General features: G+C 55.8%; 1 protein-coding gene and 1 long non-coding RNA gene across 5 annotated transcripts in view; one reads left to right on the forward strand and one right to left on the reverse strand.

Annotated features, from left to right (window-relative positions):
- Positions 1-8310: 8310 nt before the first annotated feature.
- MAEA (macrophage erythroblast attacher, E3 ubiquitin ligase) lies at positions 8311-46499 on the reverse strand. Of its 3 annotated transcripts, XM_023253355.2 has the most exons (10): positions 46348-46499; positions 24345-24527; positions 22227-22430; positions 17871-17993; positions 17121-17234; positions 14444-14520; positions 13439-13547; positions 10574-10707; positions 9707-9902; positions 8311-9109 (listed from the first exon to the last, which is right to left on the reverse strand). In XM_023253355.2, the coding sequence occupies exons 1-10, from the start codon at positions 46414-46416 to the stop codon at positions 9014-9016; spliced, it is 1305 nt and encodes a 434-aa protein (XP_023109123.1). In that variant the 5' UTR covers positions 46417-46499; the 3' UTR covers positions 8311-9013. The 3 variants fall into 3 exon arrangements, with proteins under 3 accessions (XP_023109123.1, XP_023109124.1, XP_023109125.1); XM_023253356.2 differs by lacking the exon at positions 17121-17234; XM_023253357.2 differs by lacking the exons at positions 14444-14520; positions 17121-17234; positions 17871-17993 and having other exon boundaries at positions 9707-9898.
- A 5777-nt stretch (positions 46500-52276) lies between these two features.
- Positions 52277-69921, forward strand: part of LOC109499320 — an 18842-nt gene continuing 1197 nt past the window's right edge. Inside the window, exons 1-4 of one of the 2 annotated variants that reach the window (XR_006597284.1) lie at positions 52277-53642; positions 53760-53845; positions 61377-66884; positions 67217-68379. This is a non-coding gene — a long non-coding RNA (uncharacterized LOC109499320). The other variant, XR_006597283.1, reaches the window with a different exon arrangement.

Consider the following 69921-nt stretch of genomic DNA (forward strand, 5'->3'; position numbering starts at 1 on the left):
TGCGAGCTCGGTCTCCATGCCGCGGTAGCCTAGGGGTTTGCGATCCCCAGTCCTTGCCATCGCGACGGGATGGCCCGGGTGGGAGCCGGTGCAAGTTTCTACTGGGGGCGCCGGAGACTACCCTCCCCCCGCCCCCGCTTCCCACGTGCTACCCAGAGGGGTCGAGGGGCGGGGGGTCCCCCGGGGCCGGGGTCCGGCCGGGGCTTTTCCTGGTGCTGAGGTGGGGGGTCGGCGGCGAGGAAAGGGGCGGTCACCGGAGGAGCGTGTGCAGCCGCGGGAGGGGCGGCACGACCCGGCCCCGGGAACCTGCCGGCGCGCCGGGCCCTGGTCCCCCGCCCTGTGGTCGGACGCCGAGCAGGTGCCCGCACCCCTAGTGGAGGCGCTGGCCTGGGCCCCTGCCGGGCTCCGTCCTTCCCCAGGACACCCCTCGCCCCTGTCCCTGAGCAGTGCAGGCTGCGGCTGGCCTCGCCGGGGCCCCTCACTCAGTCTGGGGACACCTTGGGTTTGCGACTCGCTCCTCGTGCGGCCCGAGCCCGGAGCCGCCGGGCCTGTGCGCATCTGGGGTTCCGCGGGCTCCGCGGCTGTGGGCTCGGGAGCCAGCGGGCCGACCAGGGCCCTGGGGGTCTGCTCCTGACACGTTCCCGGCGCTGGTGAGCTGCTTCCTCCTCACCTGTGCGGCCTGCTGCACCCCAGGGTCCTCTAGGGGCCAGGCTGGTGGCCTCACTCGCCCCTGCTTAGAGCCTGCGCGCTGTGTGTCCCCCACCCCAGGGCTGAGGGACCACCACCCCTTTTGGCTCCTGTCTCGCCCTTTCTTCAGGAAGGCCTGCCTCACCCCAGGTACTGGGCCCCCACCCCCGTGCTTTGGGCTCTTTGAGGGGGTCTCCACCGGTGCACAGCGAGCTGGTTGGATGTTTCTAGGCTGTCCGGTGGTTGCAGAACGGGAGGAAAGCACCAAAGACAGGGCCCACTGGAACAGGACCATCTGGACCTGAAGGCCCACAGCAGTGGGGCTCTCAGTGGCAAAGGTGGAACGGCTCAGATGTCCGTCAGTAGACGGTAGGGTCTGTCCTTCACACCACAACGTGGATGAACCTTAAAAGCAGGGCGCTGAAAGAAGCCAGACAAAAGGGCCAAATATTGTGATGCCACCTACGTAAAACGTCCAGAAAGGGCAGATGCGTGGAGACGGGGGCGCGTGACCGTTACAAAACACTGAGTTGTATGTTTTCAAAGGGTGGCATTTATGGCACATGAATTCTCTCTCAAAAAAGCGGCTGTCGGAAGAGAAAAGGAAAGCAGAAAGCACGCAGGCCCTCCCGGGGCGCCTGACCCCGGCCCGCGGTCCACTCCGAGCAAGCCTCCCTCCGTCTCTGCTGTGGTTTGGTGTTCCTGCACCACTAGACTGTTCTCAGCGGCAGGAGAGCAGTTTCTCCTGTCCTAACCAAAGACTTGTGTGCATGCCACCCCTCCCCCAGCCGTGCCGGCTTTGGTGCTCTCTTGCAGCAGGACCCCTGGAGACAGCTATCTGTGCTTTGCCCTGCGCCCCATCCTCTTCCTGCGACACCCGCGTCCACCACAGTGCCCTGTGATGTTTGCACGGCCCGGTCCCGTCTCCTGCCCACCGCCCTCGTCTTAGCCGATAGGATGTCAGTCCTTCTGCTTCCGCGGCCCGGCAGCCGCCTCCTGTCCCCCCACTTCTGTCCTCACACCCCTCGAGCCACTCACCTCGCCCAGCCAGGGTGGAACTCAGTGCTGCCCCCAGCTGGCTGCTTTGCTCCAGGGGGCCGGCTTCTGGGGGGCCAGCCCCTCTGCCTGGAAGGCCGCTCCCAGCCGGGCAGGGCCCTCGCTGGCTGTGTAACAAGCCTCCTCCTGCCATCTCCTCAGGCAACTCTGCTTTAGCGGCACTCAAAGCACTGAGACTTCCTGTCACACGAGGTTTGTAATCTTAGCACCTTCTTTTCTCTGCTCTGAAAACATGCTCCACGAGAACAGGCATCTTTGTTTTGTTTCACGATATCGGGCACACAACAGGCGCCAGTATTGAATGCCGAATACATAGAATTAGCTCAGGTGAATATGTTGAGGCCTGGAAGATATGGTAGAACCAACTGGGACTTTCAGAGATGAACCCCAGTGGAAGGAACACGAGCCCATCCAAGGCCGTCCCGATCAAAGTGTGGGAAGGCAGTGACGAACAGGAGTGGAAGAGGAGGGGCCTCATACGAAGTTACAAAGAGCAAGCAGCAGAGTTCTTGGCCAGGACACCGCAGGCATGAAGAGAATGGCATGAAACCTAGAGTTAAAAGGAAAACTGTCGATCCAGAATCGTGTATGCCACGAAATACCCCTCCAAACTTGAACTAAGCTGAAATAGAGCACTTTCAGGCAAAGAAAGGCTGAGTGAATTCCTCGTCCGCAGGTCGACTGAGGGAGCGTCGGTACAGTAAGCCCTTCAGATGAAAGGCAAATGCAGATGCCAACCTACATGTACAAAAGCTGGGGGGAGCACTGGGATCGGCAAATATGGGTAAATAGAAGATCTGTCTTGTTCTAAATTTCTTTTCTAAATCATTGGCTGCTCATTGAAAGCGTAACAGTGTATCACAGGGTGCAGAAGGTCCGTAGAGGGAAAATATGCCATAGTTGGGGCAAAGGACAGAGGAGGGAGAAAGGCAGTCAGTTTCTCAGATCCTTGTGTTTACATGAAGTTATACAGTATTTGAAGGCCCTTGTGGGAAGTTCAAGATGTACACTGAACTACAGAGGTGTAGCTAAAAAGTCAAAGATTAAAAGGAACAATGTGGGGGCACCTGGGTGGCTGAGTCAGTGGAGCATCCGACTTCGGCTCAAGCCGTGATCTTGTGGTCCGTGAGTTCGAGCCCCGCGTCGGGCTCTGTGCCGACAGCTCGGAGCCTGGAGCCTGCTTTGGATTCTGTGTCTCCCTCTGTCTCTGCCCCTCCCCCACTCAAGCTCTGTCTTACTCTCTCAAAAATAAACATTAAAACAATATTTTTTTTAAAAAAAAGGAATAATGTTTAAATAGTCTAGAGGTGTCAAGTAAAGACAAAAAAGGGAACAGAAAACAGACTGGACAAATAGAAAGGGCACAGATTTAAATCCAGCAATAATAATAATTACATTAAACGTCAACGGTCTAGACACCTCAATTGAAAGGCAGTGGTTGTCCAACTGAATTAAAAAGACTCGAGTGTATAATGTCTACAAGAAACTCACTTCAAATTTGACTTGGATTGGAAGCAAAAGAATCGAGAAAGATGTAACATACTAACACTAAGATGAGGGCCAGACTGGCTGGACCCTCATCAGACAAAGTGGACTTTATAAGAGATTTTGGCAGCTAGGGTGCTTGCTCCTAATAACAAATTACAAATAAATGAAGCAAAGGCTTGCAGACGTAAAGGGGACATAGACAAATTCATCTGTAAGCTTTAAGAACCAGCAGGGAGGAGATCAGGAAGGGTAGGAGAGACTAACCGCCCAACGTGGACTTGACCTGGTTTGCACTTGGCAGGACGCTCCACCCGATGGCAGACGATATTGTTTAGAAGTGCACACAGAACACTTATGCAGGACGCTCCACCCGATGGCAGACGATATTGTTTAGAAGTGCACACAGAACACTTATCAGGGCAGACATAAAACAAATCGCTACAAATTTAAGAGGGTCGGAACCAGACACAGTAGATTTTCTAACAGAATTACATTAGAACTTAATAACAAAAAGATTTGGAAAGTCTCCAAGTATTTGAAAATTAGCTAACAGACTTGTGTAATCCATGGGTCAAAGGAAAAAAAAAATCACAATGAAATTATAAAATATTTTGAAATGCATGAAAATAAAAACAACATAAGAATGTACGGGAGGTTTATAGTAGAAATGAAAGGCCCAAAGCAGTTATCTAATCTTCCCCTTAAGCCAGAAAAAGAGGGGCACCTGGGTGGCTCAGTTGGTTGAGCAGCTGGGTTTGGCTCAGGTCATGATCTCACAGTTCATGAGTTCGAGCCCCACATTGGGTTCTGTGCTGACAGCTGGAGCCTGCTTCAGATTCTGTGTCTCCCTCTCTCTCTGTCTCTCCCCCACTCACACTCTGTCTCTGTCACTCAAAAACAAATCAATGTTAAAAAAAAATTTAAAAGAAGCCATTAAACCCAAAATAAGCAGGAAGAAGAAAACAGTAAAGAAATCAATTAAATGGAAAACAGGGAAACAATAGGGGGGAAAAAATCAAACAGGTGTTTCTTTGAAATGACCTGCAAAATTGATAAGCCTCTGGGTAGACATCAAGAAAAAAGAAGAAACAAATGACCAGTATCGGGAATGAGAGGAAGCATCACTACATATCTTACAGACCTTGAAAGAATAATAGAGTGCACGTCATGGACACTTTGTTCAGCAAAGTACCAGCAAGTCAGATCCAGCAATATATGAAACCTACACCATGACCCAGTGATGCTTGTCTCAGGAAGGGGAGGCTTGGTCCACCACTCAAGGTCCATCGTGTAGTCCTCCCTGTCTCCTTCATTATCAAAGCAAAGGAGAAGAATCCTGTAGTAATTTCATTAGACGAAGAGAATAACATTTGATAGAATGCAAAATGCCCTCATGATGATAACTCAGGGAACAAGGAGTGAACTTCCTTAACCTGATAATTGCACCCATGAAAACGTACAGCAGACATCGTCTTTCGCGTCCTTCCTGGCAGGAGACCACACCTCCCCCTGAGATCTGAAACAAGTCCAGGACTTCCTTCTTCCCTTCCTGGTTCACACTGTGCTGGAGGCTTTACCCACACAGGAAGGGGAGAAATAGATATAAAAACCATAGAGATGAGAAAGGAAAAGGCAAAATGGCCTCTATTTGCCCGTGATACAATCACGCACATAGAAAATGCTTTATAACCTACCAAAGAGCGCCTAGAACAAATGAGCTTAGAAAGGTCACAGGATACGAGATCAATAAACAAAATCAGTGCTCCATATATGTTAACCACACTGGAACACATGGGAAGTTAAATCTAAAGATGACAGTGACAACAGCAGTAAAGTCATGAAACACTTAGGATAAGCAAGAGAACTGAGAACTGTAACGTGGTGAGGTCTGGACACAGACACCCCGTGTTCACAGGCTGGTGGCCTCAGTATTGTCGAGATTAAGTCTCCATTGTGGACTGAACTGTCCCCCTCACCCAAACTCGTGTTGAAGCCCTGACTGCCCCCCCCCCCAATGGTGACTGTACTTGGAGGTGACTAAGGTCACGTGACATCACAAGCCGGACCCTGGTCCGGCAGGATTGGTGTCCCCCTAGTAGGCAGGGGTCTCTGTCCATGTACACGCAGAGGGAAGGCCACGGAGCCCACGAGAGGTGGCTTCTTGCCGTCCACAAGCCAGGAAGAGGCTGGCAACCAGATCTGACTTCTGGCTTCTGGAACTGTGAGGAAATGATTTTCTGTTGTTGAAGCACCGTCTGTGGTAGTGTTGTGGCAGCTTGAAAATCCCCAGGTTGATCAATAGATTCAATGCAATTCTAGTTAAAATCTCAGCAGACTTTTTTGGGGGTAGACTTTTACAAGCTGACTCTAAAACTAAAGCGAACAGTCAAAAACAATTTTATTTTGAAAAAGTAGAAAGTATGGAGAACAAAAGGGACTTGTTTGTACTGTACTTTGAGCCACAGTGAAATGACAGGATGCTGGGGTGATAGATTGAGGGCCACCCCAAGAAACAGACCCAGAGAGACACAGCCAGGGGATTTATCATCTGATGGACAGAAAAGAGCCTTCAACAAATGATGTCTGAATAACAGGATGGACACATGGGGGGGGATGGCCGTCAGCCTCTTCCTCACACCACAGACAGAAGCTCATTGTGACGGGTTACAGAGCCAAACAAAAGGTAAAACTGAATCTTCCAGAAGACAGAAGAGAAGATCATTGGGACCTTGGGGTGGGCAAATGTTTCAAAGAACACAAAAAGTCACAAACCATAAAAGAAAAAATTAATTGAATGTTACCTGCTGGTCAGGGGCGCCTGGGTGGCTCAGTCGGTTGAGTGTCCGACTTCACGATCTCACAGTTTGTGAGTTCAAGCCCTGCGTCAGGCTCTGTGCTGACAGCTCTGAGCCTGGAGCCTGCCTCAGATTCTGTGTCTCCGTTTCTCTCTCTGCCCCTTCCCTGCTCATGCTCTCTCTCTCTCAAGAATAAACATTAAAAAAAAAAAAAAAAAAAAACCAACCCTGCTCATCAGATGACAGGCAACCAAGTGCACTCAGGTGTGTCAGAGGGTCTGTGTCACAATATGTACTGCATTCCTGCAAATCAAGAGAGGCCACCCAATACAAAATGGGGAGAAGACTTGAACAGGCACGTGACCGACCACTCGGCACCTGAGAAGGGGCTCAGCATCCTTAGGCATCAGGGAAATGCAAATGAAACCCAGAGGGAGGTGCGAGCACACACCCATCCGAGCGGCTCACGGGAAGAATGACCCCAGCAGATGCCAGCAAAGATGTGGACAAACTGGAACCCTCACGCACTGCCAACGGGCATGAACGCTGTTATCACCACTTTGGGAAAAATCTTGGCAGTTGTCAAGTTAAGTATACAACACCATGGCGCAGGTACCGTACGTCCAGATGTTTACCCACGAGAAATGAAAATAATGTCCACCAAGAATTGTCCAGCAATGTTCATAGCAGCTTTATTCAGAGTAAGAATGATGCAAACGCAAAGGTCTATCAAGAGAATGGACAGCCTATGGGGTCTGTGGACTGGTTAACTCCTCAGCGATGCTCAGAGGACCGCCAACGCCCGGGAGGAGCACCAATGTGGGAGCACTACGGACACCGAGAGGACTGCCGACACCGGAGGACTATGGATGCCCAGGAGCACTGCCGACGCCGGGAGGAGTGCAGATGCCCGGGAGGAACACCAATGCTGGAGCACCACCGACACCGGGAGGAGCACCAATGCTAGAGGACTGCCAATGCGGGGAGGACCACGGATGCCTGGAGCACTGCCGACGGCCGGAGGAGCACCGACGCCAGGAGGAGCTCAGATGCCCAGGAACATCGCTGACGCCGGGAGCACCGCGGACACCAGGAGGGGCGCCGACGCCAGGATGACTGCAGATGCCCGGGAGCAACCCCACCGCCCGGGAGGAGCGCCGATACACGCAGGCACGTGGACGCACCTCGGGCACCTGCTGAAACGCGCACGGCACAAAGGAGCACATCGTCTGTCTCCACGTAACCCGAAGGCGAAACTAATCCTTGGTGGTCAAAGCCCAAGTGCTCGTTGCACGCAGACAGGCGGTGTGGACAGCCTGGAAGAAGGCGGAGGCGCGGCTTCCTGGGGTCTGGGGGTGAATGTTGGCCGCCTGGGCCCGGGGGTTACAGCTGCACACACGGTTATCAAACCTGCTCACACCGCTTCCTGAAGATCGCCGTGTTTCAACGGATGCGATTCGTACCTCAGTTAAAACTCCCGTGAGCACGAGGCCGCAAGCCTAGGACTCCAGGGAGGACGCGGAGCAGGTGGGGCGGCCTCGAGGTGGGTGGGTGCGGGCTGGCACCGGCGCCTCCTGCGTTAACGAGCAGGCCGGCACCTCCACGGAGCACCTGAGCGCGTTTGTGCGGCGTCACCCGTCACAGCCTGTACGTCCCAGCATAGCGGGAACCAGCCAGCCTGCTCCACCCACCCTGTGGCTGCCCCACGGCTGTGCTCTGGCCGTGGATGCGGTCGCTGGAGTGGACCGGAAGGGGCTCCCGGGGTGCGTGGCCACACGCGTGCGTGCACACGCCTTTGGGAAGAAGGAAAAGGGGAGGTGGCACAGGTGGTGGTCAGAGTGCGGCCGGAGGACTGGAGGGCGCGGCAGGGAGGAGCCTCCACCCCACTACTTCGACCCTGAGCTCCAAGCAGGGGCTCTGGAAGAGGCCGCCCACGGCCACATGTGTGTGCCTGGCGCTCACTGGCAGCATGCCGCCAACGTGTGCCGGCGACTCAGGAGACCCCATTCGGATGGCCCTGCCACCCTTGCCTCCCCGAGCAGAGCAGGCCGACCACCTGCGTGCTGGAGCGGGACTCTGGGATGTGGGCACAAGCGGGCCAGAGCTGCGGGGGCTGCTCCCGGGACCCCGGCCCCACCGGCGGTGCGGCCGCAGACTGGGGGGCTGGGGGGGGGGGCCTGGGGTGAGCAGAAACGAGCAAACGTCCTGGACTGGGGGCGGCCCGGGGTGAGCAGACGGGAGTGAGGGTACCGGGGTGCACAGCGGCTTCCACCTCACACAGACGTAAGAAATAGAAAACCCTTTTATTAACATGTTGTACATTTACAGTTTATTAGCTAATCAACATCAACATGCAAAAATAAGCGCTAAGTACAAACCTCTACGGTATGGTTTCATGTAAACTACAATGGTTCGTTGGATTTGGAAAGTCACCGGTGGTTACTTCAACTGAACTACTAGCTTCTGTAACGAACAGCGTTACGTCTACAGTTACGGAGCCATCGGCAAGGCCTCTGCAGAACTCGGTCCAGTGGATCTCCACGTGAATACATTCTCAAGCAGGAAATAAGGCGGCACGAATGACGTGACATTGAACCTAGCACACCCTAACCCCGCCCCGGCGCGCGGTCCTGGGGCCGCAGTGCGGTCCTGGTGCCTCCGGGCACCTCTCCGGGCCCAGGCTCAGGCCCCGGGGCTCGGCGGGCGGAGACAGGGTCCGGGGCGCGGAAAAACAACCGACTCCTGTTTCCGAAGAGGCCGAGAAGGTCTCTCTCTTTGTAAGGGGAAGGCGGCCAGGAGCTCGCGCGCGCTCCGGAGTCCTACCAGCGGAGAGGCTGTCCCCAAGCACACGCGTGCTGATCCGACTCCTCTCCTCTTAGGGGGCCCATCGTCGCTCACTGATCTTTGGTCGCAAGAAACAGAAACGCAGGCGGGCAGGGGCGCAGGGGCGCGGGGGCCCAGGGGCCCGGGGCGCGGGGCGGCCCGGCCTACATGATGTACACTTTCTCGGCTTGTGAGAAGTGGAACACTTCTTTGGTCCTCGGGCACACGACTTTGTCATCTTGACGGATAGACAGCAGAGACTGAAAGACAAGGGGCCGCACGCCAGCATGTAGACGGGCGCGCCCACCACCGCCGGCTGCGGGAGAGCTCCGCTCCCCTTGAGCCCTGCCCGCGAACCCCTGACCCTGCAGCGTTCTCCGGGGGCAGCGCGGGGCCGAGACGTCCGCACCTGGCGCAGAGCACCTGGCGCAGAGCACCTGGCGCAGAGCACCTGGCGCAGAGCACCTGGTGCAGAGCACCTGGCGCAGAGCAGGCGGAAGGCCAGGCGCGCCGCCGCCCCTAGCCCCTCCCAGGCCCCATGCCTCCCACTTCCAGCGCCACCTCGACCCTCCCGCAGCCCCTCCAGGCCCCGCTCCTCCACTTCCCGAGCCCCCTTCCAGGGCCCTCCCCCCTTCCCGCCCCCACCCCCGCCCTGCCCCTTACCCACTCCCCTTCCTAGGCTCCCCCTCCTCCAGGGCCCTTCCCTTCCCACCCCCTCTCAGGCCCTCCCCTGGACCTCCTGCCTCCCCAGCTTCCAGGGCCCTCCCCACCCCCTCCCCGGACCCGCCGCTCCCCACTCCTCTCCGGCCCTCCCCTCCACGCCCCCCCCAGCACCGCCCCTCGGCCCCGCCCCTCACGTTGTAGCCGTAGACGTAGCCGTTGGGCAGCATCATGGGCGGGTTGTTCTCGTTCATCACGTCGCCGGAGATCTTGCAGACCAGGCGGGAGTTGGCGCAGTGCGCCATGGGCAGCGGCTGCGCCAGCTTGTTCAGGGAGCGGCTGCACACGGGGCAGTCGGGGCTCTTGGAGCTGCCGTCCTCCTTGTAGCACTGTCTGTGCTCAGGTTAAGGAAGGGGCGCGGGGCAGGAAACAAGCCCAGAGCTCTCTTTCACGGCAGAGGAAACACTGCATCTGGCGGGGAAATGGCCCCACCGAGGAGGCCAGAGCACGTCCCGGCCACCCCAGCACGTTCCCACTCACGGCCCTCAGGGCAGGTCCCCTCACACGCAAAAGCAAACGGCCCGGGGTCCCAGGAGGCCCACGTGCTGCACTCGAGAGGGGCCCTCCGGCCTTGGGGTGGGAACCGTGTGAAGAAAGACGAAGCGCCTGGCCGCAGCCTGGGCTCAGACCCGCAGAAGTTGGGAGGGGATGCTCAGGAATCACACCGGGCAACAGTTCCGCATGGTGAGGGTCCCAGCCGCCAGAAGGCTGCGCACACTGGCGGCCATCCGGTCGGCGTGCAGCGTGCCAGGCCGCGTTTGGGGGCGAGAGAACACAAAGTGTGGCTCCGTGACCGGGTTCCCACAGACCAAGCGGGGCCCCGGGCACGCCCGCACCACCACCCGACTACCTAAGCGGGGCCCCCACAACACAAGCCAAGAGCACGGGTCTCGGGTTGGGAGGGCCACAGCCCCCGGCTTTTCCCGGGGGGGAGGCAAGGGCACGGAACCCCAGGCTCGGAAGGGCGGAGCTGGCGCGGGGCCCCTTGCCTGCCAGAAGGATACGGTGTCTTTATCGCCGAGAGGCCAGCCTGCAGCGTCAGGGTGAACACAGAGTTGTTCCCCAGCTGGTGCAGCCGGTAGTTGTCGTACCGGAACTGCTGGATCAGCATTCGCCACCGGGCAGGGTCCAGCAGGTCCTGGAAGAGACAGGGCAGAGCAGTGCTGGGGGCACCCCGGGGCCCACTGCCGTCCCGGGCAACAGAAGGTGGGCCCCCACGAGCCCACAGCCGCCAGCCGGAGAGCGGCACAGCGCGCCCGAAGCCCGGACCCCACGTCTGCCCACAGTGTGTTCTGTGCGGACAGATGATAGAGGGTGCGGGTCCTGTGTCCTCGCGGCAAGAAGGGGACTCAGTGGGTCTAAAGACAGCTCGACACGGATAAAGGCACTGAGGTTCCAGAGGAAAAGTCTCGCTCCAGAAAGGGACTTGCTGGCATGGGACCCAGCAGCCCAGCTCAGGGTGGAGAACCGCAGAACAGAACACGGGGCCTGATGAGCCCGTCTCCAGAGCTTTCCAAGTTCAGAGCCTATAAGAGCAGGGAGGGGAGGGCACACACCAACAGGAGGGAAACCCTGGACGTCAAGCACAAGGGTCAGGGGTCCCGCGTCAAGGCAGAGGCACAGGCAACTGCTGGGTGGGAGCCCCACGGGGAGCCCTAGTCCGGGGCAAATAGCACACTTCACTCCAATGTTAAAAACACGTGTCTTTAATGTTATTTTTACCACAGCAAAGCCCACAGAGGACCAAGCCCACAGTCCAGAGGCTCTGCAAACCCCTCTCTCAACAGACCCTTGGCCTCGGGCCACTGGTGTGGCCACCTCTCCGAGACCAGAGCACTTCATCCTGCCTCTCATGTGACCCACTTAGACCTGTGACTTCCTGCCACAAGGGGTCAGGGATGTGCCCCCTCGACACGGCCCCCAGGGCATGCCACCGCCTCAGCACTTCCCTTGACGGCCCGTGCCCCTCCGCTGAGACTGTGCGCGTCCCGGCCTTCCTCTCTTGTGCCGCCCAGCCTCCCTGACCCCCAGCCGGCCTTGGCTGTGCACTGGCTGCCGTGGTTTCTCTTCCACGCCGCCAGGATGTCTCCCAGACGGTCAGCCCTCTGGTCCTCAGGCTGCGATGGCAGCACCGGCCCTGCTCCTTCCTGCCACCGTGAGGCCTCTCCAGGGAGGAGAGTGGGCACGGGCCCCACGGATGCCATCCCGAGCAGGCCTTCTCACGCACTAAGGGCAGGCCCCTTCTGCACTCCTCGCAAACCTTCTCCAGAGCAGGGAAGAGACATGTGATCACGCCCAAGATCTCTGTGAACAGAGGCTGTATCACAGGACATGCCTGACACCTGAGGACTGTGTGCATCCAGTCGGGACAAAGAAGCAGCGTCCAGCAGCCCGGAGAAGGCCTGCGGCCAAGCACTTCAGTAAGTGGGGGCGAGGTCTGCTCTGCTGTGCCCGGGACAGGAGCTGGTGGCCCACAAAACCGCATGGGGCATGTGGGACCTCAGAGCCCAACGTCCAGGCTCAGAGAACAAGGCGGGTTCAGCCCACGGGGAAGGCAGTTCACTTCCCTCCCTCCTGGGGACAGGCTGACAACAGCGAGAGGGAACACCAGGGTCGAGTGCCGTGTCCCTCGCCGTGACAGTGTCGGCAGGTGGACCTCCAGGAGCCACAGGCTCAGGAAGGGGGTGGAGGCAGGGAGCCTCACCGGACCCTGCTGGTGCCACGATCCAGGGCTCCCAGGCGCGAGACTGTGAGGACTAAGCCGCCAAGCTTGTGGGATTGTCCCAGAGCCCAGGCGGACGACGACGGAAAACCGAGGGAGGAGCCGTGCAACGAACACCCAGAACTGGGGCCACAGCTGGGACAGTGTGGATGCGTGACCACACAGAGTCCATGCTGCGGCGATGGGACTGGTCCCACGCGGAGAGCCCCAGTCTTCACGGAGGGCGAGCGGCTAGGGGGTCAGGAGCGGGACGGCGGCAGGGAGGCCGAGGAAAGGCCAGCCCTGTCAGAGGCGGCAGAGAGTGCGGCGGCTTTGTGCTGCTGTCCCGGAGACCCCGGCGGACGGAGATGTGCGAGGACACTGAGAGTCCGACCGAGGTGGTCTCTAAGCAGAGTCCCATTTACAGTAACACACATGAAGACAAAAATGACTTCAGGGCGGAACTGCCCACCAAAGAAAGCAGAACTTTACGATCTGGAAACTTCTGTCCATGCTGCGAAACATGAGAAGGCTGCTCAGAAAGAGCATTAAGGGTCCAGCCAAGCGGCCTTTATAAGGACGCTCGTGTGGGCGTGACCAGACTGATGGCCAAGGGACCCCGACGGGCAGCAGCCACGGGAACGGGGGAAAGTTGCTGGAATTCCCAGACTTTCCAAGACGGGACCGTGAGCGACTCAGCTGTGAACACGCTGACGTTTTTCGAGACAAGAGAAGGAGGAACCCAAAGGCGGATCAAAGATCACCAGGGCTGCTCCTAGGCTTTGGGGGGTGGGGGGGCACTGCCTGATTTCGAGAGGCCAGACACCCTGCCCCAGCACCCAGCAAAGCCAAGGGGACTGGTTAGCGATGCTGCATGACCACGCCCCGCCCGGACCCCACGTGGACCCACAGAGACCCCGAAGAGAGGACGGAGGTCAGGAAGGACACTGGCAGTGAGGGAGAAAGGTGAGGGGAGCAGGTGTCACGCTCAGAGCCGAAGGGCCTTCTAGGCTGAGACCCCCGTGCGTCGTTCCGATCCAAACTTCTCCCCGGCCAAACAGGAACAAGATGGGAAAGGGCCTGTTTGGGGTGCTGGCCACACTCTGAACGTGGAAGTGACCACAGACGAAGTCCTCCCAAGCCCTGAGGGCCCACGGGCACGGGTTACCTTGTAGGGCGAGATGTGCGTGTCTGGTGGGAAGGCCAGCATGCCCATGACCTGGCGGACCTCGTCCAGCTGGCTCCCCTCGGCCTGACTGAAATGCTTTCTCGCGTGTCTGGAAAACAACATTTGGGGCCGTCTAAGTTTGCAGCTTTACCTTTAAGAGTCTGCGCTCACAGCGTATGCCGGAGCCTCAGTGCCGAAGAAGCCCCCTCCTCGTGTGCCCTGGGCCAGGGTCTGCCGGGAGCTCAGCTCAGCAGGGGCCCCTCCTCACGGACACAGGGTCGGAGGTGAGGTTCGAGGCACCGAGCATAGAATCCCACTCAGGGAACAGCCAGAGGCAGCGACCCAGCTGAAAAGGGCACCTGCCCAAGCTCTTCCAAGTGACCCCGGCCTACACGAACCCAAAGCCCAGCGACACTAATTGCGCCAGAACGCCCACCGGCCCCCCCCCCCCCCCCGCCCCCGGCACAGCCCTGGGAGGCCCCGGAGACAGTCCGTCCCCCCGGGTTCTGACTCTCAGGAGACACAGAGCCCACAGGTCGGGCCCCAGGGCTGTGCCTTCCCGCACAGGCCGCACCTGGGGACCCCACGTCCCCGTGCCTGCGTGCCAGCCTCCTTCCCAGAGGCCCCCCCCTCTGCCCTCACGCACGCCCTCGGTCCACCCCCTAAATGGCACGTCGCCGCGCCTGAGTGTCCTCCAGCCCGGGGCCGGCACCGTCCCAGGACAGGTGGACACAGCAGAACCCGCGGCCCTGTGCCCACACGGTAAGTCGGCTTCGTGCCGTCAGAACGGTCGTGTGCACCAGACAGGAGGAGCCTGGGTGCCCGGCTCCAGCGTCCTGCTTGGGGACGGGGAGAGAGGCCTCGAGTCACAGGCAGGGCCCAGCCAGTCAGGGCAGGCCTGCTGGACACTCCACGCTTCACCCCCCGGAGCCCAGAAGGCCTGCCCCGTGAAGTCAGGGAGGGAGTCTGCCCCCTGCAGAGAACCGGGAGACCACCTCCACGTACCTCACGGCGTCCAGTCTCTTGTTCTGCCGGATGAGTTCGATGAACTCCTGAATCCTGAGGCTGAATTCCAGGCAGCTCTGGGGGCAAAGACGAGACAAGGCCTGGGTAGCGTCCCCACACAGCTACGCCCACGGGCCGGCCCCGCCACACGGGCCGCACACCGCACTCCCTGCTGAGGGAGCTTCGAGCCAGCAGGGAGGTGGGACGGACGCCAAAGCTGTACTTTCAGCTGCAGCCCATGCCTCCCCAGCACGGCGGGAGCAGCGCCGCACCCAGGGGGCCGGGGCCTTGCGTGTGCACCCGTGGGCCAGGCTCGGGGATGGCGGGACAGGCACCCCCTGAGGGCGAGGATGCTGGAGGCTGAGGGTTCGGAGGGCCCGTGGCACCACTTCCCGTGTGTGTGAAGTGACCCCATGAAGACAAGTTTCCAGCCCCTTCACAATCCCGGCTGCTTCATCCGCACAAAGGCGTCAGCGGGTGGGCACGCTGTCACAGCCTTCTCCTAGCCCAGCTGCATTTCCCAGCTTCGGCCCCGGGGACCTGGCCTCAGGATCCCGTGTGGCACTGTCCACCTCAACCTGCTCCCCACGTGAGGCCCCAACACCCGGTTGGGAGAGGCTGGGAGGTGGTGTCTCGCAGGGGAGCAGAAGCAGGAGCGCCAAGCGGGGAGCAGGGGAGAGAACCTAGGTCCCCGAGCAGGGACACGGGTGAGGACCCTTGGGGTGGGGTGGGGTGGGGGTGGGGACAGTGCACAGGGACGCCGGGGACACATGTTCCAGGCAGAGAAAGAGCCAGTTCAAAGGCCCTGGGGAGGGCGGGGGTGCCGGGATTTGCAGAGGGCACAGGGGGCGCGAGGTCTGGGGCAGCAGTGGCCGGTGGGCCTCGTGGGGCAGTGAGGGGCAGCTGACAGGGTGCAGCACCAGCACGGTCATTTGTGTGGAAGCCCAAACGCTAACTCTGAAATCTCAACAATGCCGGTCCAATTTGGGTTCAAACTCTGACTGAGGATGGGTGAAGGCAGGCAAAATTAACTTCTGTGACCTAAGATGAAAAGCTGGATTATTCTACAAAAGTAGTAATTTAAACTATAGGATCTTTGTGGTTTCAGAAAACGCTCAGTATTTCCAACCAGAAACAGAATAAGCGGAGTTAACGGAATAGGAAAATCTCTGGGGTTTCCACGATTTGCCACTCCGTCTTCTGTCGCACCTGGATCGCAGGGTGGTGCAGACAGAGTTCTACGTGGTGAGCCAGTCAGCCAGCCCCAAGCGTCTCAACTGTAACTCGAGTCTACCAGTCACGTGGACTTTTCCCACCCGGGAACGTGCCTCCGAACGTGCACACGGACATTCTGACGAAGGGTCTCAGCCGGACCCCTGCGAGGGCGCCTCCAGGGACACGAGGGCAGAGCACCGGCTGACGGGACCTACCTTGGGGCCCGCCAGGCCGTCGGAGGCAAAGGTGCCGAGAACCACCTACCTGGTGCCCAACACGTCCACAACACAGGTGCTCGGGGCAAGCGGTTTCCCCGCCCTCACCCCACCTCCCCTGCCCTCTGCACCAAGGTAGCGGTCCGTCCTGGCCCCCAAATGGATGGAGCAGATGCCACGTGCTGAGTGGCGGGCCCGGCACCAACTGTAAACAGAAAGGAGGTCCCACCCGCAATGACGTGCTCCCTTCCGAGTTCAGACCAGCAGAAGCCAAGGGGGGGGAGCCCGGGGAGGGGAGATGCCCTGCCTGCCTCCCCAGGGCGGCCGACGATCGCCGCTCTGGGCTCAGGGGAGGCCAGGAGCTCTAACAACAGGGGGGAGCCACCAGGCGGATGTCCCAGGTGAGAGCGCCACGGTGCGTTCCACGACAGCTCCTACGACTGCACGTGCAGACGCGTTCGAGGATTTATAACGGCTCTGCTCTCGCAGCTCACCTTCCGGTCTCACCGGCAAATACAAACGAACTGGAAGTCGGGTGCCCAGACTCCAGCACGAGACAGCACAATTCTAGGGGATCGTGCCAAGCACCCACGGCTGAATAGCGTCCCTCGGGTGCTACCTGGGGGGGGGGGCCTGGCGCCTTCACGGTTGTGACCCCACCGGCTTTCCGGACACGCAGCCTGTGTGCTGCCGCTCCAATTGCCCTGAAGCGTCTGGACCCCAGAGTCAACAGACGCGCACTCGGCACACCCATCGGGAAACTCGGGTCTCAAATCTGTTTTCTGGCAGAGGGCCTCTGACTGCTCCGAGGGGTTTGCTGTGGTCCAGCACGGCCCCTCCCCGGCCTGCGCGCGTGAGCGCACGCATGTACCCACACACACGTGCGCTGCGGGTACTTCGCTGCTCTACCCTGTTCGGCCGCACTTCGTAACAAGCCTATCTTCACGCCCAACGCACTTCGGGGTGGCTGTCCACGTGCTTTCCAGCGCACGGGCCGGTGACAAGAAGCTGCCAGCCGCGGACTCGGCCGCCTGCCCACCCGCCCTCCCCCACCGTGGCTGTGAGGCCCCGCCTGAGACCCGGCCCAGGGGGACGTGCCCTGGCCAAGCAGCAGTGTTGTCTGGAGGCATCGGGGCTTGCAGAAACTGGCTGTCAGGACGGGAAGCCTACGTTCCTTCTGGCCTGGTTCCCACCGTGTGGCACAGCTGTGGGGGCTGGAGCAGGAGCGCAGGGTAAGTGTTACATACCAATTCTGGCTTTCCTTTTATGGTTTCCATACCAAGATCCTCACTCTCTTTAGGGGAGCCACTGGCCACTCTACTTTTCCGTCCCGTCTTCGCGTCGTGCTCGCTTTGGCGGCCCTGAGTGGCAGAGAGCGTCACCCTTGGCTGGTGACTATATGCACACGACAAGCTCAACCGGGGAGAGGTTAAAGGCGCTCGGTTTAGAAAACAGAAAACAAACAGTTTTTCTAACGGAGGCAGGGGAAGGTTAATAGAAGTTAAACATTTCTGCAAGCCCCATGGTGACAACACCTTTCAGTAAGCACGTTTAAATTCTGCAATTTAAGTGTCCATTTTTTAAGCTGCTTGTATTGTAGCTCTCAAGAAAACCTAGCACTTAGCACCTTGGCAGGTGGACAACGCTTCCCGGCGGGGCTCTCCTGTACCGGTGACTGAGGGGCTGGGCGAGCCGGAGGGACCCGGCACACGCAGGCAGTCGGCACCTCGCCCCTTCAGAACCTCATGCTCAGGCCATTTGTCAAACCGTAATGCAGAGGGGGTGCACTTTTCAGGGATTTTACCCAAAACCCAAACACCGTGACCAAAACCGAAACCCCACACCCCACCCCACCAACCGGAAGCACAGAACTCTGAACCAACAGGTGAAGAAGCCTCGGTTCCCGCCGGGGCTCGCCCGCCAGCCCCGCCCCGCCCCCGCCCCCGCCAGCCCCGCCCCGCCCCCGCCCCCGCCAGCCCCGCCCCGCGCCCGCACACCTTCATCTTGCGCAGCCGGGACTTGTTGTCGTGGCACCAGGCCAGGCAGGTGGCGGTCTCGCGCCTCTCCAGGGACTCCTCCACTTCTTTGGCAGTCAGGAACATCTCGATGTTCACTAAGTCCTTAGGGGAGGGTAGCGACGTGAGCTCCGTGCACTGGGCTCTGGGACCCCCGCACCCAGGCCCCATGTGCTCTGCGCTCCCTCCGGTTCGGCGGGGCCCAGCCTGGCAGAAGGGCTCGGCCCGAGGCTCTTGTGGGCCGTCTGAGCCCCGCGGCCCCAGCACAGCGGGCCGGGCACACCAGCCCCAGCACCGGCTGAGCTCAGCGGCCCCAGCACGCCAACCCCAGCACCAGGCCGAGCACAGCGGCCCGAACACCCTGCCCAAGGCCCGTTCTGCGCCCACATACGGTCTCCCAAGAGCAGCTGTGGGCCCCAAACCAAAGCCCCGGTTTAGAACCTTCCCCCTCCCGGCGGGAACGTACGCCTGACCCCATTTCACCCCTTCACAATTAGATCCGGGAATCCATACCCTCATTTTCTGGGCTTTTTTTTTCCTCTGAGATTTTAGAGAAGGGGCAGTGAGGGTGGATGAGCAGGGCGGTCTCTGTGTCACGTTTGCTCTTTCCCCTTCTCTGGTGCCTGTGCAATTGGGGAAGCAGCCTACACAGCCGCATCTGCTGCGCTCTGGCGGATCTAGGCAGGCCCAGGGACTCGGGGTAAGGACAGCCACTAGCCCCGTCACATGTCTGCGAGAGTGAAGGAGCCCACGGGGTGCCCGGGGCCTGCACGTCCCCAGCAAGGGGCTGGAGCACCGCCAACAACAAGGATGTGGCCATGCAGGCTGGGAAGAGACAGTGGATGCTTGCACATCACCAAAGGGACAAGCCGTGAGGAAAACGAATGTCAAGCGGGAAGTTTCTCCCCCTTCTGGAATGACCGGAGCAAACACCGTTACTGAAGATCAGTGTCTCGCTAAGCGGAGGGGAAGCGTCCAGCACGAACCCTCGGGGGAGGGTTGAACCACTTGAACTCTCGGGGGAACCGTGCTGCTCTGCATGCCAGTGTCCTGTGGCCAGCAGGCGAGCGTTGGCTGCACACACATCCCGGTGTCCTCAGGCAGGCCTCACACGGAGCCACTTGGCACGGCAAAGTGTGGGACGAGTCCGCTCTCTTGCCATGCTGTCTCCACGTAAGGTCTGCCCTGGGGCCAACCAAGTCAGGAGCTCACCACCGAGCTTCCCAGCCTCGGCAGCCAGGGCCGCGGCCTGCTTCTCGCACAAGCGGTGTCTGGAGAACGGAGGACTGTGGCAGAAGACGGGAACTTTCAAGTAAAAGTGACCAAAGCGAAAGCCAGAAACTTTCCTTTCTTTCTGCACGTTAAGAAGTACATCCTGGACAGGGGCCCGGGTGGCTCAGTCGGTGGTTAAGCGTCCGACTCGGTTTTGGCTCGGGTCATGATCTCACAGTGTGTGAATTTGAGCCCCGCCTTGGGATTTTTTCTGACAGTGCAGAGCCTGCTTGGGATTCTCCTGTTCCTCCTCTCTGCTCCTCCCCTGCTCATGCGTGGGCACTCTCTCTCAAAAATAGATAAACTTCAAAAAAAAAAAAAACAGTACGTTACAGCTAACGATGCTGCAGTATCATTAACACCGGATGTTTATCGCAAAAGTAACCAGAAAACATACTAATCAGAGTGCCACCACACGGCGACCCTTGGGCTCAGCCACACCAGGGCCGAGGCCAGCACAGGGACTGCTGGGGCGTGTCGCCGTAGAAGGCAATAGCCAGGCTCCGGCAGAAGAGTAGCTGACCTAAGGACGGGGGTTGTGCCACTGTCAGGGTCGGCGCCCTGGACACGGCCCGTGAGCTCTGCGGGTTTCTGAACGGAGGAGCTTAACGGAGGGCAGTCTGGGGTGGGTCACCCCAGGGCCGCTTCACCCAAGTCGTCAGGAGCCACCGGACGGATCCCCAAGCTCATACGGCCGGAGACCCAACCGTGGCTCCCCTGCCCCACGTCCTGACTGCCAAGTTTGGGGTGAGGGCAGGAGCAAGCAGCAGGACAGCAAGCTCGGAGGGGGGCCGGCCCAGTGAGAGAGGGCTCCGTCCTCACGCAGGGGCGGTGGGGGGCAGCTAAGACTCCCGCAGTGCTCCCCGGTTCCCACCCCGCCCCCACCTCGCCCTCCCGACGCGAGCTGACGGGTAAGCGCCGCGCGCACACACACGCCTCGCACGCCGGTGTTCCTACTTCTTAAGCGGGGCGAGGGCCAGCACGGCGTCTCAGAGGTTGGCTGTCTTCTTGAGCCACTCCTTCCGCCGTTTCTCTGGCATTTTCTTCTCTTTTCTAGAACCTCCCTAACGGGCAAATGCTGGGTCTCCTACACTAGGATCGTCTTTGTCTACTTCCGTCTCTGGTTGCGAGTTTCGCCCTGAATTTAGAGGCGGTCTCCCCTGCTCGCGTGTCAGGGTCCACCTGTGTGTTTGACCGGTGCAGCCTCTGAGTCTGGATCCTTCGCATCTTTCTCCTTCCTGCCCACGGGGTCTCCGAGGTCCACGCGTGGCCCCTGGGTTGGGGGACTCACACCAGAGGCGCCACGCTGGACGGTGGAGGTGGGCCAGCATGCGCAACACGCGTGGAAGCTGGAAACCGTCCCAGACGATCAGGTGCTGGCCCCGCGTGAGAAGCCAGACGGCGCACGAAGACACCCCTGGGGCTGTGCCTCTCCTCCAACACCGAGGCTCCGTGTGGGGCACGCGGCCCCATCCGGGCGGCCCCGGAGCTCTCTCTCCACGGCGTCTTGGGATGGACGGAAGTTAAACGTTAAGGAACCTTGATACACCAGCGTCTTCGCCGGTGACGGCACCCCACTCTGCTGGGAGCCCTCCCCCCACCCAAGGGCATGAGGGTCCTCCTACACTTCCTGCTGCAAACAGCTGCGGTCCTGGGTTCCACCTGGAAATGCTGCAGGGCCCCCTTCGTAGGATGCCCACGGTCTGACCACTGCCATCACCGTGAATCACAGTACGGTCCCCCTCTGCCGCCCACAGTCTGTTCTCACAGAGCAACCAGGGTGAGCCTATTAAAGCAATGCCTCCAGGGGCGCCTGGGGGGCTCAGTCGGTTGAGCGTCCGGCTTCGGCTCAGGTCATGATCTCACGGCCTGTGAGTTCAAGCCCTGTATCGGGCTCTGTGCTGACAGCTCGGAGCCTGGAGCCTGCTTCGCATTCTGTGTCTCCCTCGCTCTCTGCCCCTCCCCCACTCACGCTCTGTCTCTGTCTCAAAAATAAGCAAACATTAAAAAAAAAGCAATGCGTCCAACTCAACCCCCACCCCCCCACCATGCACACATTTCAGTTGAGGGGAAACCCCAATCGATGAGTTCCACATACGCTCAGACACCCGCCCCAAATATATGGCAGCTCCCGGGCCTGGGACCCTCCCCTCATCTCTGCAAGCCCACCCCAACCAACTTTTTTTTTTTTTTTTACTTAATGTTTACTTATTTTGAAGGGGAGCAGGGGAGGAGCAGAGAGAACACCAAGCAGGCTCCACCCTGTCAGCACAGAACCCCACACAAGGCTCAAACCCACCAACGTGAGACCCTGACCCGGGCAGAAATCAGGAGTTGGACTGAGCCACTCAGGTGCCCCCCGAAACCAACCTTCTGAAAAATCCCCAGTCCTCCTGCCCCTGTGCCCTGTACACATCCTGTTTGACTCACGCCTCTCTCCCCATCAAAGCACACGTTCGGGGCCAGGAGCATTCGGCCACTCCCTCAGGGGGCAGGAAGACGGAGGGCGGGGCGTCTGTGAGAAGCCCAACGACCACCGCGGATGCACAGGCCGTGCCAGGCAAACAGGAGGACAGGACGCCCCGACAGTCAGGCACGAGCTGGCTGCACTGGGCAGGGAAGGTCAGGGAAAGAAAAGCGTGGGAGGAACAGGCTCGAGGCACCACTGGGTGCCGCGCAGAGACTGGTGGGTGGGGAGGCGGGTGTGCTATGGACCCCCCGCCACGGTAGACGCCGCCCTCGGGAGACCAGAGGGACCGCTGCCCAACGGCAGAGGGGCAGCCCCCAGCTGAACCGGCCCGGAGGCCAGAGAAAGGTGCACACGGCTCCGTGAGGCCCCCGGAAAGGGAGCGAGGGCCCCGCGTGCCAACCTAGATGGCTGCAGACACATCCCGGTGTCCTCGGGCAGGCCTCCCCCGGAGCCGCTCGTCACTTCGGAAGCCGGCCCGCGCGGCTCCCGAGCCACCGAAAGGGGAGCGCGTGTGCGTGCGGGTGTCGGCCTCTCTACCCGGAGGGACCTGCCCCGGGGAGCTGGCCCCCGCGGCCCCGCCCCGCGCCCAGGCCCACCTCGATGCCGCTCTGGCGGGCCAGCTTCACGGCCGTGTTGTAGTAGCCGCAGCGCAGCAGGTGCTCCACCATCATGCGGTCCATGCGCTTCCTCTTCCACATGCTGGCCGCCGCGGGCTGGTCGCTGCTGTGCTCCTTGAGGTGCTCGATCCTGCGCTTGCACAGCTTGGCGCTCTCGTCCTCCGCCTGGATGGACTCCACCGCCTGCGACACGACACGCAACGGAGAGGCGCTCGGGGCGGGGCGGCGGCCAGCCTGCCCCACCCCCAACACCCGCAAACGGGAGGCAAGAACAAATCCGAGGACGACGGCAGGGGACGGCCGGGCCGGGTGACGGGCGGCCAAAGGGAGGGTCCCACACACGCCCCGGAGGCAGGTGCGGCTGCATCCTGTCATTCCCGAGAAGGCAAGTCAACACCCACGGCTCTGTGGCCCCCACCCGCTCTTCCGCGACTGCCCAACGTGCTCTGCTGCTGTGCTGCCAGACGCGTAGTTTTGAACTCGCTTCCCGGTTAAGTAAACCACCTGTTATGTCACGACTACCTCTCGTGACACTTTGTGCGGCTCCCCAGAAGTGTTACGTGCCGGCGCCGTCCGCGACGGCAGCCGACTCTCGAGCACCACCAACCGTGGCGCCGGTGTCACAGCCGGCTGGCGCTCGTCGGGCACGGTCCGCTCCTCTGCGGCTTCCGCCTGCTGCCAGGGTAGCTGCTAACCCTTTGGAAGTGGTTTTCTTCCTCCTGCCGCTTTTCAGATTTTTCTCTCTTTTCAGTTTCACAATGTGAAATCCTAGGTAGGTCTATTTTTATTTGTCCCATTTAGGACTCTGACCTGGCGACTCCCACAGTTCTGAAAATCTCAGCCATTCCCCCTGCACCGTCCCTTGGCTTTGGTCAAAGTCTTTGCTCTATTCTCCCAGGCCTCCTACCCTCTTATGCATTTTCGCGTTCTCCTGCTCTCTGTGTTGCATTCTAGATAATTTCTTCACACCTACCTTCCAGTTCACAAATTCTCTCTTTACCTTGGTCTGACTGTTAAATGTTGAAAAGTCTGTTACGAGCAAACACTTGCGTCTTTCGTCTCAGTTATTATACTTTTAATCTCTCGAAGTTCTGTTTGGTTCGCTTTAAACCCACTCACACTGTACACTTCCCGTCCCCTGTGTCCCCCGCAGATGGTCTCAGCTGTCTGTTCTTCAGACGTGGCGGAGTCGGGCGGGGCCCGACAGCCTCCACGCCGTACCCCCCGAAGACCGCGAGGCGTCCACCGTTTCTGCCGTGCCTCGGCCACACGTCCCGTGTGTCCGGTCATCTTACTCGACAGATGCGACGCCCTGACGGAAGCTGTCCCCCGCCCGAGAAGCGCTGCGGTCCGCCTGGCGCCTGGAGGTACCACCGGTGGGGACCGCTGGCACCAAGTCGAAGAGGAGGGGTCGTGGCTCACCTGGCTGTCCCGAAACCGGCCGCGATGTCTGCCCCTGGGGCACCCTCACCTGACAAGCAGGGCTAGCGGGCCCCGGCCAGCAAGGCCCTCAGAGGGCTCACCTGTGTGATGCAGTCCCCAGGGCGGCAGGGGGTCCCGCCCTTCTCTCCTCTTGTCCCCTGCCCTCCGATTCTGGCGATAAACTTTGTCTCGTGAGCCCTTTGACATGTTCAGCGAGATGTTTTACAATAGCTTCTGGTATTTTCCAGGTTGTTCTCGCTGGGCGTAGTGTACACCCTTCCTAGCTCTCCCGGCTTCGTGAGAAACCCGACACAAAGTTCTGAGGTGAGATTCTGGAAGTAAGAAGTCATCTGTCTCCCCATCTGCCCCTGGGACACTCTGGTGCCAGGACGACCCGGCCTCACAGGAAGGGGAGCGTGGAACTGGAAGCCGGCCTGCCATTCCCACGGAGGGCGCAGGGCACACACGGCGTGGAGTGGCTCGCCCCTCCCGCACTCTGGCCCTGAAAGCCCACCTCCCCACCCCAGGGCTGCCTGGCCTCTGCCGTGGCCCCGATCCCACAGAAGACGGCCCCTTTTTGGGACAGCCCGGGCACACGGTGAGGCCGGGGCCACGGACCCACGCCGCAGCCCGAGCACCGGGGGGCAGACAGGACGGTCCGGAAGCCACACTCACCTTCCTCTTGAGGACGCTGAGCTTCTCCACCACGCCATCCAGAAGGCTGACCACAGAGTCCACGGCGGGGCAGCCGCTCAACGTCTTCTCCAGCTCAGCCACCACCATGGTGACGTGGCTCGTCTCTCGGTCAATGTTTTTCTGAGCAGCCCGGAAGCGTTTATTCAGTGTTTCATAGGGCACCTAGGGAAGAGAGGCAGCTGGCGTGTGAGCACCGCCGTCCTACGTGCGGGACCCCAGACCTCCTTCCTGGTACTTCGTCAGGCAGAAGTCCTAGGCTTCCAGGGGTCTAAACACACGTCTACTACCCACAAAGGGCCTGTGTGAACCGAGGACCATTCGTGTTCCTGGACGAGGACGCTAATGTGAGGATGTGTCCTGTCCCCAAATCCACAGAGGTAGTGCAGCTGCACTCTTTCTGGAGAACGTTTACGGGTACATTGTGACGAAGTAATCCCCACGTTCATCCAGAATGGCAAACAGTTAAGGAAACGACTGAAAACGCGTAGTGCTGGGGGCTGCAGAGGGCCCATGATGGGCCCGGTGGGGGCAGCGGGGACGTAACAGCGGGGGGTCACGCAGGACGAGGGGGAGGGCGCGCCAGCACCTACGGGAAATCGTGAGCGCGCGTTTAACTACTACGTGAACCGCCTTCCCCTAATACCCACCAAGGATGGCGTGTCCTTCCAGAGAGAACACCCCTCCCAGCCCTCCTCCCGGCTGCGGGCCCAGCACCTCCCACCCACCGAGGGCCAGCAGTCACTGCAGAAATCTGTGACAAGCCGCGCCAAGCGCACACCTTCCCTACAGTGGTGCCGACCACGGGGAAGGATCCGCTCCCAAGGGGCACCGCGCTCGGTGGGGAGGAGCCGGGATTCCCAGGGGCGGAGACGCCAAGGTGACAGCATAAACCAGAAGGGCCGGACCCGGCCAAGGAGGGCCACGGCAACAGGACTCTTCCCCGGGACCCGGCGAGGCCACCGCCGTCCTGTCCCGGCTGCCACTCCCACCTCGCCTCTGTTGGGCACACAGTGGCAGTGGGCAAACACTCCTGTCCACACCTTGGGTCTTATCGGCCCAAGAGGCACAACACCACTGGACAAGCCACGGGCGCCACACGGGGAGGTCTCGTCCCCTGCAGCCTCCACGCTGGGTCCGGCACGAGCAAGACACGAGAGTCTCTGAGAGGAAACAGAGCAGGGCCATCCCCAACGTGGGGTGACACACGACCACCCACGGCACCTGCGCCTCTTCAGCTGCGTGAGGTCGACGGCCAACCAGGTCTGTCCTGATCTCACAGTCCCTGACGGGCGTGGACGAGGGGGAAGCTGCAGGCAGACGGCCGGCCGCAGACACGCACCTGTCCCCGCACCCAGGGGAAGAGACACCCCGCGCCGAGCCTCAGTTCTGTCACGCGTACCTCGCAAGAGAGTAACAGAGCGCAGCACAGAGACCTGGGTGCTCGCGCTCGCTCGACTCCGGTCAACCTCAGAGGAGGCGCCGAAGCCGGGTGCTGGTGGGATGCTGCCACGAGCAGACTCCCTTTCAGAATCCCGGGCTGTTCTCAGAGCCTCCACCCACCCCAGCGGCCCCGCAAACCGACCGTGTGAGGACAGGTGTGTGTCTAACCTGACCCGGCCGGCACTTTCGTAAGACACAATAAACAGGATTACTGCAAAACGTACTGAGACAAATCCCGTGACGCACAGTAACAAAAGCTTCAAAGTTTTACTCTCCGATTCAGACGTTAAAACTACACTTCAATAAACGCGGTCAAAAGGAAAAGAGAAAAAGTCACACGTCCGCACCCACAGTCAGTCCGAGCACGCGCCAGGCGACGGTAGCGTCCCCGCTCCACGCGGCTGTAAGGCAGGTGAGCACCACTGTGCTCTGTCACCCACGCTGGACACGGTCGTGCTCCTAAGTGCCAGCAAGACTCTGCGTGGTCGACATACCCGCGCTCGGCGGGTGACAGCACGGGACTCACAGGAGTGACGTGTCTCAGCATCCCGCCTTCCACTCGGGACACCCGGCCCGAGGCTCGTCCCACGGGGCCAAAGGGGACACAAGAGGAGGGTCCCAAGCAGGTGCCACAGGCTTGAGCCCTCCACTTGTAACCTGTATCCAAAAAGGAAGCCGGCAGCGCCCTGACATTCACCTTCAGTGCGTCATCAACATCCAGGCCCGACAACGCATGTTGTGAGGTTACGAAGTGAATTACTCTCTCTCTCTCTCTCTCTCTCTTTTCTCTCTCTCTCTCTCTCTCTCTCTCTCTCTCTCTCTCTCTCTCTCTCTCTCTCGACGACCTGATGCGCTTCTGGGTGCGGCTAACAAAACCACGTGACAGCACTGCTGGTGGCGCCGAGCCCGGCCGTGCTCCTCTCCTGCCCGCCGTGTGACCCGACCCGAGCCCGCCCCTCAGCCGCCGCTCCTGGCTCGGACCTCCGGATGGCCCTGCCGCGTGCCTCCTGCGCCGCTCTTCCCACCCGAGGACTGGCCTCCTGCCCTCTGGGCTCCGGCCCCTGTGAGGGCCTCACCTTCTGCTGCCCACACCCCCATCTGCCCAAGCCCCCCACCAGCCTGGGCCGCACCCGGAGGTCGGCGTGGGACCAAGGCCAGGGATGTGAGCGCCCGCCACCGCCCCTCCGCAAACACGCAGCAGGAGCTCCCAGAGCACGGAGCCGCCTCCTGGGCCAACTTCCGGCCCGAGGACACAGGGCAGCTGACCCCGGAAGGCTCCTCAGCCTCTGCCCGCAGGGCCCGCAGCCTGGGGTCCCTGCCTTTCCCCAGCTGCCCCCTGCCGCTCCATCACCAACGGCTCCTTCACAGGCTCCTTCCAAAAGGCCTTTTGCCAAATGAAGGAATGGAATTTCAGAAATGCTGAAGATTCTGAACCAAGCAACCATCATTCAAGAAGGAGGGCAAAATTAAGACACTTCCAAACACGGAGACACTGCCAAGTTGAGCACCCACAGCCTTTTCTGGGAGGAAAATGACTCAGAGAGTCCTCCACGAAGCAAGAATAACCACATGAATGAGAAGAAACAACAAGATACAAGAAAGAGCTGAGAGGAAAGAAACGAGTAAAAAATACAATCAAACCAAGAGGGGAAAAAAACAGGCAGTTAGTTTAAAAGGAAAAAGAAAATCCATGGCCTAAGTAACGTGGATATGGGGACGATAAGTTTCAGAGATTTTGAAAGAATCCCAAAATAAGAGGCAGACACTAAAAACATACTCTTAAATGTATAGGCAACAAAACAGAAGTAGACAAATGGGGACACCAGGCTGAAAGCACCCAAGGAAAAGGGCTGGAGCAGACATTTCTCCAAAGAAGACGCCGTGGCCGACCCGCGAACGGAAAGGTGCTCGGCGTCACCGAGCCTCAGGGAAATGCAGAGCGGAACCAGGAGACCCCACGTCACACCCCGGGGGAAGACGGCCCTCAGAAAAGCGGGTCCACGGGCCTCGGGAGGGTGTGGGGAAACTGGGAGCCCGCGCTGTCGGTGGGGATGTAAACTGGTGCAGCCACCATGGAAAACAATGTGGCAGGTCCCCCCAAAATCACACGGGGAGCCCCTGTGATCCGGTAAGCCCACACCCGCCTCCCCCTGTGACCCAGCAAGCCCACGCCCGCCTCCCCCCGTGACCCAGTAAGCCCACACCTGCCGCCCCCTGCAACCCAGCAAGCCCACGCCTGCCTCCCCCTGCCATCCAGTAAGCCCACGCCTGCCTCCCCCTGCGACCCAGTAAGCCCACGCCCGCCTCCCCCTGTCATCCAGTAAGCCCACGCCTGCCTCCCCCCGCGACCCAGTAAGCCCACGCCTGCCTCCCCCTGCGATCCAGCAAGCCCACGCCCGCCTCCCCCTGCCATCCAGTAAGCCCACGCCTGCCTCCCCTGCCATCCAGTAAGCCCACACCTGCCGCCCCCTGTGACCCAGCAAGCCCACGCCCGCCTCCCCCTGCCATCCAGCAAGCCCACGCCTGCCTCCCCCTGCCATCCAGTAAGCCCACGCCCGCCTCCCCGAGACCCAGCAAGCCCACGCCTGCCTCCCCTTGCCATCCAGTAAGCCCACGCCCGCCTCCCCGAGACCCAGTAAGCCCACGCCCGCCTCCCCCTGCCATCCAGCAAGCCCACGCCCGCCTCCCCCTGCCATCCAGCAAGCCCACCCCTGCCTCCCCCTGCCATCCGGCAAACCCACGCCTGCCTCCCCCTGCCATCCAATAAGCCCACACCTGCCTTCCCCTGCCATCCAGTAAGCCCACACCCTCCTCCCCCTGCCATCCAGTAAGCCCACGTCTGGCCCAGGTGTGAGCCCAGAAGAACTGAGAGCAGGGTCTCCAAGAGGTGTGTGCACCCCACGTTCACAGCAGAAGCGTTCACATCAGCTAAAATGAACAAGAACCCAGAGTCCGTTGACAGACGCGCGGGTAAGAAAACGTGGTCCACCCGACGAGAGGAAGTCCTGACAACTGGTGTGACACGGGTGACCTTGCAGGACACTGTGCCAAGTGGCATAGCCAGGCACAGAAAGACTAAGCCGTGTGATTCTTCCTACTTGAGACAGAGGAGCCGTGTGATCAGAAGCACAACACAGAAGAGCGGCTGCCAGGGGCTGGGGGGCAGGGGGAGCTGTTTAATGTGCAACCGGGACTGAATGTGTCCCCCATAGTTTGTGCATTGAAATACCACCCCCACTGGGATGGCGTATGGAGACGGGAGCTCTGGGAGGTGACTGGGTTACCCGGGTGGGGTCCTGAAGACTGGAATCAGCGTCCTTACAACAGGGACCATTCACTCTTCACCACACGCAATGCAGACGGACGGTGGCCATCGGCAACCCGGAGGAGGCCCTCACCAGAACCACACCGGCCCAACGCCCTAGCCTCCAGAGCTTGGAGAATACCTTCCTGGGGCTTATAAGCACGCGGTCCACAGCACTTTGGATTGACTGAGACAAACGGGTACATAGCTCCAGTTGCGCAAGGCGAAAAGGTCTGGACACCTGCCGCACACTTAAAAAGGCCTGAGATGGCTGGTTCGCATAACGTTTCACCACCACGAAAACGATATTCCCGCTACTGATGCTACATGACAATGGTATCTGATTTCAAGACTTAACCGTGAAGCTATAGCGATCAAGACAGTGTGGCCTTCGTGCAGCAACACAGGGACCGGCGGAGTGTGGAGAACCCCGAAATGGACCCTCATCGTGTTCTGTCCAAGGAGACAAGCAATCCAGGGCGGAGAGGACCATCTAGACAGTGACATGGGAGGGGGAAGGCTTCAGTCTATACCTCAGGTGGTCCATAAACCCCCCCTTAGAAGATCATGGACTCAGGGACCCAAACAGAAAAGCTACAACTACAGAACTTCTAGATGGGCACATAGAAGAAAATCTTCATAACCCTAAGACAAGCAAAGTCTCCTAAAGGGATATAGAATGCACTGACTATAAAAGAAAAATTGATCAATTACACCTTATCAGAACAAAATTCTGCTCTTTGAAAGACAACTTAAGAATAAAGACAACTATGGCAAGACTAGGAGAAAACATTTACCATATGGAAATCTGACAAAGGACCTGTACCTAGAACATACTTAGAACTCTTACGACTCAAGACCAAGACAATCCCATTTTTAAAAATATTTATTTTGAGACAGAGAGAGAGAGAGAGAGAGAGAGAGAGGGAGAGAGAGCGCACATATGCAGGGGAGGAGCAGAGAGAGTGAACCCCAAGCAGGCTCTGTGCCACCAGGGCAGAGCTCCACGCAGGGCTTGAACTCACAACCGTGAGATCATGATGTGAGCTGAAGTCAAGAACCAGACACTAAACCGGATGCACAACTGACTGAGTCACCCAGGCGCCCCTGGGAGGGTTAATTTTATGTGTTGCCGACCTGACTGGGCTACGAGGTGCGCAGACACTGGGGGAGACACGGCTCTCGGTATGAATGGACATCAGCATTTGGGTGACGGGCTGAGTAGAGCAGGAGGACTCCCCAGCAGGGGTGGGCCTCCTCCAATCCACCCAGACCTGGAGGGAGTAAGAGGCTGGGAGGAGGGACTCTCCCCACTCAACAGCAGAGCCAGGACGTCAGCTCTTCCGGGCCCCCAGGCGCTTTTGACTTTCTGACCCCCGGCTGCTCCATCAGCTCTCCAGGGGCTCCAGCTTGCGCACTGCAGACCTCGGCCTCCGTAATCCCACGAGCCAATTCCTTCCGGTCAGTCTCAATCTCTCTTCACCTCCCCTCTCCGTTTCTCCCTCCCTTACTGGCTCTGTCTCTCTGGAGAGCCCTAAGACTTCACACCACCTGCTGGCCAGGCTGAGGACACCTGGATGCCATCGCTGGCACCTGGGAAGACAGCCTGGCTGTTTAGTACGACTAAACACACGCGTGTCGCTCAGCAACTGCAATCCCAAGAGAAACGAACACAGTATTCACAACGACAGTTGTGCACAAACGCTCATAGTAGTTTTATTCTTAAGCCCGAGACCGGAACCAACTCGGACGCCCACCCACGGGGATGGTAACCTGGTGCCCGCTGATGTGGGGTGCAGCACACTGAAGCTCAGACACAGGTGAGGGACAAGCGAGACCCAGAAGGTGATGTTCTGACACCGGGACCAGTGGGAGGGGTGCTTCTCCACCAGGTCGACTCCCCCCTCCCCCCCCCCCCACTCGGCAACAGTGTCTGGAGGCTTTTTTTGATCTGTCACGACTGGGGTGTGGTTGTGAGCCTGCCAAACCACAAGAGGAAATTAAATGGAACAAAGAAAACCTTATCAATGTACAAAAAGGAAACAGAAGACACACAAAAGCACAGGAGACAGAAAACAGAATAAGGGGTGAGGATACGCCCACAGTATTAGTAATCACTGTGAATTGGACGGCCGTGGGAAGAAACACCAAAGCAAGGCTTTTTTCTTTTTAAAACACCTCTCAGAGGGGCGCCTGGGTGGCGCAGTCGGTTAAGCGTCCGACTTCAGCCAGGTCACGATCTCGCGGTCCGTGAGTTCGAGCCCCGCGTCAGGCTCTGGGCTGATGGCTCAGAGCCTGGAGCCTGTTTCCGATTCTGTGTCTCCCTCTCTCTCTGCCTCTCCCCCGTTCATGCTCTGTCTCTCTCTGTCCCAAAAATAAATAAAAAACGTTGAAAAAAAAAATAAAAAACAGAAAACACCTCTCAGAAACAGAGTAAGTAGACAGACAAAAGACAAATGGCAAGGAGAAAGCCACAGAGCAGGGCCGCCCAACGCAACTCTGAGTCGCACACGCACGCAATTTTAAGTTTTCTAGTAGCCCACCCAGACTGCTAGACAGAGCCCACCCAGTCACCTGCTGAAAAGAGCGGGATTGAACGGATTTTTAGTGGATCTTATTTAATCCAACACCCCCCAAATATTTACAGACATTTTGAATTACCTTTTCTCTTTGTGCTAAATCTTTATGAGTGAGTGTGCATTCTATTTCACACTTAGAGCACGTATTGGGACCAGCAGCCCTGCAAGCACTCACTGCCACGCGGGGCTCAGGGCGGCTGCGCTGGATTGTGCCACCACGGAAAACCCGGGGTGAGGTCTGGGGAAACTCGGACCCCATTCGCGGCTGGCGGGGAGTGCAGATGGACGGCAGGGGGACTTGACAGTCGCCACCCAAACTGTGCCGAACCTTTGACCCGGCCGTGCTGATTCTGTGGGTGCATCCGAAAGGCCGACCAGCACACGTACATGGACCCACGGGCCACCGGCACCGGCCCGAGCCTGGTGGTGCCGTGCAGGAGGGCTCCCTAATCGTCTGTTGAGATGGGCTGTACAAAATGCTGACAGGCTGCCGTTAACTTCCCAATTCTAAGTTGAAATACAACTCGGGCGCCTGGGTGGCTCAGTCGGTTAAGCGTCCGACTTCGGCCCGGGTCACGATCTCGCGGTCCATGAGTTCGAGCCCCGCGTCGGGCTCTGGGCTGATGGCTCAGAGCCTGGAGCCTGCTTCTGATTCTGTGTCTCCCTCTCTCTCTGCCCCTCCCCCGTTCATGCTCTGTCTCTCTCTGTCTCAAAAATAAATAAACGTTAAAAAAAAAAATTAAAAAAAAAAAAAAAAAGAAATACAACTCAGATATCATAAAACTCACCCTCTGACAGCGTACAACTTAGCTTTTAATGTTATCGCAAGGTTGTACAACTATCACCACAAACACTTCCAGAACATCTCACCAAGCCAGAGAGAAATCCCTTACCTACTGAAGTCCTCCCCTTAGCGAGGCGACCAAGCACCAGTAGCCAGCTTCCTACCTACACGGATCTGCCCGCCCTAGATACGTCACATAAATGGAATCATACATTCTATGGCCTTTTGTCTGGCTTTTTCTTTTTTTTAATGTCTTTATTTATTTTTGAGACAGAGAGAGACAGAGCATGAGCAGGGTAGGGGCAGAGAGAGGGAGAGACACAGAATCTGATGCAGGCTCCAGGCTTGGAGCTGTCAGCACAGAGCCCGACGCGGGGCTCGAACTCACGGACCGTGAGATCATGACCTGAGCTGAAGTCGGATGCTTAACCAACTGGGCCACCCAGGCACCCCTGGCTTTTTTCCCTTTATTTAGCATGTTCCCAAGGCTCCACACCATGATGTAAGTACTTCGATCCTTTTTATGGCTGAATAGTATTCCACCACACGAGTTTACATCTCGATGGCTTCCACATTTTGGCTATTATGGATAATATGGCTACAAAGATTCCCATACAGGTTTTTGTGTGGACATCTCTTCATTTCTTCGGGGGCGATATCTAGGAGTGGAATTGCTGGTAACTCTATGTTTAACTTTTTAAAGAACTGCCAGACTGCTTTCCAAAGTGTCTTTTATGATCCCCAGAAGTCCGTGAAGAGTTCCGGTTCGTTCACATCATCATCCAACACTTGCTACCTTCCATCTTGCCAATTACAGTCGTTTCAGTGTGCATAAAGTGGCATCTCACTGTGGTTTTCAATTTGTATTTCATTAATGACTAATAATATAGAACATTTTCTCACATACTTATTAGCCATTTGTATATCTTCTCTGGAGAAGTCTATTCAAATCATTTGTTCATTTTAAAACTGGGTTCTTTATGTTATTGAACTATAAGAGTTCTTTGTAGATTCTGGATACTACTAGATTCTTTTTTTTCTTTTAACATTTATTTTTGAGACAGAGAGAGACAGAGCATGAACAGGGGAGGATCAGAAAGAGAGGGAGACACAGAATCTGAAACAGGCTCCAGGCTCTGAGCGGTCAGCACAGAGCCCGACGTGGGGCTCGAACTCACGGACCATGAGATCATGACCTGAGCCGAAGTCGGCCGCTTAACCGACTGAGCCCCCCAGGCGCCCCACTACTAGATTCTTATTAGATGTGATATGAAAACATTTCTCATCATTCTGTCCTTGGAGGCACAAACTTTTCACTTAAAAAAATCTTTTTAATGTTTATTTTTGAGAGAAAGAGAGAGAGACAGAGCACAAGTGGGGCAGGGGCAGGGGCAGAGATAGAGGGAGACACAGAATCGGAAGCAGGCTCCAGGCTCTGAGCTGTCAGCACAGAGCCCAACATGGGGCTTAAACTTCTGGACTGTGAGATCATGACCTGAGCTGAAGTTGGATGCTCAACCAACTGAGTCACCCAGACGCCCCAAGCTTTTCACTTTTGAAGTCCAACCTTCAACAACCAAGAATTCTGTTTTGGTTTCTTGTGCTTTAGATGTTCTTACTCTTACATTTAGCTTTCTGATCCATTTGGAGTTAGTGCTTGCATATGGTGTGAAGGAAGAATTCAACTTCATTCTTTTGCAAGTGGATCTCCAGTTGTCTTAGAACCATTTGTTGAAAACCCTCTCCCTTCCCTATGGAACCCTCTTAGCACCCTTATTGAGAATTATGTATGGACTTATGTCTGGACTTTCAGTTGTAGCCCACGAATCTATTTTTAGCCATTTAGCCAATAAGCAAGAAGTGTAATTTGGGGGCACCTGGGTGGCTCAGTCAGTCAAGCGTCCAACTTCAGCTCAGGTCATGGTCTCATGGTTCGTGAGTTCAGCTTAGAGCCTGCAGCCTGCTTTGGATCCTGTGTCTCCCGCTCTCTCTGCCCCTCCCCCACTCACACTTGCTCCCTCTCTCTCAGAAATAAACATCAAAAAAAAAAATTTTTTTTAAGTGTAATTTGTACTAAGTTTTGAAACCAGGAAATGTGAGCCCTACAACTTTGTTCTTTTTTTTTTTTTTTTAATTTTTTTTTCAACGTTTATTTATTTTTGGGACAGAGAGAGACAGAACATGAACAGGGGAGGGGCAGAGAGGGAGACACAGAATCAGAAACAGGCTCCAGGCTCCGAGCCATCAGCCCAGAGCCTGACGCGGGGCTCGAACTCACGGGCCGCGGGATCGTGACCTGGCTGAAGTCCGACGCTTAACCGACTGCACCACCCAGGCGCCCCAACTTTGTTCTTTTTCAAGATCATTATTGGCTGAATGTTTGGGTCTCCACCCAATTCCTATGTTGAAGCCCTAATCCCCAATGTGATGGTATTTGGCGTTGGGGCCTTTAGACATAATTAGCTTTAGACGAGGTCAGAAGTGTGAGGCCTCTATAATGAGATCAATGTCCTCATGAAAGGAAAAGACCAGCATGCATCTTCTCTCATGTGAGCACACAGTGACAAGACAACCACCTGCAAACCAAAGAGGGTCACTGGGAACCTGAATGTACTGGCACCTTGATCTGAGACCTCCCAGCCTCCAGAACTGTAAGAAATAAATGTCTGTTGTTTAAGCCACTCCAGTCTATGATCTCTTGTTATAGCAGCTTGAGTGGACTCAGATAATTAACTGTCTTGGCTATTCTGGATTCCTTGCATTTCCATATGAATTTTTGGATCGGCTTCTCAATTTCTGCAAAAGAGCCAGCTAGTATTTTGATATCTGATACGGATTGGGTCGAATCTGTAGATGAATCTACTGCTATCTTAACGGTGAAGTCTTATTCCTAAGTACTTTATTGTCTTTCATGCTCTTATAAAAATTTTTTCCATCCCTTTTTTGATTGTTCGTTTCCAGGGTGAAGTATAACTTGTCTTTGTATACTTATCTTGTGTCCTGCAACCCGGCTCTCGCTCTAGTTTATCAGTTCTATTGAGTCGTGTGGGTATGTATGTGCATTCCTCATGACTTTTCGTATATGAGATCATTTCATCTGCAAACAAAGTTTTGTTTCTTCCTTTCCAATGTGAATGCCTGTTATTTCTTTTTCTTGCCCAACTGCCCTGCTTACAACCTCCAGGACAAATTTGAATGGGAAGTGGCCAGAATGGACAGCCTTACCTCTGTCTTAGGGGGAAAGATTTCAGTCTTTTACCACTAAGCATGACATTAGCTGTAGTTTTTGCATAGATGCTCTTCATTAAGTTGAGGAAGTTCTCTCCTTTTCCTATAAATGGAGGGGTTTTATCATGAAAAAGTGTTGGATTCTGTCATGTGCTTTTTCCCCTGTGTCTATGGAGATGATCACATGGCTTGTGCCCTTTATCTATTAACGTGGTATGTTACGTTGATTTTTGCATGTTGAACCAACCTTGCATTCCTGGGGTAAATCCCATTTAGTCATGGTACACAAACCTTTTTGTATGTTGTCAAATATAGTTTGCTAGCCTGTGGTTGGATTTTAACACCTATATTCATTCATAAGAAATATTGCTTTACAGTTTTCTTGGATATCTATGTCTGATTTTGCTATCAGGGTAATACTGACCTCACAGAATGAGTTGGGAAAAGTTCGTTTTTATTTTTTTAGAAAGAGTTTAAGGATCAGTGTTAATTCTTTTTTAAACATTTACTAGAATTCACTAGTGAAGCCATCTGATCCTGGGCTTTTTTCTTTATGGAAAGTTTTTTTTTTTTTTTTTTTTAACCTCTTTTCATGTCATAGCCTGTTCAGCCAATCTGTTTTTAACCTACAAAATAGCAATTTTACATGGTTCAACCCGATACATTTTCCCTTTGTGCTCCTTGCCCAACATTCAACAAGAAAAAGAGGTTTTGGATCTTTCTCATCAACGTGAATCAGTTCTTTATGGTTCATATTTGGTAAATTTTTAAAAAATTGTTATTTGCTTTTATTTTTTTAAGCTTTTTTTATTTAGTGTTTATTCATTTTTTGAGGGGGGGGGAGGGGCGGAGAGGGAGACACAATCGGAAGCAGGCTCCGGGTTCTGAGCTGTCAGCACAGACCCCAATGCAGGGCTCAAACCCACGAACCGCGAGATCAAGACCTGAGCCGAAGTCGGATGCTCAACCAACCGAGCCACCCAGCACCCAAATAAAATTATTTGCTTTTAAATTCTGGTTCTATTTCTATCTGGGTATCCCCAGGATTTAAATTTGTATTAATCAAATGTACTCCGTCTTTCCTTGCTAATATGTTGCATGACAACTTCTAAGATCACAGGATTTGTTTAGTTAGCTGATGTTAAATTATACTTCCTCCAGTACATTTTTCCCCTTCAGTGACTCATAAAAAGTAATCCTTCCTGTTTTCATGATTGAAACAGAATCTGGCAAACACCGTAAGTTAAGTTTTGTAGAAAACATCTGTACTTTCCTCCAGCTCTACAGCGACCCTCCTACACCATGTCATCTGCCTGAGTGTGTGTTTGTTCAAACCTTCTCCGGTGTTTGCTCTGGGATTGCTGACAGTATTTGCTGACAAAGAAACGCACTTTAGTTTGTCATCATAATGTCTGCAGCCATTTTTACCAGCACAGGAAGGAAGTATTTCCCCAACGGCACAGGACTTCTCTTTCACAATGAAGAAACCTCACGAGGGGTCTCGACGTATTTATTCCAAAGCTAGTGACATCTTCTAAAGCGTTCGACTGAGCCCTGAATGGCGGGAGACATCTCTCTACATCCCAGAGATCTCTGTCTCACGTTCCTGCGTGTGGCATGAGACGTCTCCCCAATCACAGCAGCTCCCTGCTTCCCTGGGCTGACCTCCCGAGCGCAGCACACACCCCGGGGGAGGCTCGTCCGGTTTCCAGTGGGTTTCTTGAAAAAAGACGTTTGCCGTCAGCTTCCGGGGGCCGTCGCGGGGAAGGGGGAAGAGCACAGCCAGCGCCCCCATGACCTCTTCTCCGGGTGCGCGACCCTCTCACCTGCCGCCCGCTGGGCACTCGCAGAGACCTCTTCCCCGCGCGGGCCCGTTTTAGAAAGGGAGGTACGAGGAAAGCGGCGCGGGCTCCAGATCGAGTCGGCCCGAGTCAGCCAGCGCGCACGCCGCAGCCGAGCAGCGCCACCGCGGTGGGAGCACCGGGGCCGCGCTCCACGTGGTCGAGCGCCCGCGGCCCTCAGGACGGGCTCGCCGACCCAAGGCGACGCCAACCGCCGGCAGGCCCCGCCATCCGCTCGCGTCGGCGGCTCCAGCAGCGCGGGCGTCCCGGCTGGTTAGCTGCGACGGGTACCCGGAAGCAGCTCTGCACGAGGCCCGCACGTGCCTCGGCGTCGGGCAGGCCCGGCCCGACGGGCGCCTCCGATGACGAGTGAGAGGTATGCGATCGGGGGCATCTTCGGCCGTCAGCGTCCTCCGACAGACACGACGCTCCCTGCCGTTGCCAAGGTCGTCCTCTAGGCCTTTCCTGAGAAGCCGCGTGGCGTCTCCTCCGTGTCCATCACCGGCAAAGCTCACTGTGAGACTGCACCTCCGTTGCCGTTTTGTTACCGTGAACAACATTCCCCACGAGGCGCTTCTCCACGAGGTGCTTTAACGGGTTACTGCTGACACAGAAAAGTGACTGATTTGGGGGTCTTTTTCGTGTGCCCGTTACTGTGTGAAACATTCTCATTAACTGGAGTAGTAATTTTCCAGTTAGTTTGCTTGTGTTTTCTGAGTACATAAACACGTCTCATCCATTCGAAGTTACATTTACTCGTGTTTCAGTTTTTACTTCTTTGGACAGAAATGCCAAAATAATGTTTAACAGTTCATTTCCTTTTTTGTTTGCTTTTATTTAAAAACATTTTTTTAATGTCTTACTTATCCTTTTAAAAAATGTTTATAACGTTTATTTATTTTTGACAAGGAGCACGAGTGGGGGAAGAGCAGACAGACACACACAGCATCCGAAACAGGCTCCAGACTCTGAGCCGTGAGCACAGAGCCCAACGTGGGACTCGAACCCACGAGCCGTAATACCATGACCTGAGCCGAAGTCAGATGCTTAACCGACTGAGCCACCCAGGGGCCCCTGTCTGTTTTTGAGACAGCGCAAGTGAGCGAGGGGCAGAGAGAGGGGGAAAGAGAGAGAGCATCCCGTGGGGGCAGAGAGAGGGTGGGGGAGGGAGGGAAGGAGACAGAGAGAGAGGGAGGGAGGGAGAGGGAGGGAGGGAGGGAGAGGGGGAGGGAGAGAGAGACCGTCCCACAAGGGGCAGAGAGAGGAAGAGACAGTGAATCCTGAAGAGGGATCCAAGCTCCACCTGACACGGGGCTCAAACTCATGAACCACGAAACCATGACCCGAGCCAAAGTTGGATGCTTAAGTGACTGAGCCACCCAGGTGCCCCTAATGGTTCACTTGTTAAATGAATTATTTCTTCTCTGCCCTCCACAAAGTTTACAATCCCAGGGGTCAGAAACAGACAGAAGCAAGATACAGAATGTCTCAGATGACAGTAATGGTGAAGAAGAAAAACAGAGAGGGAGATGATGAGGCTCCCAGTTTAAATAAGGTGATCCCACCTTGAGGGAGATCCCTAAGCAAAGATCCGAGACCGTGAGGGAGTAAGACAGATGACCCCCTGGAGGAAGAGGGTTCCGGGCAAAGTAAACAGGTACAGAGGCTCTGAGGAGCCACCAGCACATCCTCTAGCAGCAGGGAGGCCACCGTGGCAAATGCCCAGGGGAGCAGAGGTGGGTGAGGAAGAGGAGGTGGGGGCAGAGGCAGGGGTCAGGGCCCAAACCCACTCTGGACCCACGGAGAACAGGGAAGGTGCTGTCTGGGGCAGCCTTGTGGTAGCTGTGCCGGGCTCGGGCAGAGCAGGGACCGGTTAGGAGGCCACGCCAACCCACAGACACATGGGGGCTGCGGCCACGGTGGCGGGAGGAAGGCAGTGAGCTGCGGGAGATTCTGAGACGCTGGGGAGCTACAGAACGACATACAGACGTTAAGCTGTGAGGACAGAGGGGTCACGGCCCTAGCCTGAGACCGGGAAGACGGGGAGGAGGCAGACAAGTTAAGAAGTTCAGATCTACTCGTGCTGAGCTACGGCACAGAGATCCAGGTGACCCTGGACCCTGGGCTCCGGGGTGGGGGAGATGACCTTTTGGCAGTGACTGGTACGCACGGAGCGTCCTCGGAGCGCATGAGATCACACACGATCACCAAGACGGCGCACGGTCACAGCCGGGAGGAGGGGGCAGCTGTGAGCTGGGGAGGCACCTGGCCAGGGTGGAGTCCTGGGGGCCCGACAGGACCCTGTGCAGGGAGGAGGGGCCATCAGTGGGTGCTCCCTGGGAGACACCATCAGGATCACGGGAGGCCCGGCCAGAGCGCCGGCGGGCAGCATGGCTTCTAATGGGGCCTCCGACAAAAGCAAGCAGACAGAGGTAGTTCCGTCAGGCTGTGATTAAAGCCATAAAGAAAGCAAAACAGAGGAAGGGACAGATCACAGCAGGAGCCACAAACCCCAATTTCATTCAGGCCCAGGGCAGCAACAAGCCCACAGCCAGGCTGTTTTTTTTAAGGTCCCTTTGAAGCTAGATACAGCCAAGCCCAAGCCCTGGCCTCCGAGCTTAAGCACAAATGCTGAACAGCACTTCTGGGAGGCCCCATGGAGGGGGCTGGCACCTTCTCCCCTCCTCTCCCTCTCTGTGCTGCCCGCGACACGGCGGCCGTGGTCCCACGGCCAGGGCAGAACAGCAGGGGATCACAAGGATCGTGGGAAACACAGGCGTCAGGAACACCCCCAGGTTTTGAAGGGACCCTGAACAAGCGGCAGGAGAGCGCGGGCTCCACATGGGATGGGCCGGCCGGGGGCCAAGGAGCAGGGCAGGGCATGGTTTTGCGGGCCGTGTCCTCCAGGCCTTGCCCAGATGTACGGAGAGACCCAGCAGGCCAGGCGGGAGTGGCAGGCCGCGGCACAGAGACCTCCCCAGGGCTGGCGGCTGCCACGGTCACCCCGGGCCGGAGGATGCCAAGGGAAGAGCAAAGGCATCTGCAGAAGACAAACCATGAGAGGAAAGGAGAGAATGGCGCCCCGGGGGCCGAGAGGAGGAGGCGACCGCCTGGCGACTGGCACTGATACCGAAGGCGAGGGGACTGTGACCTAGGGGCACTTCTGACTCAGACCGAACAGACATGCGGGAGGAGGGGGCAGAGAGAGGAAGCAGCAGCTGGAGGGCACGGGGCGACCAGAGCCGTGTGCACGCTGGTGGAGCGAGCCAGCGAAAAGGGGAAACGGAGGCAGGAGGGAAGAGACGAGAGTGCGGGAGCCACGGGCCAGGAAGGGCGAGCGGACCACGAGGGGAGGGAGGCAACCATCGTGTGGGAGGAACGTGCGGGAAGCGGGGGGAGGGGGGTGCACAACGAGGAGGGGACAGTCAGCGAGGCCATCTGCACAGCTGGGTGTGTTCCTCCCTTAGCCACATTCGGCCACACTTCAGTTATTAAACTACTTAACAACACTTAGTTACTATTACTTAGTTGTTATCCAAACAGCGAACAAATCGGTTTCCTCAGAAAGCTTTCAAGAGTGGCCCCCAAGTGTAAAGAAAAACAACGCACAGCCGTGAAAAGCAGCAGCTACCTCTGGAGACCATGCCCTGCCCTGGTTAGGTCAGCACCAAGCGGCCCCACTCATCCAAAGCCCCAAGGGGGTGCCGCGCTGCACACACCGGCCGGCCTCCTCCTTCCTCTAGTGCTCGGGGGTCTTCCCAGCTTGCTCCCCACTCCTGCCAAGCCGCACACGCGGTCCGTGGGGAGGTCTGGGCCCTCGGGGCCCCGCTGTCACAACCTCCGTGAGGCTCTGGGGACATCCTGGGCCCTACGGCTCCGGTGGGACTGGATGCCAATGGTGCCAGGGTCCGCCTAGGCTCCGACACAGCCCGCGGAGCTTTCCCCCCAGTGCGCGTGCCCTGGCCGCCCCCGGAGGGCCATCGCACCCCCCACTGCCCCACGCTCGCCTGACTCCACGCGCGGTTCCGGGATCTGAAAGGCTGGCACCTACTTGTTTAACAGCTCCCTCCCGCCAAGCCCGGTGGCACCAGGATGGGGACAGAGTTCTCCGGGAGCAGCAAGGAGTGCGGGCCGAAGGAGCTGGCACCTCTACCCTGGGGTGCCTCGCGGGGGGGCTCCGAGAGGGGGGCGGTACCAGCAAGCCCCGCCTTCGGACCTCTCGCCCAGGACCTCTGGCTGCTGCCTGCCTGGCGCCGGGCTTCCCATGCCTCCAGCTGCCACAGCCCTTCCTCTCCCGGCACGAGGCTGCTTCCAAGCATCATGAGCAGAGCGGGCACATCGACCTGCGCCCCCAAGTGTCTTGTCTGTGGTCAAGGATCTGAGCAGCGGTGCAGAGAGCAGAGCGGAAGGCCGGGAGGATTTCGACCACGCTCTAGCTCTGGGGGGTTCTGGAAGGCGAAGGCAACACGGGGCTCTTGCAGGGACTCTTGCAGGGGCTCTTGCAGATGGGACTCCGGAAGGCTCTGGAGGTCCCACCAGAGGAAGGGAACCAGGCCCCAGGCCGGATTCAAGTAATACAACCACCTTCTGGGGGAGGGAAGGGCTCACTCGGTCAACCAAACGATCTCAAGGGAAAGGAAGTAAAGACCCAGCCGACTGCCACTCTCTAGGGCTCAGCACAATCAGGATATCTGTCCCTTAAGACCAAACGCTCATGCCGACCACCCTTCCTCAAACTTGAGAACCCGCAGTCCCTAAATCCCCAGCTGAGTCTGGGAAAGTTCACTGAAACCTGGAACTCTGGGCCTCGCGCTGGCACAAGCCCGGGACGCTGAAACACTGCCGTAGAGGACGCCGGGACCCAGGAGGTAGGCCCACAGACCCCGCTGGGAGCACTGCCCCAGGCCCCAGCCTGTCACGAGTTAGGGAGAGGGGCCAGCTGGGAGGGGGCACTGAACCTCCCTCCTCCGGCTGGGAGGGCCCGGACGAGGTCCCGGGCGAGACTCCAGATGAGGAATCAGGGTCCGGAGCCAGGTCTCCCAAGGACCGATTCTAGACCCCTTCTCCTGGGCTGTGATGAAAACCCCGCCTAACTCAGGTAGCGGTAAAGGTCTCTAAAAAATTATCGTAGTTCAGCTCTCTGAGGGAAAAAAAAAATAGAATACGCCAAAATATTAACAGGATGATCAGAATGATTTGGAAAATAAACATAAGGTACTCTTATGAGAGAACGCTTTTTAAAATGTAATTACAGCAGGGCCTCTGGTTCAGGGCGCTGACAGGAAAAGCCTCGACCAGGCCCAGGACACAGGGCTCGTGTCCCACCGACCCCCCTCTCCCTGCTGTGGTCAGAACATAAAAACAGGTTCCGCAGAGCAAACTCCTGGCCGGTGGCTCTCACCGCGGCGCTGGCATCTGGTGGGCAGAAGCTAGAGGCGCTGCCGGGCCCCCGCCACACAGTCGCCCAGCCCGAACGCGCCCGTGCGGGCCACGTCGCCCGCCGCACACCGGAAGTCTCCCGAAGCAGCAGGTGCCCGGGTGGGCACGTGCGGGCAGCAGCGCCTCACGGCCATGCCATTCTCGTCCCGCTTCGCCAGCGGATGAGAGGGGTGCCCACCAGGGCCCACGAGCCCCCTCCCGGCCCCGAGGCCGTGAGGAACCTGCCCCGATTGGCCGATGTTCTGAATCGCGAAGACCCCTGTCCCATCACGTGTGAGGAGGAACGGCCGTCGGGACGGCAACGGGGGCTCGGCCCTGCTCCCACCACCCTGCTGCACAACGCACCCTTGAACCGGAGAAGCGAGCACCGGCCTCTCAGGACACCAGCCCCTCAGCCCTCACTCCCCTCGCCCTGATGTGGATTCGGTGTCCCTCCCGCCCGCGGCACCTGCATCTGTGACCGGCAGAGCTCCTAAGCGTCAGGCCTTCCAACGTTCTGTGGAATTCTGTAGAATTCTGTATTAGCGTGCGTTCCTAAGGCAAGGGTCCCTAGCTTCCCGGTGAAACTTCCTCATCGTGCACTAGGAATCACTCCCGAAAACTTCTAGAAAAAAATGTTAACTCTCAACAGGGACACATGTGTCAACAGAAAATTTGTCATAGGTGATCTAAATCTGTGAGAGGATATGGTGGAAATAGCTTCTCTGATCGCAAAAATTCATCTAAAAGCTTTCTAGGGGCGCCTGGGCGGCTCAGTCGGTTAAGCATCCAACTTCAGCTCAGGTCACGATCTCGCGGTTTGTGGGTTCGAGTCCCGCATTAGGCTCTGTGCTGCAGCTTGGAGCCCGGAGCCCGCTTCGGATTCTGTGTCTCCTCCTCTCTCTGTCCCTCCCCCGCTGATGCTCTGTCTCTCTCGGTTTCTCAATAATAAATAAACGTTAAAAAAAAATGTTTAAAGCTTTCTAAAAGCTGGGTGCCCGGGTGGCTCAGTCGGTTACGTGTCCGACTCTGGATTTCAGCTCAGGTCGTGATCTCGTGGCTGGTGAGACCAAGCCAGGTGCGGGACTCTGTGCTGTCAGTGCAGAATCCTGCTTGGGATTCTCTCTCTCTCTCTCTCTCTCTCTCTCTCTCTCTCTGCCCCTCCCCCTCTCGCTTGCCCACATGCTCTCTTTTGCATGCGTGTGTGTGCTCTCAAAAACATTTGAAAAATCCTTTTTTTTTAAGTTTATTTTGAGAGAAAGAAAAAGCATGGGTGGGGCAGAGACAGGGAGAGAGGGAATCCCAAGCAGGTTCTGCGCTGCCAGCACAGAGCCCCATGGGGGCTCAAACTCACAAACCATGAGGTCATGCCCGAGCCTAACTCAAGATTCAGAGGCTTAATTGACCGAGCCCCGCAAGCGCACCCGAAAAAAATCCTTCTAAAGCAGAAGTAAAACTCTTTTCAATCTGGCGAGCTCACTCGAAATGACACTACAATATTTCTTCACCTGTATGAATACCTGCAGGACTATTTTTCATCAAAGACTATTTAATAATTCTAGAAATCAAATCACATTCACGGCTGTGAAACAACAGAAAGAACTCGAAAGGGAAATCCCTTCCTGCCTGTAGCCCACACTCACCAGCCAGCACCACAAATGATGAACTCTGCCACAATTCTGTCAGCCCCACGACAGGCCTGGTGGTGGACTGAGTGAGACAACAGGCCAGCAATCAACAGCTCCCCAAATAAAGCCTTTTTTTTTTTTTTTTTTGGTGGAGGGAGAAGGCGGAGGGAGATAAACACCAACCCAAATGATGCCCGGTCGGGGCCTCAGGTGGCACGATGTGAGCCACAGGGCCTTCAAGGAGTTGGAGATACCACCACCCAGCACCTAATCTCGAAAGGGCCTGGCGAACAGGCAGCTGGTTCATGTCAACAGCGCTCTCCTGTCCTCCTGGATCTGACGAGGCGCCGAGAAACACCACCGCTCCACAGCCAGTTAAAGAAAAGCAACAAAGCCTCACTTCTGCTTTCTGGTGAGGACAGCGACTCTGACGAATTGCGACAGCTATCCCATGTACCTTCCAAAGAGTGCCGGCACCACTCCACGCATTACGGGGTCCCTCAATTCACCCAAGGCGACGCTGCTGCGATCACGCCTCTGTCTGACAGGAGTCAACGATCTCAGAGTGGTCTCTCAGTAAGTGAGGAGCGAGGCGGGGCAGTATGCAAACCCCAGCCCCCCGCCCCCCTCCCCGGGCTCGGCGCTCACCGCACCCATCGCCGCCACCTGTCACCACTGAGGTGGATGGGGACGCTGGGCTCTGCCACGAGGAGGAAAAAGCTACCCGGCCTCTCGGGAAAGGAATTTGGAATCACAAATGCCTAGCCACAGTTCTCCTGGGAATGTTGCGGCCTTTCGTCTCCTAAGGAACTTGTTTCCTGATGCTTTGTTCTCATCAACTCCTCTGCGAACTAGGTAAGGAACCAGTGCAGCCCCTCCTATGAGAGACGCGGGCTTCAGCCTCAAGGAAGGCGACTTGGCTAAGTGGCCATCCAAGGTCACACAACCGGCAACCGAGTGGCAAGGGCTGTATTTCAGGTTTGGTGACGCCCCACAAGATGGGTTCCCATTAGGTCGTTAGGTCTCTCCCTGTAGGCTCTTAATTAGTGACTGGAAGCCAACATACCAACACCCTCTGACGTTAAGCTTCCGGGAGGACAGCTGGACACCCACCGCGAGCCACATCGGGCACTCTTGCGCCCGCGACCCCACACCCTGGAAACGCCGGCCTCCACCCCGGCCCTCAAAGTCACCAGCCTGCCTACCGCCGGAAATGTCACTGGGGCAGTTCACGGTTTTTTTGTGGGTTTTTTTGTGTGTGTTTTTTTTTCTTTAGGATGAAGGGGCCACAATCGGACTCCAGAGGGCGAAGCGGGGCGCCAGACAGACGCGCTCCACGCCCTGCCACGAAGTCCTCTAAGGCCGGGCAGGGGCATGGGCGGCCACACGCCACACCCGCCGGGCCTGCAGGACCCCAGACCCCACCAGCCCTAGGGAGCCCGGGAGGCCGGTCTCGCGGGTCCCCAGACCCGGGGGAGGCCGGCCCTGCAGACCCCCACACCCGGGGGAGCCCAGCCCCGCAGACCACCCCCAGACCCCGAGGAGGCCGGCCCTGCAGACCCCCAGGCCCCGGGGAGCCCGGAAGACCAGCTCCGCAGACCCCGAGACCTCGGAAGCCCGGACGCGCAGACCCCCAGACCCCGCCCGGTGCCCCAGGCCGCGCCCCGGCCCCCACCCTGCCCCACCTCCCTCTCCTCGGAACCCCTGCGGCCCGCGGGCCCCGGCCAAGCGCGGCCGCTACCCCGGCCCGCAGACCCCACCTTGAGGGTCGGGTACTCCTGCACCTTCAGGGTCATGGAAAGCTGAGCAGCTGACTCCTGCACCGCCATCTTGAATCGGCCAAAACATTAGCGGGTGGGGGAAGCGCCGCGCGCGGCACGCCGGGTAGTGACGTCGCGCTCTCCGGCGGGGGCGGGGCGCGCCCGGGCGGGCCGACGCGCCTGCTCCAATCGCGTCCGCCCACCAGACTGTGGCGGCGGAAGGAGGCGCGACCGCGGCGTGCGCGCGGAGAGGCGTCCGGCCGGACCAATCACCTCTGGCCCTCCTCGCGTTCGGCCAATCAGCGGGAAGCCTGTCTGGGCGGGTTCCTCCTTGAACTCGCGGCCGGGGACGCTCCTGCCGATCCCAGCCTCTGGGCGCGGGAGGTCCAGGGCGCTCCCTGGGGTCGGGAGGCTGAGGCTCGTCGAGTGGCGCAGCCGTGGGCGCGACTGGGCTCCCGCGGGGGCGGGCCCCCGAAACAGTGACCCTCTGCATGGGACGGTGACCCTCGCCATCGTGACCCCTTACGGTAGTAGCCGAGAGGTCTGCAGGCCACCATACATGTCAGGCAACTACTTTCCATTGGGCTGCATTTCCGCAGAGTGGCAGCTGCTGGAGTCCTGACGTTTCCTATCGGAAAAGGAAAGGAAATTTTTGTTAACTGATTTTCAGGAAAGAAGCTCCCAAAGTAGAACAAGGGCCTGTGTGCCTTTGTGTCCTCACCAGTGTCACACGGCCCTGGCACCTAGCAAGGTACTCCAGTTCCCTTTCAACCATTCCACATTCTATCCTTTCAAAATAACTAGTCCTTTCATTCCCCTTTTTAAATAGAAATGAAATTAGTTTTCATTAATTAGAAGACTTCCCAATTAAACCGTTTCTCGTGTTGCACACTTATTCCTGAAACGATTTTTTTGAAACTTAAGCTTAGCGTTGAAAAAAACACCTAAGGTTCGACACAAGGGAGGCCGATACTGTGGGAGTGGAAGCCGCGTGGAGAAGCAGCTTCCTGTCCAGGCTCACACCAAGTTCCTTGTACCTGAGGCCATCCGCGTGAGCGAGTTCATCAGGATCATCAGAAGGGGCTGACAGCTCAATACTAATCAAGCCTTCCCACCGTTGTGAATCGATGTAGCACGGTGAGTGTGTCTGATGCCGATTTCTGAAGCTTGTGAAAGTGAGAAGGAGGAAGATAGATTCCTGTGCATGGCATATGCCTCTAGGAGATATTTGGGGTGAAATTGGTGTAAGTCTAGAAGAATGCACTATTCTAGAATTTTTAAAACCCTTACCAAGGAGAAACAGGGATGTTACCAACTGTGATTGATCACAGACCTAATCACAGATCATCAGAGTAGTAGTGCCCCCGTCTAGGAGTTTTAGGAAGTTGTTTCTGTATTTCAGGGCAAAAAAAAATGAGCTTGAAATGAGCACGCGCAGCTTTGGAAAACTGTATTATTTAACTAGGTTGTCTTGTTCTCAAGTTTCAGAAGTTTAAAAATTAAATACTGTTAAAGTTGAAAGGAAACGTGGTTTAGAGTGGAATCGGGTGGCCAGCAGGGGGAGCTCTCAGCCCTACCACTCCGGCCAGTTGCAGCCCCAACAGGAAGGGACGCACCTTGCAGGTGGATTCCACGGCAGCTACCGCTTTACTAACCCAGAGGGAGGAAGGAAGGTTTCTTCCTCCCGCAGCAACAACCCAGGCAATTAGAGCCAGCCACAGCCCAGCCAGTGAGAGACTGTCATAACCCAGCCAGTGAGAGACTGCCGTGGATCAGCCAATGAAAAGCCATTACACTTCCAGGTCCCAGTTTCCTCCAGTGGACTTTCTGTTTACAACAGCCCTCCTTTTCTCTGTAAGAGAGCCTCCTGGGGGCATCTGGGTAGCTCAGTCGGTTCAGTGTCCCACTTTGGCTCAGGTCATGATCTTGGGGCTAGTGGGTTCGAGCCCCGCATGGGATTCTGTGCTACAGCTCAGAGCCTGGAGCCTGCTTCTGATTCTGTGTCTCCCTCTCTCTCTCTCTGCCCCTTCCCTGCTCACACTTTCTTTCTCTCTCAAAATAAATAGACATTTAAAAAATTTAAAAAAACCAGAAAAGAGTCTCCCGTACCTTATTCTCACTCGTCTATGGTTTTTCCGTGGATCACTTGTCCTGGGTTGTAGATTTCTGCTATTCCTGAATAAACCCAGTTTTGCTAGTAAAGTAGCTGGTGGTTTTGGTTTTAAGGTTAATGCATCGCATTCTAAGTTGTCAGTGAAATAAGTCCCCATTATCTTTGTGCCTTTTCCCAACAGGAAATGCCTTTTAAACATTCAGAGAGACAGTAAGTCTTTCCTAGAGTAACAGACCCCCCCCCACGTTTTTTTGTAGAGATATTTGACAAACAACATTGTGTGTAAGTTTAAGGTGTACGATGTATCGATTTGACACACTTATATTGTAATATGATTGCCATTTTAGAATTAGGAACACCTCTATGGGTCACATAACTATCATTTCTTCTAGTGTTGGGAGCAATTCAGGTCCAATCACCTAGCAGGCTTAATGCTCATGATACATTTTTGTTGTCTATAATCACAGCACTGTGCAGTAGGTCTCTGGGACTGACTTACTTCCAAGCCCCAAGTATGTACCTTTAAACAATCTCTCTCCCATTCCCCTGCCCTGCAACCCCTGGTAACCATTTTACTCTCCGCTTTTATGATTTCAGCTTTTTTAGTTTCCGCACATAAAAGACATGAATCATGACGTGTTTGACTTATTTCATTTAGCATAATGTCCTCAAGGTCCATCCATTGTTGACAATGGCAGAGTTTCCTCTTCTCTCATGGCCAAATAGTAGTCCACTGTGTGTGTGTGTGTGTGTGTGTGTGTGTGTGTGTGTGTGTGTGCACGCGCACGCGCACAACATCTTCTCATCATCCATTGACAGACACTTAGGTTATTTCATATCCTGACTATTGTGACTCAACTGTCCCTCCACAAGGGCATGTGTGTTTCTCTTGGGTATCCTGTTTTCATTTCCTTTGGATGTATACCCGTAAGTTGGATTGCTGAATCATGTAATAGCTCTGTTTTTAATTTTTGGAGCCACCTCATACTGTTCTCCATGGTGGCTGAACCAGTTTCCAGTCCCACCGACAGTGCACGTCCTCACCATCGCTTGTTATCTCTTGTCTTTTTGATGATTGCCATTCAGACAGGTATGAGGAAATATCATGCTTTTGATTTGCATTTCTCTGGTGATGTGCCTGCCAGTTGTTTGGAAGTCTTCTTTGGAAAAATTCAGTTATAGTCCATTTAGTTTCTCTGTCCATTTTTTTTTTAAGTTTATTTATTTCGAGAGACATAGAGTCAGTGCGAGTGGGGGAAGAGCAAAGAGGGAGGGGGAGAGAGTATCCCAAGCAGGCTCTGTGCTGTCAGCGCGGGGCTCGATGTGGGCTCGAACCCACAAAACTGTGAGATCATGACCTGAGCCGAAACCAAGAGTCAGACGCCCAAGTGACTTAGCCACCCCGGTGCCCTCCTCTGTCCATTAAGTTGGATGGTTTGGGGTTTTTTTGTTGCTGTTGAGTGTATGATTTCTTTACATATTTTGGATATTAACCGCAAATGTATGGTTTACAAAAATTGTCTTCCATTCTGCACATTGTCTTTTCATTTCGTTGATGGTTTTTTTGCTGTGCAGAAGCTTTTCGGTTTGGTGTTGTCCCACTTGTTGATTTTTTTTCCTTTTGTTGTTTGTGCTTTTGGTGTCATAAAACAAAATCGTTGCCAAACCAATGTTGAGCGACTTCTTCCCTGTTTCCTTTTAGGAATTTTAGAGTATCAGGTCTTATGTTTAAATCTGAGGCATTTCATGCTGCTGCCTGTGCTCATCCAGTTTTCCCATGTTCTGAGTAGACTGCCCTTCCCTTACTGTATGTTCTTGGCTCCCTATCAAATATTAGTTGACTGTATGTGTGAGGTTTATTTCTGGTCTCTATTTTGTTCCGTTGGTCTATGCGCCTATTTTTATGCCACTACTATGCTATTTTAACTACCATAGCTTTGTAGTATAGCTTCAAATCACAGCCAACTTTTATAGAAGGATTTCTACTCAACTAGAGAACTCTCCATGAAAGGATCTTTAAGTCTCAGTTGTGAAGCATGGCCTCCAAAATGCACTGGTCATAATAGCTGGCAAAAAGCAGGGTAATGGAGGTGTATCAGAAAACTCTGAAGTGCTATTCAAGGCTCCCAATTTCTTTTTTTGTTTTTAATTTTTAAATATTTATTTTTGAGAGAGAAAAAGAGAGTGCGAGCAGGGGAGGGGCAGAGAGGGAGACACAGAATCCAAAGCAGGCTCCAGGCTCAGAGCTGTCAGCACAGAGCCCGACGAGGGGCTTAAACCCACAAACCATGAGATCATGACCTGAGCCAAAGTCGAATGCTTAACTGACTGATCCACCCAGGTGCCCCAAGTCTTAGTGGATTTTAGAAGATAGATATAATACCGGGTATCTCTCCGACCACAACAGAATGAAGATTGAAATCAGTAATGGAAGGAAAACTAGAAACTTCACAAAATTCTGGAAATTAAACAATCCACTTTTATTTTTTATATATCTTTACATATACATATATATTATATATATATAACTTAAATACAAACTCAGATTTTAGAAATTGTACAAAGAAAGCTAAAAACATTTCACATATCTATGATTAGTTTTGATATTTAATATCTCCTTTTACTGTACCGACTTAAAATGTTTACATTTACTGATGAGGACCAGATATGCTCATCACCATCTGAGCAACTTGCAGGGGATTTATGATTTCTTCCATGTTCTCTCGTCTCAAAACTCAACTGGTTTCAGTCTTGAAGCTATTCTGGTTCTCGTAGGTATTTCTGGAATAAAAGGAATGCTTATGGATGAATTCTTCATTTTATGTTTATAAGCTGTAAGTTTGGAGAGACTATAAATATGGTCAACAACTTTGGACCTACTTTAAACACTGGAGGCTCAATTTGTTGTCCAAACAGCACATTTTTAAACAACCAGTGAATCAAAGAATAAATTATGAAGAAAATTAGAAAATAATCAAAGATGAATGGGAAAGAAAACACAACTTACCCAAACTAATGAATTCGTTGACAGTGGTGCTTAGGAAAAATTTATAATTCTAAGCACATTAAAAAAATGAGTGATCTCAAGTCAGTGACCTAACTTCACAACTTAAGGAATTCGAGAAAGAACAGACCAAGCATGAAGCTAGCAGAAGAAAGGAAATAGTAAGGATGAGAGCAGAGAAAAACGAAATAGAGGATAGAAAAACAATAGAGAAAATCAATAAAAAAATGTGGTTCTTTGGAAAGACCAACCTAACTGACAAACTGTAGCCGGATGGACTAATCAAAAAAGACAAGTTACTAATATCAGAAATGAAAGTGGAAACATTCAAACACATGTGACAGAAATAAAAAGGATTATAAGACAGTACTGTGAATAATTGTACACTAAGAAACTGGATAACCTCAATGAAATGGACAGATTCTTAGAAATACAAAACCCACCAAGAATAAATCATGAAGAGACAGAAAATCTGATTGACATAATTAGTAAGTAAATTGAATGAACAGTAAAAAGTCTCTTGACAAAGAAAAGCCCTAGAACTGATGGCTTCACTGGTGAATTCTACCAAACATCTAAAGAGTAACACTGGGGTGCCTGGGTGGCTCACTCAGTAGAACACGGGACTCTTGATCTTGGGGTTGTGAATTTTAGTCCCACATTGGGTGTCGAGATTCTTTGAAAATAAAATCATAAGGAGCACCTGGGTGGCTCAGTCAGTTAAGCTTCCAGCTGTTGGTTTCAGCTCAGGTCACGATCTCATGGTTCATGGGATCAAGGCCATGTCAGGCTCCAAGCTGACAGCACGGAGCCTGCTTGGAATTCTCTCTCCGTCTCTCTCTGCCTCTCCCCTGCTTATGTACTCTAAATAATAAATAAAGTCATAAAGAAACACAATAAAATATTTTAAAAAATTAAATGAAGAAAGCACTAATACCAATTATTTTCAAACTCTCAAAACATTGAAAATGAGGGAACATTTCCTAACTCATTCTAAGGTTCCGGGGAAACTGCACATCCACAAGCAGAAAAATAACACTGGAGCCTTACCTCATACAAAAAATTAACTCAATACGGATCAAAGACCTAAATGTAAGACCTAATAACACAAAACTCTTAGCAGAAAACATAGGACTAAAGCTTCCCAACATTTGGCAATGATCGTTATTTAAAAAAAAAAATTTAATGTTTATTTCTGAGAGAGACAGAGCATGAGCAGGAGAGGGATAGAGAGCGAGCGAGACACAGAATCCGAAGCAGGCTCCAGGCTCTGAGCGGTCAGCACCGAGCCCGATGTGGGGCTCGAACTCACGGACCGCGAGATCATGACCTGAGCCAAAGTTGGCTTAACCGACTGAGCCACCCAGGCGCCCCGACAATGATTTCTTGGGTAGAATAGCAAAGGCACAGGCAAAAACAAAACCAAACAAAACCAAACAAATTACATTTCATGAAAAACTTTATGTGCATCAAAAGACACTCTCAACAGAGTAAAAAGGCACCCCACAGAATGGAAGAAAATATTTGCAGATCACATTTCTCATAAGGGGTGAAGATGCGGAATATGTAGAGAACCCCTAAAACCCAACAACAAGGAACTTGACTCAAAAATGGGTAAAGAACTTGAACAGACCTTCCTCACAGAAGTTATGCAAATGGCCAACAAGCCGTGAAAAGATGCTTAACAGCGACAAACGTCAGGGAAACGCAAGTCAAAACCACAATGAGGTCCCACCTCACACCTGGTGGAGTGGCTGCTACCCGAAAATAGCAATTGTTGACGGGTGTGGGGACTGGAACCCTGCACACGGTCGGCGGGGCTATAAATGGTGCAGCCGTGTGGAAAACGGTGTTGGGGTTACTCGAAGAATGAAAGAAAGATGTTTGTCGCATGTTCCGGCAGTTCCACTTCCAGGCATTTGCCTGAAAGAATTCCGAGCAGGGTCTTGAGGAGACGTCTGCACCCGCTGTTCACTGCAGCGTTATTCACGACAGCTAAGAAGCAGAAGCAACCCAAGCGCGCGCGGACAGATGAACGTGTTACGAAAAACGGCATGTCATTCAGCCTCAAAATGAGAAACGGTTCTGACACCTGCTGCAACACGGATGAGCCTGGAGGACGCGATGCTCAATGGAATGAGCCAGTCGCCAAAAGACAAATCACGTGCGACTCCACTGGTATGAGGCCACTAGGGAAGTCAGACCGTAGGGACAGAAAGCAGAATGCCGAGTACCAGGGGCTGGGAGAGGGGGTTGGAGTCAGTGTTCGACGGGGACAGAGTGTCCGTTTTCCAGGTGGAAAAGAGCTCTGGACGTGGAGGATGGAACACTAGGAATGTATTAACTGCTGCTGAACCATGTACTTAACAATGGTTAAGACGGTAAGTTTCATGGGATTTATATCGTATTATAATAAAAAATTGAGGGGGGAGGGGAGGCAGGCAAAACGGGGGAGGGGTGGGAGGTGGAGGCTCCTGGGTATGGAAGGAACCGGCAGAGGGGATGAAAGGTGCCGCGTAGAGGATACGGTCGGCGGTGCTGTGATGGCGTGGTGTGGTGACGGCTGGTGGCCACGCCTGTGAGCACGGCGGGACCGAGGCGGGTGGTGGGTCACCGTCATGCACCTGCACCTAATGCCACGTGGGTGTCGGCTGTACTTCGCTTCTTTTTTTTTTTTTTTTTTTTAATTTTTTTTTTTCAACGTTTATTTATTTTTAGGACAGAGAGAGACAGAGCATGAACGGGGGAGGGGCAGAGAGAGAGGGAGACACAGAATTGGAAACAGGCTCCAGGCTCTGAGCCATCAGCCCAGAGCCCGACGCGGGGCTCGAACTCACGGACCGCGAGATCGTGACCTGGCTGAAGTCGGACGCTTAACCGACTGCGCCACCCAGGCGCCCCTGTACTTCGCTTCTTAATGAGAGCAAAGGGACAGGCTCTGGCGGCAGGCCCTGGAGTCTGAGCTCCGGTGAGACCGTGCGGGTCTCTGGGCTTTCCAGCTGGACGCCAGCTTTCTGGGCCGTGGGATCTCTCTCCCTGCCAGGCGGCGCTCCTGTCCCGCCCCCAGCTCTTCCCATCAGGATGTCCCTCTGCGCCCTTTGTGCTGCCCCCAACTTTGCAAGCGCTCGGCACAGCCCTTGTCCGGGAGGGTGCTCTCCGGCCTCGGCTCCGCAGGCCCTGAGGGGGAGCCCGAGGGGTGCAGGCCCCACCTGGGTGAGCGGGCTCCCCGCGCGCTAATGCCCGCGCCAGCCACGTGCCGTCCTCACCTGTCAGCTCCAAGTTCTGCCGGCGCCGTCCTGCTCCTGACCGCGGCGGTCTCACCGCCACCCTGCGGAAGTGAGAAGCAGCCGCGGGTCTCTTCTCTCCCACAACAGCCACGTTCCTCTCCGGAATCTACTTTATCGTCACATCCTTAGCTCTTTGGCGAAGTTCAGAACAAACAAACAAAGGACATTGATGTGACACCGTTGTGCCAAATCTGGCGAAATCTCAGTGGCAGGGTTGGAGCAACGGTCCCTGCAACCGTCTACACCTTATGTGGAGGCGGAAGTCCTCTCTGAAGGTCAGTGTCAATGCCCAAGGAGAGACGGGTAACGTGGTCAAACCTGTGATCGCACCTGCTGCGTGCTGTGATCCCGTCGACACATTTAGTGGGGATGATGCTCTGATTCCTTCAGCTCATTGGGATTTACTGGCTTTTTACTACAATAAAAGTGGCTGTGTCACTGTCGCTAGCCGAGAGCCCCTTTTGCTTTCTAAGGGTAATGACTCCTTCTAGATTTTCCACATTTCACATGGTCGCTCTTTGAATTCTGATTTTATTTCCATGCTAAACCGCTAATGCACCTTGACGGGTTTATTTCGTTCACTTCAGTTCACAGGCAGAGTAGTAGTTACATAGCCCCTTTCGAGCAGGTTGACGAGACAGCCTCCGAGGACCCTCTCCCCTGTGGAGCTGTGGACACTCCCACATTTACGGTTGGCGTGTTCGTGCGTGGAGCCCTCTTCCTCACGGGGGATCAAAGCTGCGTGGCACTGCCTTGTAATGTGCACGTGTCTGTGGACACCAGACCCAGTACTTCCCTCGGTGTCCGTCTGGGGTTACGCTTGTCTCCATGAAAAAGGAGTCTTCAAGGCCAAGGGGCCATGCCCATCCATATGCCCTCTCCTTTTCTAGAACCTGCTCCAGACGCCTGTGGCTGTAGAGCCCCACTTAACCAGTCTGGAGCCTGCTCCTGGGGCCCATGAGGGCTGACCCTGACCGCTCAACTGAGGGTGGACGGCACAGTGAGTGGGCCCACTCCTAAATTTTAGAGCTGGCTAAGGAATTGGAGAAGTGCAGGGGTGGCCATGTTAAGTAGAGCCAACCGGGAAAGAATGGACAGGTCCTGGATGTCATTATGGAGGCCACCACGCGGGCAGAGCGCGTGGAGACGGAAGGTGCAGCAGCGCCAGTGACAGCTGAGGACAGAGATGCCAGGACAAGACTGCACTCAAGAAATCTAGGCCTCAGTTTGGTGTTGGATTCTTAGCTGTGACACCAAAAGCACTAGTAACAAAGTTAAAAAAAAAATAGAAAGATTGCTCTTCACTAAAATTAAAAACTTTTGTGCATCAAAGGACATTATCAAGAGAAGGCAAGCTACAGAGGGGAGAAAATGTTTGCAGATCATACATCTGACACAGATAGATAAGGAACTCTTACAACTCAGTGACAAAAGGACAGACAACCTCATTAAGAAGTGGACAAAGCACTTGGACAGATGTTTCTCCAAAGAAGATTCACAGGTGGCTGGTAAGTACATGGCAAGATGCTCAACGTCATCAGTGAAGCTGCTCAGGACAGCTGCTCCAAAAGATGTCACTTCCGCATATTGGTCATTTGCACCAAAGGCACTTGAAAAACAGCAGGTGCAAGAAAGGCTGTGACGCCCCCCCATAAGGCTCTGACCCCCCCAAACAAGGCTCTGACCCCCAAACAAAGCTGTGACCTCCCCAAAACAAGGCTCTGACCCACCCAACAAGGCTATGACCCCCCAACAAGGCTGTGACCCCCTAAACAAGGCTGTGACCCCCCAATAAGGCTGTGACCCCCCAACAAGGCTCTGACCTCCCCCAATAAGGCTCTGATCCCCCCCCAACAAGGCTCTGACCCCCTAACAAGGCTCTAACCTCCCCCAAACAAGACTCTGACCCCCCAACAAGGCTCTGACCTCCCCCAAACAAGGCTCTGACCCCCTCAAACAAGGCTCTGACACCCCCCAATAAGGCTCTGACCCCCCCAACAAGGCTCTGACCCCCTAACAAGGCTCTAACCTCCCCCAAACAAGACTCTGACCCCCCAACAAGGCTCTGACCTCCCCCAAACAAGGCTCTGACCCCCTCAAACAAGGCTCTGACACCCCCCAATAAGGCTCTGACCCCCCCCAACAAGGCTCTGACCCCCTAACAAGGCTCTAACCTCCCCCAAACAAGACTCTGACCCCCCAACAAGGCTCTGACCTTCCCCCAAACATTTCCTCCTGAAAGCAGGAGCAGGGACTCCAGGTGGAAGGCAGCCCCCCCCCCCCCCCCCCCCCACCAAATGGAAAGAAGTGTTCTTGTCACCGGAGACGAGGAGTCAAGGTGAGGGGATTCTGTGTGGATAGACCTTGTTAAAAGCTTTCCTCTGCCTTCACCCTCCGCACACCTTTTAGCTACGTTCCCACAGTCGCTTCTCTTTGTTTACCTGCTTTATAAACACCTAGGCCTCATCACTTCTTTGGATCTTTATTTTCCTGTGAGGACTCCCATGGACATGTAAATTTTAATTAAGTCAAACATATATGCTTTTCTCCTGCTACTCTGGCTCAGGTCAGTCCTAGTCACAAACCCTAAGAGGGTGATGGATACATTCTACCTCCCATACCTTAGTCACTGGGGAAATGCAAATCAAAACCATAATAGAATGTCACTTCACACCCACTAGGACATCCATAATCCCCAAAGGGCAAATAACAAAATAATCCCAAGCCAGAAAACAACAAGTGTTAGTGACAGAGTGGAAAGCAGGACTCTCCTACTTTGCTGGCGGAAATGTAAAATGGTGCGCTGTTTTGTGGAAAACCGTGGAGGTTCCTCAAAGATTCAAACATAGAATTACATGATCCAGCAATTCCACGATAGCCAGAAGGTGGAAACAATCCAAGTATCAGCTGATGGGTAAACAAAATGTGGCCCATCCCTACAACGGAAAATTATTCAGCCGTGCAAAGGAACCAAGTACTGACACCTGCTATACACACACAGCATGATGCACCTTGGAAACATGCCGAGTGGAAGGGGCCAGACACAAAAGGTCACATACTGTATGGTTCCATTGATGTGAAACGTCCACATAGGCAGATCCATAGAGACAGAAAGTAGACTAGTGGAAAGTACAAGTTTAGCTTATTGACATAGATATTTATAGAACACTGCACTCAACAACAGCAAAGTTCATACTGTTTTCAAGTGCCCACAGAACATATAACAATATGGGACATATCTTGGATCATAAAACAAATCTCAACAAATTTAAAATAATTGAAATCATACAGAGTATGTTCTCCATCTACAATGGAATCATACTAAGAAATAGTAGAAAGATTACAAAACAATCTCCAAGAACTTGGGAACTGAACAACACACTTATGTATGATACATGGGTCAAAAAGCAAGTCCCCAGGGGCTCCTGGGTGGCTCAGTCGATTAAACATCCAACTTAGGCTCAGGCCACGATCTCACAGTTCATGAATTCAAGCCCCGCATTGGGCTCTGTGCTAACAGCTCAACGCTTGGAGCCTGCTTCCGATTCTGTGTCTCTCTCTCTCTGTCCCTCCCCTGCTCACACTCTGTCTGTCTCTCTCTCAAAACTGAATAAACATTAAAATAAAGCAAGTCCCCAGGGAAATTAAAATTGATGAATTAAATTATAATAAAATATGTTATTAAAATTTGTGGGACACAGTTAAAGCGGTGTTATGAGGGATAGTTACAGCATTAAATGCTTACTTTAAAAAAGAGGAAAAGTCTTAAATCAATCCTCTAAAGTTGCACCTAAAGTAATAGGAAAAAGAAGAGCAAAATAAACCCAAGACCAGCAGAAGGAAACAATAAAAATAAGCAGAAATCAATAAAACTGAAAAAAGAAACAGAGAGAATCAATGAAACAGCAGGCAATAAAATGGACAAATCTCTAGCAAAATTGATACAGAAAAAGAGAAGGAACAAATGATAGATATCAGGGTTAGACCAGGGGTATCGGCTCAGACTCTGCAAACATCAAAAGAATGAGGAGGAAATATTCCGCCTACACAAATTTTACACCTTAGGTGAAATGGAGCAAGTTCTCAAAAAAGCACAAACTACTACATGTTCTCCATTTGAAATAGGTATTGTGAATATCCCTATAACAAAGAAATTCAATATATAATTTTTAAGCTCAAACAAACAAAAAGATATCTCCAGGCCTAGGTTGTTTCACTGGAGAATTCTTCTAAACATTTGAGGAAGAATTACCATTAGTGTTACATAATATTTTCCAGGAAATGGAAGGAAAACAAGGGAGAAATTCCTAATTTGTTTGATGAAGCTGGTATCACCCTGAAACTCAACTTGTCAGATACTATAGAAAAGGAGTCCTCAGATGAATATCCTTCGTTAATAAAGATGCCAAAATCCCCACCAGAACGTTATCAAATAGAACTCAACACTGCATAAAAACAATCAGGTACCATGACCACATGGGGCTTATTCCAGATGTGAGACAGTTTTCATACTTGAAAATCAATCAATATTAATCCACTCTATCAACAGGCTAAAAAGGAAAAATCACAAATGCACATCAGTTGACGCAGAAAAAGCATTTCTTGCATTTCTAAATTCAGCCGTCATTTAGGATAAAAACTTAGAACACATCAGAATAGAGGGGAATTCCCGACCTTGATGAAAACCCTCTATAAACCCCCAGGCACCATTATACAGAATAATGAGAGACTGATGCTTTTTCTCTAAGATCAGGAACAAGGCACAGAAGTCTTCTGAACTCACCACTCTTATTCAACATAGTGCTTGAAGTTCCAGCCAGTGCAGTTAGGCAAGGAAGGGGGTCAGGGAGTCATACAGACTGGGGGAAAAAGTCCTCTTTAGAATACATGAGTTCAGCAAGGTTTCAGGAAACAAGATAAACATACAAACATCAACCTTATTTCTGTCTACTAGCAACGAACACATGGAAACCAAAATCACAATCTTTAAAAATTTATAATCATTGGGGCGCCTGGGTGGCGCAGTCGGTTAAGCGTCCGACTTCAGCCAGGTCACGATCTCGAGGTCCGTGAGTTCGAGCCTCGCGTCGGGCTCTGGGCTGATGGCTCGGAGCCTGGAGCCTGTTTCCGATTCTGTGTCTCCCTCTCTCTCTGGCCCTCCCCCGTTCATGCTCTGTCTCTCTCTGTCCCAAAAATAAATAAACGTTGACAAAAAAATTTTAAATAGAATATATAAAGAACTCTCAAAAGTCAACAGGAAAACTGCAAACTGGCCAAATAGAAAATCTTCAAAAGACAGGCTTTTCACCAAAGACAATATACAGATGGCAATTAAGCACACACACGAAAGTGTTCAACATCACGAGCCATTAGGAAAATGCAGACGAAAACCTGAATGAGATATCACCACCCACCTGTCAGCTGGGTAAAATAAGGGAAAATGTCAAATGTTGGGGAAAATGCAGCTCTCTCGTATACTGCTGGTGGGAAAGTACACAGCACAGCCCCCCTGGTCAGACAGTTTGATAGGCGCTTCAAAAGCTAAACACGAACCCTACGGCCCAGCAATCACACTCATGAACCTTTAGCCCAGAGAATGAAAACGATATCACACAAAACACTGTGCACAGATGTTCACTGTGGGCCTATTGGTAATGGCAAAGACCGGAAACTTGAAAGGTGACCGGATGAACAAACTGTGGCCCATCCACACAAGGGCACCCTCCTCAGTGATAAAGAAGCCACTGCACGTTGCTGAAGCATACAACACATACAACTTGGATAGATTTCAGGGGCAAGTGTTGAGTGAAAAGAACAGCCAACCTCAAGGTCCCAGCTACAGGACCCCGCTCAGGGGACACTCTCCAAAGGGCAAAGCTTCCGAAGTGGAGAACGCATTGGCGACTGCCACAGGCAGGGATCACAGGGGCAGGAGTGGGTGGCCTGAGGGAGATCTCTGTGCTGATGGAACAGTCCACACCTGGATCGTGTCGTTGGCTACCTGAGTGTACGCGATAAACAGCCGGCCACGCCCAATGAGCCAGTGTTGGTTTCCTTGCATTAATGACGTTCTGCAGTAATGTGAGATGCGACGCTGCGGCAAAATGAATGAAGGATGCCTTTCTGAAGGGAACTCCTTGTACTTTCTGCAGCTTCCTGTGACTCTATAAATACATCACAATATACACACTACTTGCATGCCTGTCAACACAGCCCAGAAGAGTTCCCTGAAGCGAGCGGTCCCATCGCTGCTCCCTAGAGCTCAAAGCTTCCCCACGGGTCCAAGGGCTCTGACCTGCTGGTGCCAAGCAACAGTGGAGGAAGCAGGAGAGGTCTGGTGCTGTGGCCCATGACCCGCGAGCCATGACCAAGAAGGCAGAAGAGGCCCCCGGGAGCCGGTGGGGAGGCTGGTGGAGTGAGACACCAGCCGTGTGAGACAAAGGCAGCACCCGGGGTGCTCTCCTCCCAGAGCTGTTGCTCCGGCTTCAGCAAGGAAGGGCCGGGACCCTCCCTCCGTGTCTCCTTCCTCGGGTCTCCATCTGTGTCCTGCCCCTGCCAATCCCCTCCCACCTCCGCCATCTCCTGCCTCCCGCCCACCCCATCCAGAGTTGTTTGCATTTTACAGATGAAGGAACTGGGGACTCACGGGGTGAACAGCTCTGGATCACACCCCCAAGGTGAGGTGCCGGCCCCCGCCCCAGGACCCGGGGTACGGTAAGCAGGGTCAGATCAGCTGAGCAGAGGAGACCCCCAGCCCTGGGATCACACAAACTTTCCACTGTCCTCTCAGGCTGGAGTGATCTGGACTCCACCAGCCTCCCCACCGGCTCCCGAGACCAGCCGCCCTCGAATCAGCTCAGACACCATCCATCCTGGAGGCAAGCCTCCCTCGTCCCACGTCCATCTCGAGTTCGCCTCACCCCAAAGAGCCAGCTTCCTCACGGCTCCCACCAGTTCGTGCCCAGGTCCCCTGAGCGTGCTGCCTCCAGCTCTGCCTAGGGGCCCCAGCGCTGGGCTGTCCTCCTCCTCCTCGGCTGCAGCCACAGGCGGCCCCGGCTCTCAGGGACCCGCACGTCCTCTCAGCTCCCACCGCACATCCCTGGAGCTAAGAGGACATCTTCCACGTCCACAGGCACCCTACAGTCTCTGAGATGCACCCATTCCCACCTGTCCCCTGTTCTGCCTTACTCCGCCCACCCACCCCTGCACCTAGAGCAGCTGGCATAAATCCCCCGTGTCTCCTCCAATCCCACAGTGCTTCCTTGTCAGGGCAGAGCCACCCTCCAGCCCCTCACTCCCAAGTCTGCCTGCTGCCCTGAGCCCACCACCCCTGGCCCAGAGGCAGGGAGGGCCCCAGGCCTGCAGCTGAGATGTTCCTACTCTTGTGGCCAGAGTTTGGAACTGTAACGTCTGGGTCCAAACCCAAGTTTTACCACGATCCAGCTGGGAGGTCTCGGGCAAGAGATGGTTCATGCAGAAACACCTGCTTTCCTTTCCTTTCCTATCAGGATGGTGCTGACCTCAGCGGTGGCCTGTGTTCTACAGGAGTCAATGGGTGTGAAAGGGCTGACGGGACAGACAGGTCGTGCTCAGTGTCAGCTCCCCACACTTTCTCAGAGCCACGGAGGCCCCTGTCCCCCATCTGGAGGAGGTGGGGACGCATGAGGCATGGTGGTGACCGCAGTCCTGGGCTACCCCGGGACCATTTATCTTAAATTATTTTGAAATGATTATGTGAAATTATTTATTTAAAAGTCATATACATCCCAGAGGTGGCCCTCACCCAGCCCCGGCTCCCCCTCTACGCCCTCCTGGTTGGGGGTGTGCAGGTCTCACCCCTCTGAGAACTTTCCCTGGAAGGCAGACTTCCAGGAAAGCCCTGTGTGTTGCCAAGGAAGCCTTCCAGCTCCCGGCACGGGGCCTGCCTCTGCCCGAGCTGCCGGGCCCGTTCTAAGACCTCATCCTCTCCTCCAGGAGGAGCTTAGCCAGGACTCCTCCCCCAAGCTCAGGGCCTGGGTCTCCACAACTCGCTCCCAGTCCCTTTCCTCATCTCGTGCTGCGTCCGGGGAGGCCTGGGTCTCTGGCAAGGCCTTTAAACTGTGTCCCCCTTGTGACACCAAGTGACAAAGCAGATTTCTCAACTTGATTTTCTTCTTCACACGAGAAGTGAAACCTCTAGCTTAGACTCCTTCTGAAAGAGACATCAATTCCTTTCCCTGCTTGTATTAAAAGCCGCTTTCTGGGGCGCCTGGGTGGCTCAGTCGGTGAAGCATCTGACTTTGGCTCAGGTCATGATCTCACAGTTCGTGAGTTCAAGCCCCACATCTGGCTCCATGCTGACAGCTCGGAGCCTGGAGCCTGCTTCGGATCCTGTGTCTCCCTCTCTCTCTGCCCTGGCTCCCTGGCTCACTCTCTGTCTCTCTCTGTCTTTCAAAATAAACGAACATTAAAAAAAATTTTTAAAAAGCTGTTTTCATAAATTCAAGCTTTCTGCCAAAATTGGTCAGAGATGTATCAACGAGTTTCATTCCCGTGGACGGCTCTTCCAACTTCTGCTCTGTCTCTTAGTTTATGGCTGGTACCCTTTGCTTCCTCTGAAGACAACTCCCCAAAAGATAAAGGCTCCCGAAATGGCATGGCACCGGAACACCAGGTTGAAGTCGGTCCCAGGCCGAGGACTACTGGCCATGTGCCCACCAGCAAGTCCACACAGCAACCCAACAGGACTGCGCTTGAAAGGGCTCCAACAGCCAGGCCTTGGCATCCAGCCATGACTGAGTGACACATGGGAGCCAGCCTCCAACAGAGGAAGGAACCTCTGCCTTCATAGATGGCGCCTGACCTGGCTCCTCCACGGGAACACAGATGTTCACGGGACTCCTATGCCCTGCACTAAGCTGTGTTGAAGGGCTCCTGGTTGGCCAGGTGTCCAGGAGGATCTTTGGCCCTGCGCTATGCTGGGTCAAATTCCTGATCAGTAGAGGGTCTGGGAGACACATTCACTCCATGTTGAGCTGCCTCAGAGGGCTCTCAGGCAGCCACGTGTCCTGTGCATGCATTCGCCCTGTGCTGAGTTGGGTCGGAGGGTTCCCTGTCAGCCATGTTTCCTGGGCACTCGTTCAACCTGTACCGAGCCGGGTCAGAGGGCTCAGGCTGGCCAGGCGTCCTGTGGATGCATTCTACCTGTGCTGGGCTGGGTCCACCCCCTGGGCTGCGTTTCCAGGGACTCGTTCACCCTGTGCTGAGCTGGGTTGCAGGGTGCCTGGTCTGGGAGTCCTTGAGACTCACTTTCCCTGAACTGAGCTGTGTTGGAGGCTCCTGGCCAGCTGGGGATCCTGGAGACTTGTTCTCCTTGGGCTGGGCTGGGTCAGAGGGCTCCCAGCCGGAGGATTCCTGATTAGCTGGACGTCAGTGGGACTCTTCACCCTGTGCTGATCTGGGTGGTAGGTGTCGAGTCCCCTAGGGGACTCGTTCACCCTGTGCTGAGCCAGGTTGTGGCCTTGGAAGTCAAGAAGGGCTCTCCCTGGATGGGTGAGGGTCCCTTGTACTCTGATTTTCAGTGCCCTACTCCCAACTGCTGAATGACAACACGTAACTGAGCAATCTGGCCAGCCCCTTGTTGGGCTTGGGTCCAGGAGGTGCCAGGTGTAGGTATGTGGGACTGCAAGGCGGCATGAAGGTGGGCACCAGCCTTGAGGTGGAGCACAGAGTCCGCGAGAAGCCGGGGGCAGGACGAGTGGGCGGGGCCTCGCCATCAGCAGGGACAGGAACGGAGAAGCAAGGAGGAGCTAAGAGAAGCTGCAGGAAACGTGCCATCTCTCTATTCAGTGCGGCTCTGCAGGTGACTGGCTTTTCTAACAGCCAGGGTTTCACAACGCCTCCTCCTGATGTCGCCACAGCACCCTCCACAATCACCAGGGGTCTCTCACCGGGTCTTGTCTGGGAGGCCCAATTGCCAGGCAGCTTTCACCCAGGCCCTCCTTCCCTCATCACCTGGACGCCATCCTGGGTCCCCTACCAGCTGGACCAGCGCCCACGCTGGCCTTTTGTCCGGGCAGCACCACCCCCGGGTACGGGGTGTAGCAGGGACTTGCCCACGTGAAAATTAGTGAGAGGAAACCTCATTTAGAATGGAGTCGGGTGGCCAGCAGGGGGAGCTCTCAGCCCTACCGCTCCCGGTCAGTTGCAGACCCAACAGGAAGGGACGCACCTTGCAGGTGGATTCCACTGTAGCCACCACTTTACAAGCTCAGCAGGAGCTGCCGGAGGATGGAAGGTTTCCTCCTCCCCCAGCAACAATCCAGCCAAAGAGAGACAGCCACAGCCCAGCCAGTGAGAGATCATCACAGCTCAGCCAATGAGAGACTGCCACAGCCCAGCCAATGAGAAGGCACCACACTTCCAGCTCAGAGTTTGCTCCAATGAACTTTCTGTTTACAACAGCCCTCCCGCCCACTCCACCCTCCCTTCCTTATAAACCAGCCTCCTGAACCGTATGGTCGAGAGTTGCTTGTCCTGTGTTGGCCTCTGCTGTTCCCGAATAAAGCCAGTCTTGCTGGGGAAATAACTGGCAGTTTTGTTTTTGAAGTTAACGCCAGGCGGGGCAGCTCGGGAGTGCGTGAGAAGGGGCTGGGCTGAGGTCCTCCCAGTTCTGGCCAAGGGGACCTGAAGGACACCTGCTGGTGGGGGCAGGTGGTGTCCTTGGAAGTCTTCTTCACCCAGGGAAGGCGGCCGGTAGGAGGCGGTCCAAGCTCTTGCCCCGGCTGGGTGATTTCGTGATGCCTTCCCAGAGGAGCTGCTGCAAAGGCCTGCCCTGTGACCGGATGCGCTCCGCACCCCTGCAGCCTTGTGACCTGCGACCCCTGTGGGCGAGGCACCTGCACTGAAGCCACTTCGGGCAGAGATTCCATCACAGGAAGCCGAAGTCACCCTCGCGGGTCCGTTTCGGAACAACCTAAATATCTCACCCGAGTATGTCCCGTGCCTCCCCTCCCGTGGAGCCACGCACCCGTCCCACGGGGACCGGTTTTTGGCTTCCGCGGCCGCTGTGTTCCTGTGACTCCGGGCTGGGAAGAAGGGCCTCGTGGGATTTCTGAAGGGGTCGGGAGGTGATGCAGCAGCGCCTTGGCCGATGTGGAGGCCACATGTGATGGCCGGATCCCTCTGCCGCACCTCCAGGATGGAAACCTCCGGAAGGCCCGGGAGCAGAAAGGGGGACACAAAGCCCTAATCTTGTGGAGAATCCGGGCTTGTTTACATGAGAGAATTTCATTTTCCTTTTTCCCAGTCCCTACGGTGGCATTTTGTTCGTAGCGGATTCACCGATCCCCACCTGATCGGGGGTACACGCCGGCTGCACAGCTGCCCTGGGAAGGGGTTCCGGACACTTGTTCCCCCCGCCCCCCACAGCTGCCGACCTAGGAGTGGGGCCCCTCACCTGCCCACGCTGACCCCTTCTCCGGCTCCCTCCGCGTCGACTGCGCAGACTCCCCAGTTCCCAGAGCTGGTCAGTGTCCTCAGGCCCCGGGGCCTCTGCCCGTGCACCTCCGTCCCGGAGTGTCGGCTGCCGGGCGTCGCTTCCTCCGGGGTGCCCTCCCGCCCGCTAGCCGAGACCCCCTGACTTCGCTGTCCCCCACGGTTGCTGTCGCGTCTGGGCCCGGTCGCCCTTCCCCATGACGCTGAGCTGCCCGAAGCGAGCGGCAGCGCCGCCGAGCAGAGGCCCTTTCCGCCGTGTGATCTCAGGCGGGCGCCGCGGCCACCACCAAAGCGGGGGAGACGGGACATGCAGCTGGCAGAGCCGCAGGGGACCCTCCTGAAGAGCACGGAGAACGCTCGGGCCCCTGCCGGCGCGTGGCCTCCTCATTGTCACCGCCCCGAGGCAGGTACACCAGTAACACCGGACTCTCTCTCGGCCTCTGTCCTCGCCAGCGGCTGGAGGACGTTCTCCCGCTTGGGACGTTCTCGGAGGTGGCGGGTGACAGAGCTTGCGGGTGGTGCCCCAGCCCGTCCGGTGTCCAGGGGGGCTCGGGACGCGCCCCCCTGGCCGCCCCCCTCCCTGGCCGCTGGCTGGAGAAGCCCTTCCCCCCGCCCCGGAGAGGAACGGGTGGGGGTCCTGTGCGGCTGGAGCCCACGGGTGAGGTTGTCCGGAAGGCCGCAGGGGGAGGGGGCGGTGGTCAGGGTGGCTCAGTGGACGGACTGTGGGCACAGTCTGAGATGTACCTCAGGGGTCTGAGCCCGGCCCCAGAGGTCTTTTCCACAGCAAGGGGGACGGACGTCAGGGGTTGGTAGGTGGTTCCCAGATGCTGCTGGTGTGGGTAGACCCCGAGAGAGACACGGGGTCACTGGGAAGACTGGAGGCGCAGAGCGGGAGCCCTGGGGCACAGCTGGGACTGACCAGAAGGCAGAAGAGGGGCCGCCCGGCCCCGCCACGTGAGGGTGTAGGCGGGGTTCTCCTTGGCATTACAGGCCTTCCTGTGTCTGGCCCGGAGGACGCCTGCTGCTCTTTGGGACCCCGCAGCCCTCCCAGCCGTGCACACTCCGGGTGCGTCACTGCCCTGTTCAGACGCCTCTCAGGGCCTCGCACGGTGACGAGAACGCGTTTTCTCACGGGGGCCACTCCCTGGCCTCAAGCACCCGGCTGGTGAGCCAGGCGTGGGGACCCCCAGCACCGGGCTCTGGGGCCCGTGCCCCACAGCCTCCCGGGAGTTCTGCGCGGGGCACTCAAGGAATGGGTGCGGATGTGCTGCCAGAAATGCCCAATAATCATCCGGAGAAGAAGGTGGGAAATTATCTGAACAAACCTTGGAGCTGGGGGCGGGAGCAGAAATGGGAGGTAACCTGTTTCTAAGGACCTCACGGTGGCATGGGGACACCCAGAGGACAGAACGCTCCGAGGATGCCGTCTGGACACAGGCTCAGGTGACGGAGGCTGTGTCATCTGCTGACGTCATCTGCTGGCTGTGCCCCGCCCCCCCCCCCCCCCCCCCGCGTTGACAAGGTGAAGGAAGGACCCTCTGCCTGAAGAAAGGGGGTGGGAACAGGTCCCACCCACACGGTGCCACAGCCCCGGACTTCCTCTTCCTCTGCTGGTGCCAGGCCCCACGTTCCTGTGATCCGGGGCCCTTCCCCTGTCGCTGCCTCCCTTCCAGCACCTTCCCTTCGTGTCTCTCCGGGTGGCGGTCACCGCCTGGCGCTGCTCGGTAGTTGGTTTGGCTCCTTTGTCTGTGCCCCTGGCTGGTCAGGTCGGGGAGCAGGGCTTTGCCCGCCCTGTTCACGGCTACGTGCTCAGCGCCTGGAGCCGTCCATACGATGGATGCCAAAAAGTAATTTCTAATGAATGAATTGTCGCTTCATGTTCAGCCTAAGAAGCTGCTAGAGACCGGAGTTTCACGGCCCGCAAATGAACGCCGATCCCGCCGACCACAGGCTTCCGACCAATGCTGGCCGCGGCGTGAGAGCGGTGTTCCCATGTGCTGGGGGCCGGACCGCTGTGGCCGGCCACATGGCCATCCAGGGGACACCTGGTCCCCGCACACACGGATTCTGGCAGATTATCCACATGCTCTCTGAAAGGTCGAGAAAGGGGCAGTCGGACAGAAGGAAACCGAATCCGGGCCCACGAGGCCGTGGTGAGCAGAGAAGTCACTGAAGTTTGCGGTCGAGTTTAGGGCACGTGGGTGACTTGGAGGGTTTTAAAAGTAAGGTTTTCCAACAGCCATCTATAACTTTACCGGTCACGATTTTGGTTTAACCACTATCCTGAGGGATCCCACACAGAAGGGGCCCAACGGCGGCAGAGCCCTTTCTTGACCCCTGCGGTGGTGAGGTGCCCGGAGGTCGGGGTGCCCACCAGCATGCCCCCAGACCTCTCCACACCTGTTCTCAGGCCGGGGGCCTGCGGCCTGTCCACCAGCTCTGACGGGAGCTTTGGGGGGGACGGGTGAGCTGTGGAAGCTAGAAGCGCCTGGCACGTCTCATCTCAAGCCGAGGGTGCGGGACTAGACTCTGTCCCACAGTCTGTGGACATTATAACTCCCGGGGCCTCAGCGACCTTATCGGACACAGGGTCATCGCAGCTGTAATTAGTTAAGGTAGGGTCCCGCTGGTACAGGGCGGGCCGTGACTCAGCGTGGCTGGTGTCCTTATGAGAAAGTGAGACGCAGGAGGCCCGGCCCTGGGCCTCAGATCTGGGCCCGGGGGGCATTCTGCCTCCAGCGGGGTCTGAGGGGACCCTTGGGTGCTTGCGGTGGGGCGGGGACGGGGGGGGGCGCGCTTTGAAAGGCAGAGCACCAGAGACTCGCCAGGCTCTGGGAAGAGGTCCTCCCCACCTCGGGCTGCCGTGGCCCGATGTCCTGTGTGCGGTTTTCCTTGTGTAGACTGCCCCAAACATCTCCGCTGAGCTGTTTCGATTTGTCCTGCTGGGGGAGACAGCAAATCGTTGTCGTGGTTCACGGTTCACGGTCACAGTCTGCCTGCCCCCCAGGGTCTGCCACACTTTGACCCCCACCCTGCGGGTGCCCGCCAAATTGTGTTTCCAGAGACCGTGCTGGGGAGCTCTTACCTCCGAAACTCCTGCCATGGGGCAGTGGGGGGAGGAGGAAGAGGAGGAAGGGGTGGGGGACGGGCCGGGGGCGGGGGAGCGGCGACCCCGGGGGGCTTGGCTCTGGCCTCCATCCATTTCTTGCTGGGCTGTCTGTCCTGGACTCCAGCGACCCTTCGTGGTTCAAGATTCGATGCGCAATGACTGAGGGGTGCCGCCAGAGGTCTCCCGTGCTCCCCTCCCCCACGTTGCCCGCGGCCCCGGGGGACCCTGGGGGAGCTGGACCCAGAGGACCCCCACAGGCACCGGGCGAGGCGAAGGCATCCAGTGCCCTGCCCTTGCTGCTGGGTCCCGCTGGGTCACCTTGGGTGGCTGGTTCTCATCCTCTGACAACGGCCTGAGCCTCTCTCTGTCCAGGCAGCCGTCCCTCCAGCCATGGGCACCGCCCCCCCCCCCCCCCATTGCCGGCCCTGTAAGCTGTGCGTTGAAGGTCATTTATCATTGGAAAGTGATCAGTGATAATAGTTAGGCCAGGTTACGTTGTGGTCACCAAAGCCCCGGCGGCCGTGGCTCAAAACCACAGGCCGGGCGTCTTGCTGTTATGGCCGTATGCCCTCACCACCGTGCCCCG

This window comes from Felis catus, chromosome B1 (genome assembly GCF_018350175.1).
Source record: "Felis catus isolate Fca126 chromosome B1, F.catus_Fca126_mat1.0, whole genome shotgun sequence".
In the NCBI taxonomy this organism is placed as follows: domain Eukaryota; kingdom Metazoa; phylum Chordata; class Mammalia; order Carnivora; family Felidae; genus Felis; species Felis catus.

Excerpts from the sequence above, each read along its gene's own strand:
- MAEA (XM_023253355.2), bottom strand. The coding sequence starts at position 46,416 with ATGGCGGTGCAGGAGTCAGCTGCTCAGCTTTCCATGACCCTGAAGGTG. Across the intron at positions 22,431-24,344 it reads TCAGCGTCCTCAAGAGGAAG|GCGGTGGAGTCCATCCAGGC; the intron begins GTGAGTGTGGCT and ends GTCGTGTCGCAG. Across the intron at positions 17,235-17,870 it reads CCCGGCTGCGCAAGATGAAG|GGCCGCCAAAGCGAGCACGA; the intron begins GTGTGCGGGCGC and ends TCTGCCACTCAG.